This window comes from Eleutherodactylus coqui, chromosome 1 (genome assembly GCF_035609145.1).
Source record: "Eleutherodactylus coqui strain aEleCoq1 chromosome 1, aEleCoq1.hap1, whole genome shotgun sequence".
In the NCBI taxonomy this organism is placed as follows: Eukaryota; Metazoa; Chordata; class Amphibia; order Anura; family Eleutherodactylidae; genus Eleutherodactylus; species Eleutherodactylus coqui.
Genome location: NC_089837.1, coordinates 246769221 through 246830168, shown reverse-complemented (window position 1 = coordinate 246830168; position 60948 = coordinate 246769221). Strand labels below are relative to the sequence as shown.

The 60948-nt window shown below is 41.4% G+C and overlaps 1 protein-coding gene across 1 annotated transcript; it reads right to left on the bottom strand.

The window, feature by feature from the left end:
• Positions 1-734: 734 nt before the first annotated feature.
• LOC136632694 (amine sulfotransferase-like) lies at positions 735-40102 on the bottom strand. The gene is made up of 7 exons (XM_066607749.1): positions 40021-40102; positions 18157-18332; positions 10653-10861; positions 8112-8238; positions 5925-6019; positions 5007-5187; positions 735-1231 (listed from the first exon to the last, which is right to left on the bottom strand). The coding sequence occupies exons 2-7, from the start codon at positions 18314-18316 to the stop codon at positions 1101-1103; spliced, it is 903 nt and encodes a 300-aa protein (XP_066463846.1). The 5' UTR covers positions 18317-18332; positions 40021-40102; the 3' UTR covers positions 735-1100.
• Between the last annotated feature and the right edge of the window lie 20846 nt (positions 40103-60948).

The following is a 60948-nucleotide window of genomic DNA, read 5'->3' as shown; positions in this document are numbered from 1 at the left end:
ATCTTCGCAAGGTAAGTAAGAAGTCACCGGAGCGCGGGGATTCGGGTAAGTACTACCCGCTTTTTTTTTTTCTATCCCTGCATCGGGTTTGTCTCGCGCCGAACAGGGGGGGCTATTTAAAAAAAAAAAAAGCCGTTTCGGCGCGGGACAACCCCTTTAAGAAGTATAGATATAATTGCAATTCAAGATGATTTATAAATGTACTTATAAACAGTAAAAACATACAGTTATAAGTATGCCATAAGATCACCAGGTGGTTGATATATAATAACAGCTTCCATAAGTGGCATTAAAATATGCAAAGTTTGCATGAGTCACTTGTCTCTGTTACGTCCGCCATTGCTCTCCCTTGGAATATTTCAGCAGTAATCAACCAGCATTGCAGGCATCCACTTTCCTTCATACCATTTTTCAATTACACATATTTCACCATGCTCATCTGATAAGTCACTGCATCTCTCTGGGAAGTACTGGTAGACTGTTCTGATAAATGAGGCACATGGCTTTAATGGGGAATATACTGCAACTAAATTGTACAATATTGAATATCCTACTTTCTTTTGAGGTCTTTAACTTCATTATATTGCCTGACAGACAATTTTGGTTGCTGTATTTGTATTCAGCACTCTGAATATAGATAACACCACTGATTTTTACACAGGAAAACATACTCTTACTGGTAGTAATAGTAAACTATTAATTGAAGAAACTATATTAAAATGAGCACAGGAAAATTAAGTACAATTTTTTTTTATTTCTGACCATTGCTACCTAAAAAAGACCCACAAAACTAATCAACAGTCCAAATTTAAATAATGAGAAATACCAGAAAAAGGGAAAAAAAACATTTCTGAGTAGAATACAAAAAATAAAATTTAAAATAAAAATCACTTTTAGAATGCGGCTTTCCAAAGAGGTGAAATTTTGCTTTGGATACAAAGACGCAAAACAGCCCCGGTCATGAAGCGATTAAAGAACTATTGAGAAATTGAACAATGCAGAATTAAAACCTATTTTGATAAAAAATTAAAAAAAACACATACAACATGAGGTCGAAGGATGACCATCCACTTTAGGATTATCATAAAGATAACAGAACTCTAGGATGCATCTTCTTCTTTGAGGTCCCACAAAAAGTTGATTGGCAGATCTCCCATCTTCTCTTTGTAGACTTTATCAAACCTCTCGCTTTGTGCCACCGTCATGATATTTTTCCAATCACCAACAATCCCTGGTAAAGAGTATAAAGAAAAGCTGAGCCAGTGGATTTCTGTACAATGAACAGTATAATTAAAAAGTAACTGCAAGTTTAAAAAAAAAAAAACATTTCAGACCAACATGTCTAAAGTTTTGAGCAGATAGGTCCAAGTACTGAGAACCCCGCTGATCGCTGAAATCCATAGGCTACAGTGCTCATCTGTCCACTATGTCCCTTCAGCTGTCATCATTGCTTGTCAGCTTCTCTAAGCTTCTGAAGACAGATGCATACAGGTCTATAACAATCTATGCATCCGCCTTCAGCTGACAAGGGGAATAGGCAGGCAACAATGACAGCCGAAGGGGCACAGACTCGGAAAAGCACTGCAACCCCTTGATTTCAGCAGCGGTTGCAGCTCCCACACTCACCGATCAAAATTTTTGACATGTCGCTTTAACTGAGGGGGGTGGGGGGTTGAAAGGTCTGCTCAGATGAAGAAAATGCAAGAGAGTGAATCATGGAGAGCAACAGAAGCCTAGGATGCATTCATGCAATACAGAGAGAGCCAAGCGAACTCTTGTGATTTAAGTTGGTGAATACCTCGGAATAAGAGGAAGAGTCATGACAGCTAGTGGTTGGGGTGTAACAGCCTGAGGAAGGGAATATCCCGAAAACTTGCTGCAACATCATGTATTTTTGTCATTCACAGGCCATCATTTCCTGGCCTGCCCTTTGGTCCACACTGGTCATCAGGGCCCTTTTATCAGACATTGATCCACAGGTCATCAGGGCCCTTGTGTTAGACACCTGCACTGCTTTCAGTCCATGGCAGTGTTCTGCTTCCCACATCCTGGCCATTCCCCTGCCGAGAGGAATATGGCCAATGCCACTACCCTAATCAATGGCTTTCCTTACTTTACGAGTTGGCTGTGCTGCTTGTTCCTCTCACACACAGGAACTGCAACTGTGTCTAGCTGCATGTACTGCTCTCACTACACAAGGAAGCTGCACACCCCCAGTTCTCTGCAGCTCTGTCATTTTATATCTGGCACCTCCCTCTACCCAGAACTTTCCTAAGCCTTCTGGCTCACTCTAGAGGGGAATACACAGACTGCTATTAAGCCTGGCTGAATAGAGGCATATTTGAATTGCGGATTCAGCAGCAAATACTGCCCATAACATACTATGGAAAAACACTTTTGTTCTGCACATGAGTGGAAACCAATTGCAATTTTCTGCTTGCAGAGGGAAAAAAAATCACAGCATGTTCTACTTTTGTGTGGGCTCCGCACAGACGGCTTCTATTGAAGTCAATGGAAGTGGTCAGATCTGTGGCCCTTCCGCAATAGACAATGGGGAAAGGTAGCGGATTCCGTGTCATTGGTAGGCGATAACGCGGGAAAAGCAGGGGTTTAAAAAAAATTCAGTATTGTGCATGTCCGACGGCTCACGATGCAGACCATCCGCAGTACAGAACAGAAGAAGATAACAGAGGTATGTGCGGAGGCCGGCTGCACACAGGGTCAGATTCCGCTGTGGGCTTCCGCATGCAGAATCCGACCCGGTCGTGCGCAGCTGCCCTAAGACACAATATTTTAAATTAAATAATAAAGGTAGTTAGGTTGTGTGCAATATAAAAAATATTAAAAACAAAGTTAGACTGTCCCTACTCTGACCGTATCAAACGAGCCCTTTCTAGCAATTTGGGGAAGCCCACCCTGATAAAAGTGATCCCAACAAGAACATTATAATCAGTCTGGTATCTGAGGGATGTCTAACAGTAAACAATGTCTCATATGCTTCCATATGCTATAGATTCTCAAAGATATTGAGCCTACAATAATATCTGTACAAAATACCTAAGAAACAAAGCCATCAAAATGTTCTCCTATCAGATAAAGAATTGTATGCAGTTTTAATAGTATCCAGGTATAGACCATCACAATATATCAAACAGAAACCAAAATCTGCCTGTTGAATGTAATCAATGCATTAAATACCAATCTCCATCTGTTCCCATACAGTTTACAGAGGATATATACTGTATATATGTAGTGTACAGGAGTGTACACTCCATAATTTAACTGTGGACTCTAATGTGAATTGGTGTATAACTTTCACTTTAAGTTATTGTTAGTCAACCACACTTTGTCTGGGAAAGCTCAGCCTAGGTCATAGGCATGAGTCAGGTAGTCAAGAGATAGACAGCCTGGGATTGGCAGAGGGGTCCTACGCACGGCTTGGTTAGTAGTAGAGCTTGGTATAAAATAGAGGGGAGGAGCTAGAAGTAGTAGTCTGAGTGACCTGAGTAATCCGAGAGATCACAAAGTAGTCCGTTAGAGAGGAGTTCAAGGAGAGAAGTCTAGAGGAGAGTTTGCTAGACAGAGTTCAAGAGGGGGAAGAAAGCTACTGACCAGTGCGGTGGGAAGGAGGACAGGAAATGTGAGTACCCAAAGTTGTATAGTATCTACTAGAAAAATAAAAAAGACAGGAAAGAAATAGTTAAACTTCAGCAAGATAGAGGAAGAAACAAACTGACATCTGGAGAAACAGAAAGGAAATAAGGAAACTGTAATGCACTTGAAATGAGGCTTGATACTAAAGGAAACGTCATATAAACTTCAAAATAGTAGAATTGAGAAATAGAGAGAAGCAGGAGGGCAAAGCATAGAGGACAGAAAGGAATCCAGTGCTTAATTACTGTTAAGAGAGCCTGTTTGTGTCCAGATGGAAAGTCTGCACTTCATGCCTGCATGTGTTCTAATGGTATTAGAAATTGTCTAAAAAAAATATACCTCGAAGTAAAGAAAGTCTGAATAGCACTAAGAAAGCTAAGTCTGTTGTTGTAAAGAAATAAAAACTGTTCCATGTTTTCACTGTTGGTTCTGCCTTCTGGAGTCCCTTCCCACCATTTAACATCCTCACTGCGATACTGCACTACACTTCAGGGGAAAGAAATGTTTTATTTTATTTTTCCCATTTTTATATTATTATTTTGTTCCGCACAGTCCTTGGCCTGTATACAAACTGGCATCACGAACTTGAGAATTGCCATTTATCACTGTGAAGAATCACATCAGAAGTTCATTTTTCCATCAGAGTGGAGCAGCAGCCCCACTGTGACAACCAGATTCTTCTCTGCTGCTCCCCTCCTAGGTCTGGTCTGGTTCGCCACATGTATATCTTGCATACAACAAGTATGGTAGTCAATTTTTCAACTATTTATTTCTTTATTTCAAATTTTCCATCCTGTGATTTTGGCACTGCAGGAAGGAAGGCCGAACCTCGTCTCCAGCAACTGTACACTGGGCTTTACAAACATGGCACCCACAGTGCATCTGTTAATCCCGTCCTTGCCATGCTATTTGGCTAGTAGAGGGAACTAACCCAGGCAATCAGCCGGTCTTTCTCAGAATTTGCTCGTGCAGCCTGTTAATACAGTCAGATAAATTGTTAACTTGCAAAATCATTCAGTCATCCACATTCACTTTATAAGTGAATGAGAATGATCAAATGTTCAGTATTTAAACCGAATGATTAGCAAACGAGCCAATGATGATTTTCATGCTTGCATGAAATGAACGATAAGCGAAAGAAGCACTGTTCATCGTTTGATCGTTGGCTATGTTTACACAGTACAATCATCGTTCATTTTCGCTTGTGTAAAATATTTTTTGAATGATAATCGTTCCGTGTAAAAGGGCCTGAAGTCCTAGATTGGCTGGAACTTAAGTGCTGTTTTTTTTTTAATTACATTTTATCGTTCTCTTTTTTTAATTCTCAAACAATCCCTTTAATTTTACTTTACCTTTACGGAGAAATTCTCCTTTACTTTTGTCCAAAATGTCATTTGGAATAAAAGTATAATTGGAAAGAGGATCGTGTTTCATGTTCTTAAAAGTTGCTTTTTCCACCACAATGTCTATGGCTTTCTCATCGAGGTTTATACCCACAAATTTGCATATTTTCAGTACAGCAGATCGAAGGTCCTGAAACCGACATGAAAACAATCACAGTAAGGAAATGGAGAATTGACTTTTAAAATTGCCAGCATTATTAGCTATTGAGCCATCTAGAAAACAGGTCCTGTAATTACCCATTTGATGGGCAGTGCTGCAGCTCTGAGAACAAACATCATGGTCTTCCCTTCCTACCCGACTACCTGCTGGGATTTAAATTAATAACTTTCATGTTTGTCACAGGAGGGAAAGGGTTCCCACAAAATGTATTTACGGTGTATGGATGATGTAGACTCAGTAACTGAACCCGGGTCATCCATAGTGGAAGCTGCCTATGACTGCAATAGCAAGAATCTGAAAGAACATAGATTCCCACCACTAACCCCTTACATGTCAGGATCAGTGTTGATCACAGCATGTACTGAGTTAACAGAGGGAGAGAGCTAACTCTGTGGAGTCGTCGTTCTTCAGCCTTGAATGGCATTAGGATTGTGTATGCCACACGATGATTGGCAGTAAAACCCAAATAACTGTGAATGCAGTTCTGTGATGTAACACCGGGTCACTAGAAAAATGTATTGTGTTATGAAAGAAATTTGTTAGTAGATGTGTTTATTTTAGTTGCAAAAGTTGGTTCAGGCTGTGACATATTTTGTGTGTCTGGTCATAAAATCCCTGTATAGATGTAAATTCAACTGGATGCCCTAGTTGTTAAATTCACTTTATATACTGCACAGCTTGTTATCATCAAATAAACCAATAATTACCTTTTTCATTTCCTCATATGTCATAAAAAGTATGTTGAAATCCTCTTTATGTGTGTACCAGCCCCTAACATGATCAAACCACGAGCCACCAAAAACTGTAAGATAAGATTTAATGTAATGATTTAGAATGTAGAAATGCATACATTTCTGAACTTTTTGAATCACTCTTGCTTTAGAGCACTGTATGGTTTTAGGGCCTAATGTGTTTTAGTTTCAAAGTGTAAGTTCACTGTCATGGTGAGGCTGGAGGCTGGACATGAGTCCAGGGTGCTGTCACGTCATCAGCCGCAGCCCATGTGATTTATCAAGCTAGCACATCCTCATTGTTATTTGGTGCTGGATGCCAATGGAGCTAATGGCTTCTTACTCTTAACTGATTGATTGACTGGCAGTTATAATTGGCAGCCCAGCCAGCCAATCAGTAACTTTGGCTATTTAAACAGACTCCTCAGAGCAGAAGGCCAACGGTTATATTTCTTAGTATCTGGGTTTTGCAAGTTTGTGAAATAAGTACTGCAAGAAGTTCTGTCAGAGTTCATGTAGCTATCTGTTCAATGTCAATTTCAGTATCCTTGCCCATTTGCTCTGTTCAGCTCCTTCTGTGTGTGTTCTGTCTAGTATTGTTCTCCTGGATTTCTCCTACTTGACCTATTCCTGAGGCTTTTCTACCTCAGTTATTCCATCTAGAGGCATTTCAACAAAGCTCTAGGCTCCTGTTGTGGGGTCGCCGCCCCTTTTGAGGATGGTACTCTGCTTCTTGGGCAGATTCAATCACTTTTAGATCAGCGATAGATCCTTTCCACTTTATTTGCACTGGTGTATTTCCCATCTCCTTGTACCCCCTTTGCCCTGGTGGTTTATGTAACATCCTTGTCAGATGTGATATTCACTTTTGCCATTTCTGACATTTAAGTGATAAGAAAAAAAAACTACCACTTTGTCAGCATGTACAATTACTGATAAAGTAACACTTTGGGCCAGTAAGTAGTGAGTGATCATGGGGAAGCTGATAAAAAGATTTAATTTATATAGAGAATTTTTACTTTGTACTACAAGCTCTCAATAGTAGTCAGATTTTTCATACTGAAATCCCCTTTAAATCGCATTTTGCTGCCCATAGTTTTGCTTCTGATGGCATCAGAGACTCCATGCGGGTCCTGTTGGCATCCATCATATGACGAATCCATCAGAACATCGTTCGATTTACGAACTTCGCAAGTTACGAACAATCTGTCCTGCACAGTATGATGTAATGCTATGGCATTACATCATACTGTGCAGGCACCGGACAGGTTCTATCAAGCCTGATAGAAGCCTTTCCGGTCAGATCGTGGGACACTGTGCGGTTGCTAGGTAGCCTGGGGCCTTCTGAAAGGACCTAGGGCTGCCCATGCAGAGCGCCTATCAAGCCTATCATCGCGGGACACTGTACGGGCCCCCTGAATGTTGGGTGCTGGCTGTTTCTTACAGCTGGCACCCCACGGCAGCAGTTCCGACGAGCCACGCCGCTCGTCGGTACTGTTAACACTTCAAATACCGCTCTGACAGCGGTATTGAAAGTGTTAACAGTTCAGACGAGCGGCACGGCTGGTCGCAACTGCTGCCGCCGGGTGTCCGCTGTAAGAACAGCCTGCACTCGACATTGTATGGAGCGGGATCCACCCGCAATCCCGCTCCATACAAACATTTGTTCGGACTTGCGAACAAATGGACTTGCGAACAGGTTCCTGGAACAGAACCTGTTCGCAAGTAGGGGACCATCTGTATAAACCAAGCCTCGATAGTTCTTCTAGGAAGCTTTGATATGCTTGTTCCTTTTGTATTTAACCCTTTCCAATCCACTGTCTGACGTCTGAAGACATTCTGATTGAAGGCTGTATAGCTCTGATGTCAGAGGACATTCGGCAGAGCATTCTTACTGTAGATTACTAGCCATTCTGTTGTCGGGGGCCTCTCTAGCATGTCACATACTGCAGTACTGGCTCAAGCCAGCAGATGGTGCCATTATATAATGGCAGAAAAAAAAAAAAACACATAGGAAACCCTGAATCCAAAATTGGATTGCAAAGGGTTAATATAGCCAATTATTTGTGGGACCTAGAACTACTTTAAAAACGGAAATTGACTACAATGAAAATGGCTTACAATCAGATAAAAAAAACTAATAGTAAGCTTGCTATATTTCACCTCTCCCTGATGTGAAGAGCTCCATGAATGTTTCCAAGCTTATTTCATATTTTAAGGCTGGCATCATTTTGTAGAAGTGGTAATAGGACACCATGGCATCTTTTGGGTTTCGATACACATATATAATCTGAAAAATATAGGAAAAGTAAGCATTTATTAAAATTTTGATTCTAAGAGGTTGTCTCACCACATTCTATTACATTTATAAATCACTAATAAGATAAATAAACACAACCAATATTAGTGAATTGGCTAATAAACCTTAAATACTTAATTAAATCATTTCTTAATCAATACCAACTGCAAATCTAAAAGGGATCGCTAATAATAATGCAAAACAACATGCTCCATATACTCCTTTTATTCTCTTCTTCTTGGGTTGCAATGGCAGAGTCAACTGACATATTAAATGCAGGGACTGGACATGTGATCTCTACTTATAAGAATAAATTCGTAAGACTCATTTCAATTCATCTGATGAAGAATCCGTTTTTATACTTAGATTTATTATATCAACAGAGGAAGAGAAAAGTAAAACTGGGTGTATACAAAGAATAATGGGCTGTGTAACAGCCGGGCACTCTGAGTAAAAAACAGCTGGATGCAGAGAACAAGCGGGGCCACCCCGCTTGTCTTCTGCATCCTCCACTCGGAGCACTTGGCTGTATATTAGCTGGGTGCTCTATGCAGAAAACTGTTGGATGTAGAAGACAAGCGGGGCCACCCCGCTTGTCTTCTGCATCCTCCGCTCGGAACACTCAGCTGTGTAACAGCAGGGCGCTCCGTGCAGAAAACAGCTGGATGCAGAGAATAAGCGGGGACACCCTGCTTATCTTCTGCATCCTCCGCTCTGAGTGCTCAGCTGTATAACAGCCAGGCACTTCGTGCTGGAAATTGAATACATCCGGTACTGATTAGGCTGCACATCATTTTATATCACGGCGCGGGTGTGTCCCATGCTGATGTGAATGGTCCTCAACAGCGCAAAAAATACATTAGAATACACTAAAACACATGGGAAAAAAAAACTCATTCATAGCGCAGTCATGCTGCAGTGTGAGTTTTTGTGCATTTATGTTTTTAATTTATTGAGCTATGTTTTTAAAGTACCAAAACCTATTGCCATAAAACAAGCTGCAAGGATACACAGAGCGGGTATCCTTGACATAGGACGTGCTGCTCCAGAGACAGGATTGCTTTTAAACTCGCACCTGCCAGTATTTATTGCACACAGCAAAGTAAATGCAGTCCATCATCTGCAGCATATTACACAATGCTCATTATTCAGGGTTTACAATCCATAGGGTCGTTGTCAGCAACCCTGCCCGAGGTGTCTAGAGGGTGTCCTCCTATGTCAGACTCGGTGTGATAGTCCCAGACTGCTCCACAATGGACCTCAGGCTCTAAGTTCCTGTTGCTGCATCTCCACACTGCCTCTCTGGCTACCAGCAAGCTTTTTCCCCCTGAGTGTGGCAGGAACTGATCTTTTTATCTTAGTTCCTGCCACACCCATAGGTGTTTCCTTGCTCTGCAGGTAGCACAATGGCTCTGTCTAACACCCAGGCATCCTGTACACTGCACTCCTACATTGTACACACAAATACACATACATACTTGCATGACACAGTCAGTGTCCACATATAAAAGCACATATAATAACACCATGTATTATGCTTAGACTATACACTATACAATACACCTAAAGAGTCACCCTACTGTACAGCTAAAGAAAGCTGCCATACTATACACACAAAAAATGGTGACATATACATTAAATAGTTCCAACATAATAACTAGTACTGCCAATTATTGCCAAAATAAATAATACTTCCATACAGATTCCAAGTCAAATTATCATACAATGCCCAAAGAATATAGGCATACAGCAGCCAAAAAACACTCGTATGCAGGCACACACATTTAGTTAATATATGTAGGCAGACATGCCACCACAATCACTACATATACAGTAATTATGCATACATGCGCATAATCAAGACATATACATCCATACTCCACACATGGGTGCACATGTGCACAGATACATGCACATCAGCATACACACTAGCTATGTACATAAATGCATACATACAGAGCCTTGTGTGGTGCAGAGTATTACGCAAGCAGAAATACAGCCCTAAGCTCTCGCTCATGACCAGAAGGTTGGGGGTTCAATCCTGTGTTGTTCAGGTAGCCAATTGAAGGTTGACTTAGCCTTCCATTCTTCCAAGGTCAGTAAAATGAGTACCCAGATTGCTGGGGGGTAAATGAGTACCCAGATGACTGGGAAAGGTAATGACAAACCACCCCCCATACATACTGGGGTGGACTATGGGGAGAGTAGCTGGGGGGGGGGGGGGGAGTGGGGGGCCTAGCTGAACTTTTGCATCTAGGCCCAAGAGACTTTAGCTACACCCCTGAATGGATGCATAAGGGGGTGGGGCTGAGGCCTGCTAACTCTACATTGTGCGGACCCATTTTCTATAAAGAATAGTTACCCTTTTGAAAAAACTGTTGTAAAATAATACTTATGTGATTTACCTTTCCCATCCTAAACCTCACATCACTTGGCATTAGATAATAAGGCAGGTGAGATGTGAAGAGACGAGGAGATGGACGACTTTTAAAGTCAAATTTGTGAATGCCATATTCTATCCATGGCATTCTTAGCCTAGTGTCAACATGTTCTGTTTCGTTTCGATGTCCTTCATTAAATATTAGGCTTAGAATTTGTTGTGTCCAAGCTGTGCCTGAAAAATAGGTTATAGGTCTTATTACACTGTGCAACAAATTTAAAAAAAATGTTCAGAACATAAAGTAATTGATATGTTTCTGTAAAATTAAAACCTGCTGATTCCACTGGTAACATTGAATAATAGCAGCATGTCTCACTTTCAAGTTACAAACCATTTCCTTTATTTAAGATGATAACAGTTTGGATTTTGACTTCCTCCTGTAAGAAACATTACTTTCCCTCTGTAAGAACCAGCACAAGGAGCCCATGATATTCAGATTGCACTTCCCTTTGTAACGGTCTACAATGACTGAGATGTCTTGTGTTCGTACTACGCAGTGAATAGACTTCAATGGGTTCATTCACATGAGCGTATTTTTTGCACTATGTACGGGAATGGGTGGATAGAGATACGCAGGAAACCTGCTTATTTGCACACCATTTCAATGGTCTACGTTCTTTTTTGCATGCGCAAATACGCGGTGTAATAGTGCACTTAAAAGCATAACAGAGTAGGTGAAAAACTCGGGCATAAGCGATTTTTGGTCATGTAAATACATTTCACATTTGCATGACTGAAATGTACTTACATTAGAGATGAGCGAGCATACTCGCTAAGGCACATTACTCAAGCAAGTAGTGCCTTAGCCGAATATCTCCCCGCTTATCTCTATGGTTTCGGGGGCCGGCGGGGGGGGGGGGGGGGGGGGGGGAGGCGGGGAGGAATGGAGGGGAGATCTCTTCCCCCCCCCCTGCTCCCCGCCGCAACTCACCTGTCACCGGCGCTGGCCCCCGAATCTTTAGAGACGAGCGGGGAGATACTCGGCTAAGGCACTACTCGCTCGAGTAATGTGCCTTAGCGGGTATACTCGCTCATCTCTTGCTTACATCCATGGGACTGAGCCCCAATAGTGACCCCCACAGTAGCCCCGAAGAAATAGTGACTCCCACAGTGGGCCTAGTAGTAAGTGACCCCCATAGTGGCCCCAGTAGTAACAGTGGCCTCTATAGTGACAGAATTTTATCTTTCTGTTTACTGGAGAAATCTTTGGTATGTGTCCTGCAGAAACCACAGTCAGTATGGTGGTCTCTGTATTCTTGCCATACCATCAGAATGGCGAATGGCATCCTACTCTTGCCTTTCGGCCACTGTGTGAGATGAGCGTTACATGACGCACAGATGTTGTGCGGTCCCACTTCTTATCTTATCTTGGTCACCAAGCTTTATTCCCAAATACTTATGATAGGCCCACTTTACCAAGGATGTTATTTTCCTCCGCTGTATCTTTGTTGTGAACTGTTCGCAGACATGGCGACATGTCATCGCGAGAGCCCGGCCTGTCGCCATGGCAACAGGACGCCAGACACTGGCGTCCTGTATTGCCTGTGCCTATAATCGCTGTATAAGCGATAAGGCGTGGCAGAGCAGTAGCTCTGCCATGCCTTATGACAGCGATCATAGGCACAGTGTTGTAAGTCCCTCAGAGGGACTCAAATAGTATAAAAAAAAAGAAAAGAAAAGTGTAAAAAAAGAAAAATGTTTAAAAAAATGTAAAAAAAAAAACCCTTTTTTATGCTTTTTCTAATATTAGCATAAAAAAGGGGGAAAACAATTAAAACCCCACATATTTGGTATTGACGCGTCCGTAACGACGTGTACAAAAAGTTGAACACACATTTTATTTTGTACGATAAAAAGCGTAAAAAACAACGCTAAAAAAAAGAGGCAAAATGCTAATTTTTAGCATTTTGCCTCCCAAAAAATGCAATAAAAGTAATCAAAAAAGCCGTACATTCCCCAAAATGGTACCAATAAAAACTACAGCTCGTCTCGCAAAAAATAAGCCCTCATAGAGCTCCGTACATAGAAAAATAAAAAAGTTACAGGACTTTGAATGCAGCTATAGAGGAAAAAAAATTTATTGCAAAAAAGTGTAAAAACCTAAAAAAAATATAACTATTTTGGTATCGTTGTTACCGTACCGACCCGCAGAAAAAATTTAGTGTGTCATTTATGCTGCATGATTAACGCTATAAAAAAAAGAAAAAGAAATCTATGGCAGAATTGATGCGTTTTCTCTCCCTATCATAAAAAAAAAAAAAAAAAATTTTACGATATTGTCTATATACCCAAAAGTGGCACCGATTAAAAACTACAGCACGCCACGCAAAAAACAAGCCCTTATACGGCCGCGTCCACGGAAAAATAAAAAAGTTATGGCTTTTGAAAAATGGAGATGGAGAAATACCAAAAAAATTGCTTGGTCCTCAACGCCAAAATAGGCCATGTCATTAAGGGGTTAAAAAAACGCAGTGATATCGCAGCATTAAAAAAAAACGCAAGTGGGTGTGAGCCCTAATACAGAGGGAGAGAGGATTCCAACACAAGGGCTTTCTCTGAAAAATACTTTTATTGTGCAAAAGTAGAAAACTATATACATTTGGTATTGCAGCAATCATACAGATCCACAGAAGAGAGGTGAGATGTTACTTATGCCATACGGTGATCAGTGCAAAATTTAATATGTTAAAAAAAATTTAAAAAGGCAAAATTACTGTTTTTCAGTTCCCCACAATAAAGAGTTATTAAAATTTAGGAAATAGGTTATATGGTCCACAGAATGGTGCCATTGAAGAATGCATTTCATTGTGCAAAAAATGTCAGTTTAATAGGACTCAGCCTGCAGTACCAACCCAGGCCACTCTGCAATATACAGAGCTGTCTGCTTGCTGCAGCAAAACAGACAGAAGTGGGACAAACCTATTAAAGCAACCATCCAGTTCTGCACAAGCAAAGATGGCCACACCGCTTCTCTGACTACCTGATCAACACTGTGCATCAGTATGCATCAGTAGTTTAGGACAGTCTTTCTTAACTCCAGTCCTCAGTGCCCCCCGACAGGTCATGTTTTCGGGACATCCTATAGTAAGAACACCTGTGGCAATGTCTGAGGCACCGACGATAATTACATCACCTGTGCAATACTGACAGAATCCTGAAAACATGACCTGTTGGAGGATGAGAGAACTGGAGTTGGGAAACACTGGTTTAGGACACTACATGCTGCTCTGACTGCCAGCGCTGCTCACATGTCAGAAAAGCAATGCGGCCATTTTTATTTGTCCAGGACCAAAAGTCATTTTAGGGGCTTAATACCTGAGGATTTAACATGTGGTTTTGAATTCCATTTCCAAATCTGATAGGAAAACTTAAACATTTGCTCAAGTTTTTAAAAATGAATAAACATTGAAATGTAAAATTTTAAATAATAGAAATGTCTTCTAAGGGCGCCCACCCACTGGCGTTTTTTTTCCCTGCGAAATTCGCAGCATTTTTTTCTCTGCAGGGGTCTATGGGACCTGTAATGTTAAAATCGCGATCGCGCAAAATCGCGATTTCGCGGTAAATTGCGATTTTGCGCGATCGCGATTTTAACATTACAAGTCCCATAGACCCCTGCAGAGAAAAAAATAAATAATAGAAATTTCTTCTAAGGGCGCCCCCACCCACTGGCGTTTTTTTTCACTGCGAAATTCGCAGGTTTTTTTTTTCTGCAGGGGGTCTATGGGACTTGTAATGTAAAAATCGCGATCGCACAAAATCGCGATTTACCGCGATATCGCGATTTTGTGCGATCGCGATTTTAGCTTTGCATGTCCCATAGCCCAAAGACCCCTGCAGAAAAAAAAAACGCTACGAATTTCGCAGTAAAAAAACGCTAGTGGGTGGGCACCCTAAGGGCGTGTTCACAAGTTGCAGATTTTGGGGCATATCCACAGTAAAATCCACAACATTTTGTGCAGATCTGAAGTCGATTTCATTGTTTCAGCTGAAGGAGTCAAGTCTGCAGAGGAGCTGCAGACTCTCCACTGGAGAAGATCCACACCAAATGTGCTAATATTATTTTCTACTATATCCATCGACGAAAGCCCTCGCTAACTGACTGACTCACCCCTAATTCTCTAACTGCCCGGTGTCGTACTAACATGAAATTTTGGATGATCATTCTTTAGGTCCTAAAAAGTAAAAGTAAAGGGGTCACAACTCGAAAAATTTAATGCTAAGTGCAAAAGTATTAGCACCCCTGTGTAATGTACCAAATCTAATTCTCTAACTTCCCGATGTTGTACAAGCAAAATTTGAGATGATACTTCTTTAGGTCCTAAATAGGAAAAGCAATGGGGTCACAACTCGATTATTCAATGCTAATTGCAATTGTACCCCTATGTAATGTAAATTCTCGGTGCCGTACAAGTGTGAAAATTGGCATGATCATTCTTTAGGTCCAAAATGAGGAGAGTGGGGAGGCGGAGGGGGGAGTGGCACTTTCTGCAGAGGGACATCAGTACATGCAGCCTGAGGAGAATCTTACACTCCTCTATCTGTATTTTTTATTCCTCGGTTACTCTAAAGTAACCTTGACTTCATAAAATTTTCCGTGCAAACAACACATAAACACACCTTTATCAAATTAACTTGGGCGAGGCCAGGTATATCAGCTAGTATATATGATTTATATATAAAGGTGAAAGCCCTCACTGACTGATTCACTGACTCAGATTTTAGTGCATATCCACATTGAAATCCACACCATTTGATGCACATATGAAGTAGATTTCATTGTTTTAGCTGAAGGAGTCAAGTCTGCATAGGAGCTGTGAAAGTTTCTGCACTAGTGGTGTGGATTTTGGTACAGATTCTCCACTGCAGAAGATCCACAACAAATGTGCTAATACTATTTTCGACTATGAATATCTATCTATATAGCTACATATATAAAGACAAAAGCTACTAATTCTCTAACTTCTTGGTATTGTACAAGCTTGAAATTTGGTAGGAGCATTCTTAAGGTCCTAAATAGGAAAAGTAAAGGGGTCCCAACTCAGAAACTCTATGCTAAGTGCAAATGTATTGGCACCCGTATGTAATTTACCTAATCTAATTCTCTAACTTCCCGATGTCTTACAAACATGAAATTTGGCAGGAGCATTCTTTAGGTCCTAAATAGGAAAAGTAAACTGGCCACAGCTTGATTATTCAATGCTAAGTGCAAAAGTATTGCCCCCCTTATGTAGTGTAACTTCTCGATGTCGTAGAAACATGAAATTTGGCACAATCAATCTTTAGGGTCTAAATAGGAAAAGTAAAGGGGTCCCAACTTGATTATTCATTGCCAAGTGCAAAAGTGTTGGCACCCTTATGTAATGTAGCTCAGCGAATTAGAGTATTAGCCAACACAAGTATAAGCCGAGTCAATAAGTTTTACCACAAAAAACTGGTAAAACTTATTCACTTGAGTTTAAGCCTAGCTATACTCGAGTATATACTAGTCTTAAAAAAACCTGCAATACTCACCTCTCAGCCGGCGTCTGTGTCCATGGAGTGATGGTCTCCCCAGCGGTGCGGCAATCTGCTTGAGAATTCTCCACGCTCGGCTTTAAATTCCCCCGTTGTCAGCGCTTTGCAAGTAAGCGCTTTGATTGGATCGAGCGCCAGCCAATTACAGCCGGCGCTCAATAAACTAATCACAGCCAGTTAGTGATGTCATTTACTGAATGGCTGTGAATGATCGAGCGCTGGCTGTGATTGGCTGGTGCCGGATCCAATTGCAGCATTTACTTACACAGCGCTAACAGCGGTGGAATTCAAAGCCGAGCAGGGAGATGACAGCAGGGATAATTCTCAAGCAGCTTGCCGCACCGCTGGGGAGACCATCGCACCGGGGACACTGACGTCGGCTGGGAGGTGAGTAATGCGGGTTTGTTTTTTACCTCACTCGAGTATAAGCCAAGGGGGTCTTTTTCAGCAAGAAAAGTGCTGAAAGACTCGGCTCATACTCGAGTATATACAGTATATAAAGGCAAAAGCCCTCACTGACTGACTGACTGGCCACTAATTCTCTAACTTCCCGGTGTCGTACAAGCATGAGATTTGGCACAACCATTGTTTAGGCCCTAAATAGAAAAAGTAAAGGGGTCACAACTTGATTATTTAATGCTAAGTGCAAAAGTAAGTGCACCCTATGTAATGTACCTAATCTAATTCTATAAATTCCCGGTGTCATACAAACATAAAATTTGGCATGACGATTCTTTAGGTCCTAAATAGGAAGAGTCAAGGGGTCATAACTCAATTATTCAATGCTAAGTGCAAAAGTAAGTGCCCCCTATGTTTTGTAATTTCACGGTGTCGTACAAACTTGAAATTTGACACAACCAGTTTAGATCCTAAATAGAAAAAGTAAAGGAAGTTCAACTTGATTATTCAATATGAAGTGCAAAAGTAAGTGACCCCTTATGTAATGTAAATAATAACACATCTGTACCGCACAAATCTGAAATTTGCCACAAGCATTCGTTTTGTCGTAAATAGGAAAAGTTAAGGGGTCACAACTTGGTTATTCAATTCTAAGTGCAATAGTAAACAACCCCTCTATGTTATTTAACTTCCTGGTGTTTTTACAAATGTGAAATTTGTCACGACCATTATATTTCCTACTTAGGATTTAAAGAAAGGGGTCGCAACTTGAATATTCAATTCTAGGAGCAAAAGTAAGTGACCCTTCATCTTACTAATTCTCTAACTTCCTCGTGTCGTACAAACTTGAAAGTTGGTGTGACCATTCTTTAGGAATAGGAAGCATAAAGGGATCACAACTTGATTATTCAATTCTAAGCGTGAAAAACTGAAAATCTGTGATACATGAGAGAGTTCTTTTGTCAGAAACCATAAAGCCTAATGAAATGATTTGTATACTAAGTAGGAGACAGAGGAGAATATAACTGATCTCTGTGTGTATATACTAAAGGGATTCTAACCGACCTCGGTGTGTGTATATACTGAGGGGAATATAACTGATCCCTGTGTGTATATACTGAGGGGAATCTAATTGACCTTTGTGTGCATATACTGAAAGGCTGTAAAGTACATAAGGAAGTGGCCATTAACTGCAGGGATGGAGCATGCCTTTAAGGCTAACAAGGGGCTGCAACCTCCGGTCTGGGGTTAATTTGGGTAAAGAGAGGCGTTACTTTTAAAAGTAAAAAAGTGAGGAGAATAGGAGGGGTGGCACATTCTGCAGAGGAACATTGGTACATGCAATGTTTCTGAGGAGAAATTAACACTGCTCTATGTATATACATATTTTATTCCTCGGTTCCTCTTATGTAACCACGACATCATAAAATTTTCCATCCAAACAACAGGTAAACACCTGTACCAAATTAACTCGGGCGAAGCCGGATATATCATCTAGTAATATTATATGTGAGCTTCTACCATTTGATACAACTTTATACCTATGATCTTACCTGATTTTCGATAAGTAACAAGAAACACATCGCTGTCCCTAATTTTCATATCTTCAACAGCTTCTACCTCTTCAGGAGATGTATGACGGGTCTCAAAGTATATGCCTTTATGTTTAAAGGACAAAGCATTGAAGGCTTCTTCAAGTGCATCACGGTCCATTGTTACTTTCTCAAAACTAAAAATGTATAATTTATATACATATTTTAGTAAATCTCATAACAACAAAAAGTAATAAATATTTGAATTACCTTTAAGAATTATCTGGTTTCTCCTTTCAGAAGAAGCAGTGATAGTTTATTGAGTACAGAAGGTTAGATAATGCCTATTTGTGACGGCTTTAACCTTTAAACTGACAACATTTGGAACAGTTTGATGGTATGTTGTCCCTTACCATCTGAATTTGCAGATGAATTAAAGGCAGATCTGTCAATTATTAATAAAAACTCTAGAACAGAAATGAACTTTGAAACAAACAGAGGTAAACGCAAACAAACAAACTTGAAGCCACTGGGTCCCAATGCAAAATCTGTAATAGGGCCTTTCATCTGTTATGATGGATAGCAACACCAACCTATAACACCATTTGTAATGCTATAGACTTAGGATCCATGGCTTGGTGTACTGTCCTGTAGAGTTTGTGGATCCACTGTGTCATCCCGCCAAGTGGAACCACCTGGCAGAATAGACAGCTGTCACCGAGGTGAAGACTGGGCAAATATGGATACTCAGTACACGGAACGCGAATGGGCCTGAGGCCTCGGTCAGACAAGCGTTTTTTTGCGCGATTAGCGCATGCGATCTGCGCATATATAGAACCATTGCTTCGCAATGGGATCGGTCACATGTCCGCTTTTTATGCGGATATGCGATAAATTATAGGACACGACGAATCGCAGATCGCGCCTATCTGCGTTCTGCGATTCCTTGTGTTCTATATAGGCACTCAAAGGGGCCGGCGGCAGCAGCGCCGACCCCATTGAGAACATATACTATAAAGACCGTTCTCCTCTGCCACAGCTGTAACAGCCGGCTCCATTGAAAGCAATGGGCTGCCAGCGAGCGCAGGATGAATTTTCGGGAAGGGCTTAAACATATAAGCCCTTCCCTGAAAACCATCCAAAAATGTGATCAGCATATTAGTGTAGTGTAAGTATAGTGTGATCAGTGTATTAGTGTAGTGTAGGTACAGTGTGATCAGTATATTAGTGTAGTGTAGGTATAGTGTGCACAGTCTATTAGTGTAGTGTGGGTATAGGGTGATCAGCCTATTAGTGTAGTATAGGTATAGTGTGATCAGTATATTAGTGTAGGTACAGTGTGATCAGTATATTAGTGTAGCGTAGGTACAGCGTGATCAGTCTATTAGTGTAGTGTAGGTATAGTGTGATCAGTATATTAGTGTAGTGTAGGTATAGTGTGATCAGTATATTAGTGTAGGTATAGTGTGATCAGTATATTAGTGTAGGTATAGTGTCATCAGTATATTAGTGTAGGTACAGTGTGATCAGTATATTAGTGTAGGTACAGTGTGATCAGTATATTAGTGTAGTGTAGGTACAGCGTGATCAGGCTATTAGTGTAGTGTAGGTATAGTGTGATCAGTATATTAGTGTAGGTATAGTGTGATCAGTATATTAGTGTAGTGTAGGTACAGCGTGATCAGTCTATTAGTGTAGTGTAGGTATAGTGTGATCAGTATATTAGTGTAGGTACAGTGTGATCAGTATATTAGTGTAGCGTAGGTACAGCGTGATCAGTCTATTAGTGTAGTGTAGGTATAGTGTGATCAGTCTATTAGTGTAGTGTAGGTATAGTGTGATCAGTATATTAGTGTAGGTACAGTGTGATCAGTATATTAGTGTAGCGTAGGTACAGCGTGATCAGTCTATTAGTGTAGTGTAGGTATAGTGTGATCAGTCTATTAGTGTAGTGTAGGTATAGTGTGATCAGTCTATTAGTGTAGTGTAGGTATAGTGTGATCAGTCTATTAGTGTAGTGTAGGTATAGTGTGATCAGTCTATTAGTGTAGTGTAGGTATAGTGTGATCAGTATATTAGTGTAGGTATAGTGTCATCAGTATATTAGTGTAGGTATAGTGTCATCAGTATATTAGTGTAGGTATAGTGTCATCAGTATATTAGTGTAGGTACAGTGTGATCAGTATATTAGTGTAGGTACAGTGTGATCAGTATATTAGTGTAGTGTAGGTACAGCGTGATCAGTATATTAGTGTAGTGTAGGTATAGTGTGATCAGTCTATTAGTGTAGTGTAGGTATAGTGTGATCAGTATATTAGTGTAGGTATAGTGTGATCAGTATATTAGTGTAGTGTAGGTACAGCGTGATCAGGCTATTAGTGTAGTGTAGGTATTGTGTGAACAGTCTATTAGTGTAGTGTAGGTATAGTGTGACCAGTCTATAAGTGTAGTGTATGTATAGTGTGATCAGTATATTAGTGTAGTGTAGGTACAGTTTGATGAGTCTATTAGTGTAGTGTAGGCATAGTGTGATCAGTCTATTAGTGTAGTGTAGGTATAGTGTGATCAGTATATTAGTGTAGGTATAGTGTCATCAGTATATTAGTGTAGGTACAGTGTGATCAGTCTATTAGTGTAGTTTAGGCATAGTGTGGTCAGTCTATTAGTATAGTGTAGGCATAGTGTGATCAGTCTATTAGTGTAGTGTAGATATAGGGTGCTCAGTCTATTACTGTAGTGTAGGTATACTGTGACCAGTCTATTAGTGTAGTGTAAGTATAGTGTGATCAGTCTATTAGTGTAGTGTAGGTACAGTGTGATCAGTCTATTAGTGTAGGTATAGTGCGATCAGTCTATTAGTGTAGGTATAGTGCGATCAGTCTATTAATGTAGGTATAGTGCGATCAGTATATTAGTGTAGGTATGGTGTGGTCAGTATATTAGTGGAGTGTAGATAAAGTGTGATCAGTGTATTAGTGTAGGTATAGTGTGATCAGTATATTAGTGTAGGTATAGTGTGATCAGTATATTAGTGTAGTGTAGGTGTAGTGCGATCAGTATATTAGTGTAGGTACAGTGCGATCAGTATATTAGTGTAGGTATAGTGTGATCAGTCTATTAGTGTAGTGTAGGTATAGTGTGATTAGTGTATTAGTGTAGGTATAGGGTGATCAGTATATTAATGTAGGTATAGTGTGATCAGTCTATTAGTGTAGTGTAGGTATAGTGTGATTAATGTAGGTATAGTGTGATCAGTATATTAATGTAGGTATAGTGTGATCAGTATATAAGTGGAGTGTACGTACAGTGTGATCAGTATATTAGTGTAGTGTAGGTGTAGTGTGATCAGTATATTGGTGTAGTGTAGTTATAGTGTGATCAGTATATTGGTGTAGTGTAGGTACAGTGTGATCAGTCTATTAGTGTAGTGTAGGTACAGCTTGATCAGTCTATTAGTGTAGGGTAGGTATAGTGTTAGCAGTCTATTAGTGTAATGTGGGTATAAGGTGATCAGTTTATTAGTGTAGTGTGGGTATAGGGTGATCAGTCTATTAGTGTAGCGTAGGTATAGTGTGATCAGTATATGTGTGTAGGTATAGTGTGATCAGTATATTAGTGTAGGTATAGTGTGATCAGTATATCAGTGTAGTGTAGGTATAGTGTGATCAGTATATTAGTGTAGTGTAGGTATATTGTGATCAGTATATTGGTGTAGTGTAGGTATAGTTCGATCACTGATCAGTCTATTAGTGTAGTGTAAGTACAGCTTGATCAGTATTTTAGTGTAGTGTAGGTATAGTGTGATCAGTCTATTAGTGTAGTGTGGGTATAGGGTGATCAGTCTATTAGTGTAGTGTAGGTATAGTGTGATCAGTATATTAGTGTAGGTACAGTGTGATCAGTATATTAGTGTAGTGTAGGTACAGCGTGATCAGTCTATTACTGTAGTGCAGGTACACTGTGACCATTCTATTAGTGTAGTGTAAGTATAGTGTGATCAGTCTATTAGTGTAGTGTAGGTACAGTGTGATCAGTCTATTAGTGTAGGTATAGTGCGATCAGTCTATTAGTGTAGGTATAGTGCGATCAGTCTATTAGTGTAGGTATAGTGCGATCAGTCTATTAGTGTAGGTATAGTGCGATCAGTATATTAGTGTAGGTATAGTGCGATCAGTATATTAGTGTAGGTATAGTGTGATCAGCTTGTTAGTGTAGGTATAGTGTGATCAGTATATTAGTGGAGTGTAGGTATAGTGTGATCAGTGTATTAGTGTAGGTATAGTGCGATCAGTATATTAGTGTAGGTATAGTGTGATCAGTATATTAGTGTAGGTATAGTGTGATCAGTATATTAGTGGAGTGTAGGTATAGTGTGATCAGTGTATTAGTGTAGGTATAGTGTGATCAGTATATTGGTGTAGGTATAGTGTGATCAGTATATTAGTGGAGTGTAGGTACAGTGTGATCAGTATATTAGTGTAGTGTAGGTGTAGTGTGATCAGTATAATAGTGTAGGTACAGTGCGATCAGTATATTAGTGTTGGTATAGTGCGATCAGTATATTAGGGTAGGTATAGTGCGATCAGTCTATTAGTGTAGTGTAGGTATAGTGTGATCAGTGTATTAGTGTAGGTATAGTGTGATCAGTATATTAGTGTAGGTATAGTGTGATCAGTATATTAGTGTAGGTATAGTGTGATCAGTATATTAGTGTAGGTATAGTGTGATCAGTATATTAGTGTAGGTATAGTGTGATCAGTATATTAGTGTAGGTATAGTGTGATCAGTATATTAGTGGAGTGTAGGTACAGTGTGATCAGTATATTAGTGGAGTGTAGGTACAGTGTGATCAGTATATTAGTGTAGTGTAGGTACAGTGTGATCAGTTTATTAGTGTAGTGTAGGTACAGCTTGATCAGTCTATTAGTGTAGGGTAGGTATAGTTTGATCAGGCTATTAGTGTAGTGTAGGTATTGTGTGAACAGTCTATTAGTGTAGTGTAGGTATAGTGTGACCAGTCTATAAGTGTAGTGTATGTATAGTGTGATCAGTATATTAGTGTAGTGTAGGTACAGTTTGATGAGTCTATTAGTGTAGTGTAGGCATAGTGTGATCAGTCTATTAGTGTAGTGTAGGTATAGTGTGATCAGTATATTAGTGTAGGTATAGTGTCATCAGTATATTAGTGTAGGTACAGTGTGATCAGTCTATTAGTGTAGTTTAGGCATAGTGTGGTCAGTCTATTAGTATAGTGTAGGCATAGTGTGATCAGTCTATTAGTGTAGTGTAGATATAGGGTGCTCAGTCTATTACTGTAGTGTAGGTATACTGTGACCAGTCTATTAGTGTAGTGTAAGTATAGTGTGATCAGTCTATTAGTGTAGTGTAGGTACAGTGTGATCAGTCTATTAGTGTAGGTATAGTGCGATCAGTCTATTAGTGTAGGTATAGTGCGATCAGTCTATTAATGTAGGTATAGTGCGATCAGTATATTAGTGTAGGTATGGTGTGGTCAGTACATTAGTGGAGTGTAGATAAAGTGTGATCAGTGTATTAGTGTAGGTATAGTGTGATCAGTATATTAGTGTAGGTATAGTGTGATCAGTATATTAGTGTAGTGTAGGTGTAGTGCGATCAGTATATTAGTGTAGGTACAGTGCGATCAGTATATTAGTGTAGGTATAGTGTGATCAGTCTATTAGTGTAGTGTAGGTATAGTGTGATTAGTGTATTAGTGTAGGTATAGGGTGATCAGTATATTAATGTAGGTATAGTGTGATCAGTCTATTAGTGTAGTGTAGGTATAGTGTGATTAATGTAGGTATAGTGTGATCAGTATATTAATGTAGGTATAGTGTGATCAGTATATAAGTGGAGTGTAGGTACAGTGTGATCAGTATATTAGTGTAGTGTAGGTGTAGTGTGATCAGTATATTGGTGTAGTGTAGTTATAGTGTGATCAGTATATTGGTGTAGTGTAGGTACAGTGTGATCAGTCTATTAGTGTAGTGTAGGTACAGCTTGATCAGTCTATTAGTGTAGGGTAGGTATAGTGTTAGCAGTCTATTAGTGTAATGTGGGTATAAGGTGATCAGTTTATTAGTGTAGTGTGGGTATAGGGTGATCAGTCTATTAGTGTAGCGTAGGTATAGTGTGATCAGTATATGTGTGTAGGTATAGTGTGATCAGTATATTAGTGTAGGTATAGTGTGATCAGTATATCAGTGTAGTGTAGGTATAGTGTGATCAGTATATTAGTGTAGTGTAGGTATATTGTGATCAGTATATTGGTGTAGTGTAGGTATAGTTCGATCACTGATCAGTCTATTAGTGTAGTGTAAGTACAGCTTGATCAGTATTTTAGTGTAGTGTAGGTATAGTGTGATCAGTCTATTAGTGTAGTGTGGGTATAGGGTGATCAGTCTATTAGTGTAGTGTAGGTATAGTGTGATCAGTATATTAGTGTAGGTACAGTGTGATCAGTATATTAGTGTCGTGTAGGTACAGTGTGATCAGTATATTAGTGTAGTGTAGGTACAGCGTGATCAGTCTATTACTGTAGTGCAGGTACACTGTGACCATTCTATTAGTGTAGTGTAAGTATAGTGTGATCAGTCTATTAGTGTAGTGTAGGTACAGTGTGATCAGTCTATTAGTGTAGGTATAGTGCGATCAGTCTATTAGTGTAGGTATAGTGCGATCAGTCTATTAGTGTAGGTATAGTGCGATCAGTCTATTAGTGTAGGTATAGTGCGATCAGTATATTAGTGTAGGTATAGTGCGATCAGTATATTAGTGTAGGTATAGTGTGATCAGCTTGTTAGTGTAGGTATAGTGTGATCAGTATATTAGTGGAGTGTAGGTATAGTGTGATCAGTGTATTAGTGTAGGTATAGTGCGATCAGTATATTAGTGTAGGTATAGTGTGATCAGTCTATTAGTGTAGTGTAGGTATAGTGTGATTAGTGTATTAGTGTAGGTATAGGGTGATCAGTATATTAATGTAGGTATAGTGTGATCAGTCTATTAGTGTAGTGTAGGTATAGTGTGATTAATGTAGGTATAGTGTGATCAGTATATTAATGTAGGTATAGTGTGATCAGTATATAAGTGGAGTGTAGGTACAGTGTGATCAGTATATTAGTGTAGTGTAGGTGTAGTGTGATCAGTATATTGGTGTAGTGTAGTTATAGTGTGATCAGTATATTGGTGTAGTGTAGGTACAGTGTGATCAGTCTATTAGTGTAGTGTAGGTACAGCTTGATCAGTCTATTAGTGTAGGGTAGGTATAGTGTTAGCAGTCTATTAGTGTAATGTGGGTATAAGGTGATCAGTTTATTAGTGTAGTGTGGGTATAGGGTGATCAGTCTATTAGTGTAGCGTAGGTATAGTGTGATCAGTATATGTGTGTAGGTATAGTGTGATCAGTATATTAGTGTAGGTATAGTGTGATCAGTATATCAGTGTAGTGTAGGTATAGTGTGATCAGTATATTAGTGTAGTGTAGGTATATTGTGATCAGTATATTGGTGTAGTGTAGGTATAGTTCGATCACTGATCAGTCTATTAGTGTAGTGTAAGTACAGCTTGATCAGTATTTTAGTGTAGTGTAGGTATAGTGTGATCAGTCTATTAGTGTAGTGTGGGTATAGGGTGATCAGTCTATTAGTGTAGTGTAGGTATAGTGTGATCAGTATATTAGTGTAGGTACAGTGTGATCAGTATATTAGTGTCGTGTAGGTACAGTGTGATCAGTATATTAGTGTAGTGTAGGTACAGCGTGATCAGTCTATTACTGTAGTGCAGGTACACTGTGACCATTCTATTAGTGTAGTGTAAGTATAGTGTGATCAGTCTATTAGTGTAGTGTAGGTACAGTGTGATCAGTCTATTAGTGTAGGTATAGTGCGATCAGTCTATTAGTGTAGGTATAGTGCGATCAGTCTATTAGTGTAGGTATAGTGCGATCAGTCTATTAGTGTAGGTATAGTGCGATCAGTATATTAGTGTAGGTATAGTGCGATCAGTATATTAGTGTAGGTATAGTGTGATCAGCTTGTTAGTGTAGGTATAGTGTGATCAGTATATTAGTGGAGTGTAGGTATAGTGTGATCAGTGTATTAGTGTAGGTATAGTGCGATCAGTATATTAGTGTAGGTATAGTGTGATCAGTATATTAGTGGAGTGTAGGTATAGTGTGATCAGTGTATTAGTGTAGGTATAGTGTGATCAGTATATTGGTGTAGGTATAGTGTGATCAGTATATTAGTGGAGTGTAGGTACAGTGTGATCAGTATATTAGTGTAGTGTAGGTGTAGTGTGATCAGTATAATAGTGTAGGTACAGTGCGATCAGTATATTAGTGTTGGTATAGTGCGATCAGTATATTAGGGTAGGTATAGTGCGATCAGTCTATTAGTGTAGTGTAGGTATAGTGTGATCAGTGTATTAGTGTAGGTATAGTGTGATCAGTATATTAGTGTAGGTATAGTGTGATCAGTATATTAGTGTAGGTATAGTGTGATCAGTATATTAGTGTAGGTATAGTGTGATCAGTATATTAGTGTAGGTATAGTGTGATCAGTATATTAGTGTAGGTATAGTGTGATCAGTATATTAGTGGAGTGTAGGTACAGTGTGATCAGTATATTAGTGGAGTGTAGGTACAGTGTGATCAGTATATTGGTGTAGTGTAGGTATAGTGTGATCAGTATATTAGTGTAGTGTAGGTACAGTGTGATCAGTTTATTAGTGTAGTGTAGGTACAGCTTGATCAGTCTATTAGTGTAGGGTAGGTATAGTTTGATCAGTGTATTAGTGTAGGTATAGTGTGATCAGTATATTAGTGTAGGTATAGTGTGATCAGTATATTAGTGGAGTGTAGGTATACTGTGATCAGTATATTAGTGTAGGTATAGTGTGATCAGTATATTATGGTAGGTATAGTGTGATCAGTATATCAGTGAAGTGTAGGTACAGTGTGATCAGTATATTAGTGTAGGTGTAGTGTGATCAGTATATTGGTGTAGTGTAGGTATAGTGTTATCAGTATATTAGTGTAGTGTAGGTACAGTGTGATCAGTCTATTAGTGTAGGTACAGCTTGATCAGTCTATTAGTGTAGGGTAGGTTTAGTGTGATCAGTCTATTAGTGTTGTGTGGGTATAGGGTGATCAGTCTACTAGTGTAGTGTAGGTATAGGGTGATCAGTCTATTAGTGTAGTGTGGGTATAGGGTGATCAGTCTATTAGTGTAGTGTAGGTATAGTGTGATCTGTATATTAGTGTAGGTACAGTGTGATCAGTATATTAGTGTAGTGTAGGTACAGTGTGATCAGTATATTAGTGTAGTGTAGGTACAGCATGATCAGTCCATTAGTGTAGTGTAGGTATAGGGTGCTCAGTCTATTAGTGTAGTGTAGGTATACTGTGACCAGTCTATTAGTGTAGTGTAAGTGTAGTGTGATCAGTCTATTAGTGTACTGTAGGCATAGTGTGCTCAGTCTATTATTGTAGTGTAAGCTTAGTGTGATTAGTTTATTAGTGTAGTGTAGGTACAGTGTGATCAGTCTATTAGTGTAGGTATAGTGTGATCAGTCTATTAGTGTAGGTATAGTGTGATCAGTCTATTAGTGTAGGTATAGTGCGATCAGTCTATTAGTGTAGGTATAGTGCGATCAGTCTATTAGTGTAGGTATAGTGCGATCAGTCTATTAGTGTAGGTATAGTGAGATCAGTCTATTAGTGTAGGTATAGTGCGATCAGTATATTAGTGTAGGTATAGTGCGATCAGTATATTAGTGTAGGTATAGTGTGATCAGCCTATTAGTGTAGTGTAGGTATAGCGTGATCAGTCTATTAGTGTAGTGTAGGTATAGCGTGATCAGTCTATTAGTGTAGTGTAGCTACAGTGTGATCAGTATATTAGTGTAGTGCATGTACAGTGTGATCAGTATATTAGTGTAGTGTAGGCATAGTGTGATCAGTCTATTAGTGTAGTGTAGGTATAGCCTGATCAGTCTCTTAGTGTGTGCAGGCTTAGGGTGCCGGCAGACGAGCGTAGGCGTATTTACGTTCGCACGAGCGCAACGTATAATCGCCCGAGCGTTCGTTTTTCACCGATCACGACGAGAGCTAGAAAGCGTATTTTCGTTTGTTCCTACTTTGCAAACGGTCTTTTCGGCGATCGAATATGCGTTGGCGCGTATTTCGGTCGCATATGTTCCGGTTTTTTTTCGAATTGCCGTTTTTACGCGCTGTAAAATCGCCCATGTGAACGAATACATTCGAAACCATTGCCTCAGATGGTCACGTATATACGTTTGGTCGCAAAAACGCGCCGTTTATGCGCTCGTCTGCCCGCACCCTTAGTGTGATCAGTCTATTAGTGTAGTGTAGGCATAGTGTGATTAATATATTAGTGTAGGGTAGGTATAGTGTGACCAGTGTATTAGTGTAGTGTAGGTATAGTGTGATCAGTCTATTAGTGTAGTGTAAGTATAGTGTGATCAGTATATTAGTGTAGTGTAGGTACAGTGTGGTCAGTATATTAGTGTAGTGTAGGCATAGTGTGATCAGTCTATTAGTGTAGTGTAGGCATAGTGTGATTAATATATTAGTGTAGGGTAGGTATGGTGTGACCAGTGTATTAGTGTAGTGTAGGTACAGTGTGATCAGTATATTAGTGTAGTGTAGGTATAGTGTGATCAGTCTATTAGTGTAGTGTAGGTATAGGGTCATCAGTCTATTAGTGTAGTGTAGGTATAGGGTGATCAGTCTATTAGTGTAGTGTAGGTATAGTGTGACCAATCTATTAGTGTAGTGTAGGCATAGTGTGGTCAGTCTATTAGTGTATTGTAGGCATAGTGTGGTCAGCAAATTAGTGTAGTGTAAGTATAGTTTGATCAGTATATTAGTGTAGGTACAGTGTGATCAGTATATTAGTGTAGTGTAGGTACAGTGTGATCAGTATATTAGTGTAGTGTAGGTATAGTGTGATCAGTATATGTGTGTAGTGTAGGTATAGTGTGATCAGTCTATTAGTGTAGTGTAGGTATAGTGTGATCAGTATATTGGTGTAGTGTAGGTATAGTGTGATCAGCATATTAGTGTAGTGTAAGTATAGTGTCATCAGTCTATTAGTTTAGTGTGGGTACAGTGTGATCAGTATATTAGTGTAGTGTAAGGCTAGTGTGATCAGTGTATTAGTGTAGGTATAGTGTGATGAGTATATTAGTGTAGTGTAGGTACAGTGTGATCAGTATATTAGTTTAGTGTAGGCATAGTGTGATCAGTATATTAGTGTAGTGTAGGCATAGTGTGCTCAGTATATTAGTGTAGTGTAAGTATAGCGTGATCAGTATATTAGTGTATTGTAGGCATAGTGTGATCAGTCTATTAGTGTAGTGTGGGTATAGTGTGATCAGTCTATTAGTGTAGTGTAGGTATAGTGTGATCAGTCTATTAGTGTAGTGTAGGTATAGTGTGATCATTATATTAGTGTATTGTAGGTATAGTGTGATCAGTATATTAGTGTAGTGTAGGCATAGTGTGATCAGTATATTAGTGTAGTGTAGGCATAGTGTGATCAGTATATTAGTGTAGTGTAAGTATAGCGTGATCAGTATATTAGTGTAGGGTAGGCATAGTGTGATCAGTCTATTAGTGTAGTGTAGGTATAGTGTGATCAGTCTATTAGTGTAGTGTAGGTATAGTGTGATCAGTATATTAGTGTAGTGTAGGCATAGTGTGATCAGTATATTAGTGTAGTGTAAGTATAGCGTGATCAGTATATTAGTGTAGGGTAGGCATAGTGTGATCAGTCTATTAGTGTAGTGTAGGTATAGTGTGATCAGTCTATTAGTGTAGTGTAGGTATAGTGTGATCAGTCTATTAGTGTAGTGTAGGTATAGTGTGATCAGTATATTAGTGTAGGTATAGTGTGATCAGTATATTAGTGTAGTGTAGGTACAGCGTGATCAGGCTATTAGTGTAGTGTAGGTATTGTGTGAACAGTCTATTAGTGTAGTGTAGGTATAGTGTGACCAGTCTATAAGTGTAGTGTATGTATAGTGTGATCAGTATATTAGTGTAGTGTAGGTACAGTTTGATGAGTCTATTAGTGTAGTGTAGGCATAGTGTGATCAGTCTATTAGTGTAGTGTAGGTATAGTGTGATCAGTATATTAGTGTAGGTATAGTGTCATCAGTATATTAGTGTAGGTACAGTGTGATCAGTCTATTAGTGTAGTTTAGGCATAGTGTGGTCAGTCTATTAGTATAGTGTAGGCATAGTGTGATCAGTCTATTAGTGTAGTGTAGATATAGGGTGCTCAGTCTATTACTGTAGTGTAGGTATACTGTGACCAGTCTATTAGTGTAGTGTAAGTATAGTGTGATCAGTCTATTAGTGTAGTGTAGGTACAGTGTGATCAGTCTATTAGTGTAGGTATAGTGCGATCAGTCTATTAGTGTAGGTATAGTGCGATCAGTCTATTAATGTAGGTATAGTGCGATCAGTATATTAGTGTAGGTATGGTGTGGTCAGTATATTAGTGGAGTGTAGATAAAGTGTGATCAGTGTATTAGTGTAGGTATAGTGTGATCAGTATATTAGTGTAGGTATAGTGTGATCAGTATATTAGTGTAGTGTAGGTGTAGTGCGATCAGTATATTAGTGTAGGTACAGTGCGATCAGTATATTAGTGTAGGTATAGTGTGATCAGTCTATTAGTGTAGTGTAGGTATAGTGTGATTAGTGTATTAGTGTAGGTATAGGGTGATCAGTATATTAATGTAGGTATAGTGTGATCAGTCTATTAGTGTAGTGTAGGTATAGTGTGATTAATGTAGGTATAGTGTGATCAGTATATTAATGTAGGTATAGTGTGATCAGTATATAAGTGGAGTGTACGTACAGTGTGATCAGTATATTAGTGTAGTGTAGGTGTAGTGTGATCAGTATATTGGTGTAGTGTAGTTATAGTGTGATCAGTATATTGGTGTAGTGTAGGTACAGTGTGATCAGTCTATTAGTGTAGTGTAGGTACAGCTTGATCAGTCTATTAGTGTAGGGTAGGTATAGTGTTAGCAGTCTATTAGTGTAATGTGGGTATAAGGTGATCAGTTTATTAGTGTAGTGTGGGTATAGGGTGATCAGTCTATTAGTGTAGCGTAGGTATAGTGTGATCAGTATATGTGTGTAGGTATAGTGTGATCAGTATATTAGTGTAGGTATAGTGTGATCAGTATATCAGTGTAGTGTAGGTATAGTGTGATCAGTATATTAGTGTAGTGTAGGTATATTGTGATCAGTATATTGGTGTAGTGTAGGTATAGTTCGATCACTGATCAGTCTATTAGTGTAGTGTAAGTACAGCTTGATCAGTATTTTAGTGTAGTGTAGGTATAGTGTGATCAGTCTATTAGTGTAGTGTGGGTATAGGGTGATCAGTCTATTAGTGTAGTGTAGGTATAGTGTGATCAGTATATTAGTGTAGGTACAGTGTGATCAGTATATTAGTGTAGTGTAGGTACAGCGTGATCAGTCTATTACTGTAGTGCAGGTACACTGTGACCATTCTATTAGTGTAGTGTAAGTATAGTGTGATCAGTCTATTAGTGTAGTGTAGGTACAGTGTGATCAGTCTATTAGTGTAGGTATAGTGCGATCAGTCTATTAGTGTAGGTATAGTGCGATCAGTCTATTAGTGTAGGTATAGTGCGATCAGTCTATTAGTGTAGGTATAGTGCGATCAGTATATTAGTGTAGGTATAGTGCGATCAGTATATTAGTGTAGGTATAGTGTGATCAGCTTGTTAGTGTAGGTATAGTGTGATCAGTATATTAGTGGAGTGTAGGTATAGTGTGATCAGTGTATTAGTGTAGGTATAGTGCGATCAGTATATTAGTGTAGGTATAGTGTGATCAGTATATTAGTGTAGGTATAGTGTGATCAGTATATTAGTGGAGTGTAGGTATAGTGTGATCAGTGTATTAGTGTAGGTATAGTGTGATCAGTATATTGGTGTAGGTATAGTGTGATCAGTATATTAGTGGAGTGTAGGTACAGTGTGATCAGTATATTAGTGTAGTGTAGGTGTAGTGTGATCAGTATAATAGTGTAGGTACAGTGCGATCAGTATATTAGTGTTGGTATAGTGCGATCAGTATATTAGGGTAGGTATAGTGCGATCAGTCTATTAGTGTAGTGTAGGTATAGTGTGATCAGTGTATTAGTGTAGGTATAGTGTGATCAGTATATTAGTGTAGGTATAGTGTGATCAGTATATTAGTGTAGGTATAGTGTGATCAGTATATTAGTGTAGGTATAGTGTGATCAGTATATTAGTGTAGGTATAGTGTGATCAGTATATTAGTGTAGGTATAGTGTGATCAGTATATTAGTGGAGTGTAGGTACAGTGTGATCAGTATATTAGTGGAGTGTAGGTACAGTGTGATCAGTATATTAGTGTAGTGTAGGTACAGTGTGATCAGTTTATTAGTGTAGTGTAGGTACAGCTTGATCAGTCTATTAGTGTAGGGTAGGTATAGTTTGATCAGGCTATTAGTGTAGTGTAGGTATTGTGTGAACAGTCTATTAGTGTAGTGTAGGTATAGTGTGACCAGTCTATAAGTGTAGTGTATGTATAGTGTGATCAGTATATTAGTGTAGTGTAGGTACAGTTTGATGAGTCTATTAGTGTAGTGTAGGCATAGTGTGATCAGTCTATTAGTGTAGTGTAGGTATAGTGTGATCAGTATATTAGTGTAGGTATAGTGTCATCAGTATATTAGTGTAGGTACAGTGTGATCAGTCTATTAGTGTAGTTTAGGCATAGTGTGGTCAGTCTATTAGTATAGTGTAGGCATAGTGTGATCAGTCTATTAGTGTAGTGTAGATATAGGGTGCTCAGTCTATTACTGTAGTGTAGGTATACTGTGACCAGTCTATTAGTGTAGTGTAAGTATAGTGTGATCAGTCTATTAGTGTAGTGTAGGTACAGTGTGATCAGTCTATTAGTGTAGGTATAGTGCGATCAGTCTATTAGTGTAGGTATAGTGCGATCAGTCTATTAATGTAGGTATAGTGCGATCAGTATATTAGTGTAGGTATGGTGTGGTCAGTACATTAGTGGAGTGTAGATAAAGTGTGATCAGTGTATTAGTGTAGGTATAGTGTGATCAGTATATTAGTGTAGGTATAGTGTGATCAGTATATTAGTGTAGTGTAGGTGTAGTGCGATCAGTATATTAGTGTAGGTACAGTGCGATCAGTATATTAGTGTAGGTATAGTGTGATCAGTCTATTAGTGTAGTGTAGGTATAGTGTGATTAGTGTATTAGTGTAGGTATAGGGTGATCAGTATATTAATGTAGGTATAGTGTGATCAGTCTATTAGTGTAGTGTAGGTATAGTGTGATTAATGTAGGTATAGTGTGATCAGTATATTAATGTAGGTATAGTGTGATCAGTATATAAGTGGAGTGTAGGTACAGTGTGATCAGTATATTAGTGTAGTGTAGGTGTAGTGTGATCAGTATATTGGTGTAGTGTAGTTATAGTGTGATCAGTATATTGGTGTAGTGTAGGTACAGTGTGATCAGTCTATTAGTGTAGTGTAGGTACAGCTTGATCAGTCTATTAGTGTAGGGTAGGTATAGTGTTAGCAGTCTATTAGTGTAATGTGGGTATAAGGTGATCAGTTTATTAGTGTAGTGTGGGTATAGGGTGATCAGTCTATTAGTGTAGCGTAGGTATAGTGTGATCAGTATATGTGTGTAGGTATAGTGTGATCAGTATATTAGTGTAGGTATAGTGTGATCAGTATATCAGTGTAGTGTAGGTATAGTGTGATCAGTATATTAGTGTAGTGTAGGTATATTGTGATCAGTATATTGGTGTAGTGTAGGTATAGTTCGATCACTGATCAGTCTATTAGTGTAGTGTAAGTACAGCTTGATCAGTATTTTAGTGTAGTGTAGGTATAGTGTGATCAGTCTATTAGTGTAGTGTGGGTATAGGGTGATCAGTCTATTAGTGTAGTGTAGGTATAGTGTGATCAGTATATTAGTGTAGGTACAGTGTGATCAGTATATTAGTGTCGTGTAGGTACAGTGTGATCAGTATATTAGTGTAGTGTAGGTACAGCGTGATCAGTCTATTACTGTAGTGCAGGTACACTGTGACCATTCTATTAGTGTAGTGTAAGTATAGTGTGATCAGTCTATTAGTGTAGTGTAGGTACAGTGTGATCAGTCTATTAGTGTAGGTATAGTGCGATCAGTCTATTAGTGTAGGTATAGTGCGATCAGTCTATTAGTGTAGGTATAGTGCGATCAGTCTATTAGTGTAGGTATAGTGCGATCAGTATATTAGTGTAGGTATAGTGCGATCAGTATATTAGTGTAGGTATAGTGTGATCAGCTTGTTAGTGTAGGTATAGTGTGATCAGTATATTAGTGGAGTGTAGGTATAGTGTGATCAGTGTATTAGTGTAGGTATAGTGCGATCAGTATATTAGTGTAGGTATAGTGTGATCAGTCTATTAGTGTAGTGTAGGTATAGTGTGATTAGTGTATTAGTGTAGGTATAGGGTGATCAGTATATTAATGTAGGTATAGTGTGATCAGTCTATTAGTGTAGTGTAGGTATAGTGTGATTAATGTAGGTATAGTGTGATCAGTATATTAATGTAGGTATAGTGTGATCAGTATATAAGTGGAGTGTAGGTACAGTGTGATCAGTATATTAGTGTAGTGTAGGTGTAGTGTGATCAGTATATTGGTGTAGTGTAGTTATAGTGTGATCAGTATATTGGTGTAGTGTAGGTACAGTGTGATCAGTCTATTAGTGTAGTGTAGGTACAGCTTGATCAGTCTATTAGTGTAGGGTAGGTATAGTGTTAGCAGTCTATTAGTGTAATGTGGGTATAAGGTGATCAGTTTATTAGTGTAGTGTGGGTATAGGGTGATCAGTCTATTAGTGTAGCGTAGGTATAGTGTGATCAGTATATGTGTGTAGGTATAGTGTGATCAGTATATTAGTGTAGGTATAGTGTGATCAGTATATCAGTGTAGTGTAGGTATAGTGTGATCAGTATATTAGTGTAGTGTAGGTATATTGTGATCAGTATATTGGTGTAGTGTAGGTATAGTTCGATCACTGATCAGTCTATTAGTGTAGTGTAAGTACAGCTTGATCAGTATTTTAGTGTAGTGTAGGTATAGTGTGATCAGTCTATTAGTGTAGTGTGGGTATAGGGTGATCAGTCTATTAGTGTAGTGTAGGTATAGTGTGATCAGTATATTAGTGTAGGTACAGTGTGATCAGTATATTAGTGTCGTGTAGGTACAGTGTGATCAGTATATTAGTGTAGTGTAGGTACAGCGTGATCAGTCTATTACTGTAGTGCAGGTACACTGTGACCATTCTATTAGTGTAGTGTAAGTATAGTGTGATCAGTCTATTAGTGTAGTGTAGGTACAGTGTGATCAGTCTATTAGTGTAGGTATAGTGCGATCAGTCTATTAGTGTAGGTATAGTGCGATCAGTCTATTAGTGTAGGTATAGTGCGATCAGTCTATTAGTGTAGGTATAGTGCGATCAGTATATTAGTGTAGGTATAGTGCGATCAGTATATTAGTGTAGGTATAGTGTGATCAGCTTGTTAGTGTAGGTATAGTGTGATCAGTATATTAGTGGAGTGTAGGTATAGTGTGATCAGTGTATTAGTGTAGGTATAGTGCGATCAGTATATTAGTGTAGGTATAGTGTGATCAGTATATTAGTGGAGTGTAGGTATAGTGTGATCAGTGTATTAGTGTAGGTATAGTGTGATCAGTATATTGGTGTAGGTATAGTGTGATCAGTATATTAGTGGAGTGTAGGTACAGTGTGATCAGTATATTAGTGTAGTGTAGGTGTAGTGTGATCAGTATAATAGTGTAGGTACAGTGCGATCAGTATATTAGTGTTGGTATAGTGCGATCAGTATATTAGGGTAGGTATAGTGCGATCAGTCTATTAGTGTAGTGTAGGTATAGTGTGATCAGTGTATTAGTGTAGGTATAGTGTGATCAGTATATTAGTGTAGGTATAGTGTGATCAGTATATTAGTGTAGGTATAGTGTGATCAGTATATTAGTGTAGGTATAGTGTGATCAGTATATTAGTGTAGGTATAGTGTGATCAGTATATTAGTGTAGGTATAGTGTGATCAGTATATTAGTGGAGTGTAGGTACAGTGTGATCAGTATATTAGTGGAGTGTAGGTACAGTGTGATCAGTATATTGGTGTAGTGTAGGTATAGTGTGATCAGTATATTAGTGTAGTGTAGGTACAGTGTGATCAGTTTATTAGTGTAGTGTAGGTACAGCTTGATCAGTCTATTAGTGTAGGGTAGGTATAGTTTGATCAGTGTATTAGTGTAGGTATAGTGTGATCAGTATATTAGTGTAGGTATAGTGTGATCAGTATATTAGTGGAGTGTAGGTATACTGTGATCAGTATATTAGTGTAGGTATAGTGTGATCAGTATATTATGGTAGGTATAGTGTGATCAGTATATCAGTGAAGTGTAGGTACAGTGTGATCAGTATATTAGTGTAGGTGTAGTGTGATCAGTATATTGGTGTAGTGTAGGTATAGTGTTATCAGTATATTAGTGTAGTGTAGGTACAGTGTGATCAGTCTATTAGTGTAGGTACAGCTTGATCAGTCTATTAGTGTAGGGTAGGTTTAGTGTGATCAGTCTATTAGTGTTGTGTGGGTATAGGGTGATCAGTCTACTAGTGTAGTGTAGGTATAGGGTGATCAGTCTATTAGTGTAGTGTGGGTATAGGGTGATCAGTCTATTAGTGTAGTGTAGGTATAGTGTGATCTGTATATTAGTGTAGGTACAGTGTGATCAGTATATTAGTGTAGTGTAGGTACAGTGTGATCAGTATATTAGTGTAGTGTAGGTACAGCATGATCAGTCCATTAGTGTAGTGTAGGTATAGGGTGCTCAGTCTATTAGTGTAGTGTAGGTATACTGTGACCAGTCTATTAGTGTAGTGTAAGTGTAGTGTGATCAGTCTATTAGTGTACTGTAGGCATAGTGTGCTCAGTCTATTATTGTAGTGTAAGCTTAGTGTGATTAGTTTATTAGTGTAGTGTAGGTACAGTGTGATCAGTCTATTAGTGTAGGTATAGTGTGATCAGTCTATTAGTGTAGGTATAGTGTGATCAGTCTATTAGTGTAGGTATAGTGCGATCAGTCTATTAGTGTAGGTATAGTGCGATCAGTCTATTAGTGTAGGTATAGTGCGATCAGTCTATTAGTGTAGGTATAGTGAGATCAGTCTATTAGTGTAGGTATAGTGCGATCAGTATATTAGTGTAGGTATAGTGCGATCAGTATATTAGTGTAGGTATAGTGTGATCAGCCTATTAGTGTAGTGTAGGTATAGCGTGATCAGTCTATTAGTGTAGTGTAGGTATAGCGTGATCAGTCTATTAGTGTAGTGTAGCTACAGTGTGATCAGTATATTAGTGTAGTGCATGTACAGTGTGATCAGTATATTAGTGTAGTGTAGGCATAGTGTGATCAGTCTATTAGTGTAGTGTAGGTATAGCCTGATCAGTCTCTTAGTGTGTGCAGGCTTAGGGTGCCGGCAGACGAGCGTAGGCGTATTTACGTTCGCACGAGCGCAACGTATAATCGCCCGAGCGTTCGTTTTTCACCGATCACGACGAGAGCTAGAAAGCGTATTTTCGTTTGTTCCTACTTTGCAAACGGTCTTTTCGGCGATCGAATATGCGTTGGCGCGTATTTCGGTCGCATATGTTCCGGTTTTTTTTCGAATTGCCGTTTTTACGCGCTGTAAAATCGCCCATGTGAACGAATACATTCGAAACCATTGCCTCAGATGGTCACGTATATACGTTTGGTCGCAAAAACGCGCCGTTTATGCGCTCGTCTGCCCGCACCCTTAGTGTGATCAGTCTATTAGTGTAGTGTAGGCATAGTGTGATTAATATATTAGTGTAGGGTAGGTATAGTGTGACCAGTGTATTAGTGTAGTGTAGGTATAGTGTGATCAGTCTATTAGTGTAGTGTAAGTATAGTGTGATCAGTATATTAGTGTAGTGTAGGTACAGTGTGGTCAGTATATTAGTGTAGTGTAGGCATAGTGTGATCAGTCTATTAGTGTAGTGTAGGCATAGTGTGATTAATATATTAGTGTAGGGTAGGTATGGTGTGACCAGTGTATTAGTGTAGTGTAGGTACAGTGTGATCAGTATATTAGTGTAGTGTAGGTATAGTGTGATCAGTCTATTAGTGTAGTGTAGGTATAGGGTCATCAGTCTATTAGTGTAGTGTAGGTATAGGGTGATCAGTCTATTAGTGTAGTGTAGGTATAGTGTGACCAATCTATTAGTGTAGTGTAGGCATAGTGTGGTCAGTCTATTAGTGTATTGTAGGCATAGTGTGGTCAGCAAATTAGTGTAGTGTAAGTATAGTTTGATCAGTATATTAGTGTAGGTACAGTGTGATCAGTATATTAGTGTAGTGTAGGTACAGTGTGATCAGTATATTAGTGTAGTGTAGGTATAGTGTGATCAGTATATGTGTGTAGTGTAGGTATAGTGTGATCAGTCTATTAGTGTAGTGTAGGTATAGTGTGATCAGTATATTGGTGTAGTGTAGGTATAGTGTGATCAGCATATTAGTGTAGTGTAAGTATAGTGTCATCAGTCTATTAGTTTAGTGTGGGTACAGTGTGATCAGTATATTAGTGTAGTGTAAGGCTAGTGTGATCAGTGTATTAGTGTAGGTATAGTGTGATGAGTATATTAGTGTAGTGTAGGTACAGTGTGATCAGTATATTAGTTTAGTGTAGGCATAGTGTGATCAGTATATTAGTGTAGTGTAGGCATAGTGTGCTCAGTATATTAGTGTAGTGTAAGTATAGCGTGATCAGTATATTAGTGTATTGTAGGCATAGTGTGATCAGTCTATTAGTGTAGTGTGGGTATAGTGTGATCAGTCTATTAGTGTAGTGTAGGTATAGTGTGATCAGTCTATTAGTGTAGTGTAGGTATAGTGTGATCATTATATTAGTGTATTGTAGGTATAGTGTGATCAGTATATTAGTGTAGTGTAGGCATAGTGTGATCAGTATATTAGTGTAGTGTAGGCATAGTGTGATCAGTATATTAGTGTAGTGTAAGTATAGCGTGATCAGTATATTAGTGTAGGGTAGGCATAGTGTGATCAGTCTATTAGTGTAGTGTAGGTATAGTGTGATCAGTCTATTAGTGTAGTGTAGGTATAGTGTGATCAGTATATTAGTGTAGTGTAGGCATAGTGTGATCAGTATATTAGTGTAGTGTAAGTATAGCGTGATCAGTATATTAGTGTAGGGTAGGCATAGTGTGATCAGTCTATTAGTGTAGTGTAGGTATAGTGTGATCAGTCTATTAGTGTAGTGTAGGTATAGACGTAAGTTAAACTGAGGCTTTCAGAGTGTTCTGTCCTTCCTATGAGTGAAGCATAAGTAGACAGGCAGATAACCTTCCCTGCAACACAATGACGATAGAGCAATGTCCGCTTTCAACTTTATTGCAAGGTTGAGGTAAAACTGGGAAACAAAGAAATAATGCACTTAGCAATGTACACTAACATAGCAGGACATAGAATACATTACATATGTGAGAAGACAGGCAGCATGTAATACAGCCATGAGAGATGATAGGTGCGCACGTGGATACACTAGAACGCATGCTATTTAAATAACACAGATAAGATTAGAAACTATAAAACTGGTATAATCATGGAATGGGAAACATAATATACACAGGATGTAAAAGTATGACTTCAGGTAGAAGTTCTGACATACCAACAATGCCACTGTGAGCCTGGATAACGAAGATTCCAGAGGGTATCTAGAGCAGTCCAGACATGAAGGGAATGTACCAGGAAATGGTTACTGTGGGCTGAGCTGATGATGTCACTGAGGTCATAGTTAAAAGATTTAGCATCCCACAGAGGACAAAATAGACTGAGGCTTAGTATAGAAATGCCCACTAGGTGGAGCCATAACAGAAAGTCCAACTAGTAATTAAATAAAGTAACCAGAAATAAACCAATACCATAATACATTACACAGCACAGACAATCTTACTTACCAAAGACTGCCAAAGGCACGACACAGAGGTTCACTCCGTTATTGAGGTTACAAGAATTAATATTAGCCATTGCCTAACCCTCTTGACCCAATCTCGGTGTTTGGTGTTTTTATGGTTTAAAGGGGTTGTCCCACCACCCAAACTGAATTTTTTTCCCCCCATTAATGCCCTGTAGAGTAAAAGCATCACACACTACAGCATTACACATAAAAAACGATGTTCTGCTAACCTTTTTATTCCTTTTCTTCTCCTTATAAAGGTAGCCTGAAGACTTTTTCAAAGGTGGCGCCACTGGGTAGTTCCCATGATGCACTTCTGTCTCTCTCTCTGGTCAGCGTGCGTGCTCCCGATGACGCCGGTCACATGACTGGAAGACTGGCGTCATTATAGAGACGCAGGCTGTCATGGGGAGAGCGATATTGGGCTATGAGTGACAGCCCGATATAGCTCTCCCCCTCCGGTAGTCCCTTCACTGCTTTGAATGGAGATGGCAGCCGCCCGGCCCCATTCAAAGCAAAGGGAGAGCAGGGAGAGCAGTGCGATCTCCTGCTACTGCTCTGACAACTGTAGCAGGAGATTCCTTCATCTCCCCAGAATGTCCCCTCATCACTGTACACTGGGATACTGCTGTCACAGCCTCCAGTGATGAGGGGGCATGCTGGGGAGATATCAGCGCAGTTGCAGGCGATTGTGATCCTGCACCATTGAAAGTAATTGAAAGTGAAAGTGGCACCAAACATGCCCTCACGGACACATGCCCCCATGCCCCCTCCACAATGGCCCCCCCACAGTGCCCTCCACAGTACTTAACTCAGTGTCCCCCCACAGTGCACCCCCCTACAATGACCCCCTCACAGTGCCCTCCACAGTACCCCCCCACAGTGCCTCCCTACACATGCCCCCCCACAGTGCCCCAATCCCACAATGCCCCCCCACAGTGCCCCCCCCCACAGTACCGCCCACAGTGCCCCATCCACAATTCCCTCCACAGTGCCCCACTCCACAGTGCCCTAACCACAGTGTCCCCCTCCAAAGTATCTCCTTCCACAGTGCCCCACACACAGTGCTCCCACCCCCCACTTCCCCTCCACAGTGCCCACACCAGTGTCACCCTCACAGAACCCCGCCCGCCCACTCCCAGCGTGACAAATTACTGTCACAGCCCCTCTCTCACCCCACACGACAAATTACTGTGAACCCCCCCCCCCTCTTTCCCCGGTGACAAGTCTATGTGACAGACCCCCCCAGCTACAAATCTATGTCACAGCACCGCACAGTGACAAGTCAATGTGACAGCACACCCACAAGTCTATGTGACACCATCCCATGGTGACAAGTATATTTGACAGCACACCCCACAGTGACAAGTCTACGTGACAGCACCCAACATTGACAAGTCTATATGACAGCACCCCCACACCAGGCAACAAGTCTATGTGACAGCACACCCACGGTGACCAGTCAATGTGACAGCACACCCACGGTGACCAGTCAATGTGACAGCACACCCACGGTGACCAGTCAATGTGACAGCACACCCATGGTGACAAGTCAATGTGACAGCACTTAACAGCAAGAAGTCTATGTGACAGCACCCTTCAGCGACAACTCTATGTGACAGCACACCCACAGTGACAAGTCTATGTAACAGCACTCCACGGTGACAAGTCTATGTGACAGCACCCCCACCCCAGGCAACAAGTCTATGTGACAGCACACCCATGGTGACAAGTCTATGAGGCAGCCCACCCACCATGACAAGTCTATGGGGCAGCAATCAACAGTGACAAGTCTATGTGACAGCACCCTACAGCGACAAGTCTATGTGACAGCACCCTACAGCGACAAGTCTATGTGACAGCACCCTACGGCTACAAGTCCATATGACTGCACACTCCACAGTGACAAGCCTACATGACAGCACCCCAACCCCAGCAAAAGGTCTATGTGACAGCACTCAACAGTGACATGTCTATGTGACAGCACCCTACAGTGACAAGTCTACGTGACAGCACCCTACAGTGACAAGTCTACGTGACAGCACCCTACAGCGACAAGTCTATGTGACAGCACCCCACGGCGACAAGTCTATGTGACAGCACACTCCACAGTGACAAGTCTGTATGACAGCACCCCAACCCCCATCAAAAAGTCTATGTGACAGCCCTCAACAGTGACAAGTCTATGTGACAGCACCCTACAGCGACAAGTCTGTGTGACAGCACCCTACAGCGACAAGTCTGTGACAGCACCCAACAGTGACAAGTCTGTGTGACAGCACTCAACAGCAACAAGTCTATATGACAGCACCCCACGGCGACAACTCTATGTGACAGCACACCCACAATGACAAGTCTATGTAACAGCATTCAATGATGACAAGTCTATGTGACAGCACCCCCACCCCAGGCAACAAGTCTACGTGACAGCACTCCACAGTGACAAGTCTATGTGAGAGCACCCTACAGCGACAAGTCTATGTGACAGCACCCCACAGTGACATGTCTGTGTGACAGCACTCAACAGCAACAAGTCTATGTGACAGCACTCAACAGCAACAAGTCTATATGACAGCACCCCACGGCGACAACTCTATGTGACAGCACACCCACAATGACAAGTCTATGTAACAGCATTCCATGATGACAAGTCTATGTGACAGCACCCCCACCCCAGGCAACAGGTCTACGTGACAGCACTCCACAGTGACAAGTCTATGTGAGAGCACCCTACAGCGACAAGTCTATGTGACAGCACCCCCACACCAGGCAACAAGTCTATGTGACAACACTCCACAGTGGCAAGTCAATGTGACAGCACACCCACCGTCACAAGTCAATCTGACAGCACTCAACAGCAACAAGTCTATGTGACAGCACCCCACAGCGACAACTCTATGTGACAGCACACCCACAGTGACAAGTCTATGCAACAGAACTCCACGGTGACAAGTCTATGTGACAGCACCCCCCCCCCCTTCCCCAGGCAACATGTCTGTGTGACAGCACACCCATGGTGATAAGTCTATGGGGCAGCACACCCACGGTGACAAGTCTATGGGGCAGCACCCTTCAGTGACAAGTATATGTGACAGCACCCCACAGTGCCAAGTCTCTGTGACAGCACACCCCACAGCGACAATTCTGTGTGACAGCACCCAACAGCAACAAGTCTATGTGACAACACCCCATGGCGACAAGTCTATGTGACAGCACCCCATGGCGACAAGTCTATGTGACAGCACACCCCACAGTGACAAGTCTATGTGATAGAACAGCCCACAGCGACAGGTCTATGTGATAACACACCCCACAGTGACAAGTCTATGTGATAGCACACCCACAGCGACAAGTCCATGTGACAGCACTCCAACCCCGGCAAGAAGTCTATGTGACAGCACTCAACAGTGACAAGTCTTTGTGACAGCCCCCCAGCCAATACATTGACATCAACACACCCTCCCTGACCTCCACATTGACACCCCCCCTTTCCCGCTGGCACCCTGACAACACCCAAAACCCCAGGTACTTCGACCAGCACACTGGCAGCCCCCCTGCAGGCACCCCGACAGCACACTGAGAGCTCCTCTACCAGGAACCCCGACCAGCACACTGAGAGCTCCCGCTTCCCCCACAGGCACCCCGACCAGCAAACTGACAGCTCCCGCATCCCCCACAGGCACCCCGACCAGCACACTGACAGCTCCTCATGCCCCACAGGCACCCTGACCAGCACAATGACAGCCCTCTGTTCCCCCCTGTTGGCACCCCAACCAGCACACTGACTTCCCCCCCTGCTGGCACCCCGACCAGCACACTGACAGCCCCCCGCCCCCCGACAGCCACCCCCATAGGCACTCTGACCAGCACACCGATAGCCCCCCTCTCCCCCCACCGCAGGCACCCCAACCAGTGCACTGACAGTGTGTACCAAAATAAGCCATTTGACCAGTACCCAGTTGATCACTGGAGAGTATAGACAAGGCCCCCAACATTACATTTACTGCACAGGATCAGGTACACAATATTGGACGTGGAACATGTAAATGTCCCTGGGATCTTATAGTCCTGCTGTGTGTTGGGGATTTGTATCCTGTCTGCGGTTAGAACATGTGAGCAGGTCTTGCAGCTCCATATATTACAGGGATAAGTTCCTTTTTGTGTATCAGAGGGTAATGCACTCCTGATTATAATGTTCCTCAAATTTGGAGGTTGCCTGTAACAGGAATATGGTTTTCAGACTGTCATCTTTGTGTAGGGTATGGTCGAGTTTCTCTGCGGTTTTCCTTAGTACCTCTAGCTGCTGAGTGTAGGTCACTACTAGAGGTACGCAACCATTTTCTTCCTTCTCAGTATATTGGAGTAGTAGATTTCTGGGTATCCTGTTGGCTCTGGTGATTTAGTCATCAATTGAGGTGGGATGGTAGCCCTGATAAAATGTCTTTAAGATGTCTCTCTCTCTCTCTGTTGGGTTGGAGCATATTCGGTTGTATCTGATACCCTGGCTGTAAACTATGTACTTTTTTTTTTTTAATTCAATAATTTTTTATTGACTTTATAAAGAAGGTTACAGAATAGAAATTCACGCTGTACTTTTTGATGTCTTAATGTGGAAACTTTCCCATTTGAAGTATGTGGGCCAATCAATTGGTTTTCAATATAGGGATGTCTGTATTGAGTAGTTTACAATTCTTATGGTGTGTCCAAAAAGTTGATTTCTGTATACAGGTAGTTTAATGTCTAGTTTATGGTGGGGTGGAGTGCATTGAATCCCTCATGCAATTTTATTTTATTAGTTCTTGTTCAGTGTTAGTCCAGATGATTATGATGTCATCAATGTAGCTGAAGTAGGCCATTGCTTTGCTGCAGCAGGAGGCCAGAAAGACACCCTCCAGTTTAACCATGAATTGGTTGGCATATTATAGTGCCATTTTGCTGCCTTAGGGTGCCCACCCACTAGCGTTTTTTTACTGCGAAATTCGCAGCGTTTTTTTTTTTTTCTGCAGGGGTCTTTGGGCTATGGCACATGCAAAGCTAAAATCGCGATCGCGCAAAATCGCGATATCGCGGTAAATCGTGATCGCGATTTTTACATTACAAGTCCCATAGACCCCCTGCAGAAAAAAAACCCCTGCGAATTTCGCAGTGAAAAAAAACGCCAGTGGGTGGGCGCCCTAAGGCAGTTCCAGTGAGTAGCAGGAATATCTCTTTGCCAAAGGAGAAACAATTGTGAGTCTTGTGAGTTGTAACACTGATTCAGAGGCAACCCTATTGGGGGTGTAACAATGTCAATAAATGTAAAAAAAATATCATAGAATCATAGAATGGTAGAGTTGGAAGGGACCTCCAGGTTCATCGGGTCCAACCTACTGATCAGTGTGGGATTCACTAAATTATCCCAGACAGATATTTGTCCAGCCTTTGTTTGAAGGAGAACTCACCACCTCCCATGGTAGCCTGTTCCACTCATTGATCACCCTCACTGTCAGAAAGATTTTTATAATGTCTAATTTGTATCTCCTTACTTTCATCCCATTGCTTGTAGTCTTTCCTTGTAAAAATGAGAATAGGGCTGATCCCTCTACACTGTGACAGCCCTTCAGATATTTGTAGACAGCTATTAAGTCTCTTCTCAGCCTTCTTTTTTGCAAGCTAAACATTCCCAGATGCTTTAACCATTCCTGATAGGACATGAACAGCCTGCTCTACTCTGCACATACCTGTAAATCTTGCACACAGCATAGGCACTGCTCTGCCTACTAATGATTAAAGCTACCATGAACTCTGTATGAAAATCATGAGCCTCACAACAATCTACAGTTTCAACAATGATCTGAAACTTACTGCATAGATACAATAACAGAGCCGAGATTACTACATAGATATGATACCAGAACTAAGCTTACTGTACAGATAAAGTACTACAACCAAGCTTACTACATGGATACAATAGTAGAACTAAGTGCATTACAAAGATACAATAACGGAAGCTTACTACATAGACACCATGCAAAAAAATAAGCAACATAGATACAGTAACAAAACCACTATTGTATAGATACGATACTAAATATAAGCCTATGTTTCCCCCTGTCAGAAAAAGAAACATGCACTAAGGGCCACACAACCATATTTGCACATGCAAAATCTGCGCACACTAAGCACAGAGAATAAAACCTATTGATGTCAATAGGTTTGTTCTCATAAGCATGTTTTGTGCTTGCATTTTGCATACAAGTAAAGAAGTAGGACCTGCTCTATTTTCCTGCATTTTGTGCAGCAAAAGTCCCATAGAAGTCTAAGGGAGGTGCGAAAATACTCAAGAGGAAGGGTATTGCACGCAGGAAAAAGAACACAACTAAGGCTCATTAGGCTTTAAAAAGCCTTTAATTCCACAGAAAGGGTCTGTCTAGCCATTAAATCCACGGAATGGGTGTGTCATGCACATGTGTGAACCGGCTTTGCATGTGCAAAAGGTAAAATACTATTCACAGGCATGCATGCAGTACACAGATTATGTAACTCTTCAAACATTGTTCATGTGCAAATAGGTTGTGGCAAGTATATTTGTGCATACAGTCGTGTGAAGCCGCCCTAACTGTAAAAAACAATTGAGTCCATCAAAAACAGTATATGGGCGGCTTCAGACGACCATATATCCCCGGGTTTTCACGCCCCGCCAATATACGGTGTCCCTCTCTGCAGGGGGAGGAGACTGGAAGAGCCGGGAGCTGTGCACTAAGCTCCTGCCCCCTCTCCGCTCTTCACCTCTATTTGCAATAGGATGGGGCGGAGTTAAGTCCCAAAACTTAGCTCCACTCTTCCCATTACAAATAGTGCCGAGGGGCGGAGAGGGGGCAGGAGCTTAGTGCACTGCTCCCGACTCTTCAGCCTCCTCCTCCTGCAGAGACGGACACCGAATATTGGCCCGGTTATTCTCTTGTTTCTTGAGAGAAACCAAGTAATATTCTAGATATGATAGTACCTCTAGCTGCTGAGTGTAGGTCACTACTAGAGGTACACAACCATTTTCTTCCTTCTCAGTATATTGGAGTAGTAGATTTCTGGGTATCCTGTTGGCTCTGGTGATTTAGTCATCAATTGAGGTGGGATGGTAGCACTGATTTAAAAATGTCTTTAAGATGGTATAAATGTTGCTCTCTCTTTGTTGGGTTGGAGCAGATCCGGTTGTATCTGATACCCTGGCTATAAACTATGTACTTTTTGATGTCTTAATGTGGAAACTGTCCCATCTGAGGTATGTGGGCCAATCAATTGGTTTTCAATATAGGGAGCCTAGTACAATGAACAAAGCATTCTGGTAGAGCAAAGTGTGATTGTTCTCTTGTTTCTTGAGAGGAACCGAGTAATATTCTAGATATGATACCTTTTAATGGCTCACAAAAATACATGATATTACAGCAAGCTTTTGGGTCTTCTATAAATCCTTCATCAGGCTAAATGAAGCTGGTTTGGAAGGGGCATATATATATAATATACAAATACAGAGAGGACGCTCCTCTTGATCTAAATACAAATCTTCACAGACAGAAATTTGAGACTGTTTTGCACTCAAAATGTAAAACACCTTACAAACCAATTTCTGAATTTTTAGGAAGTTTAAAAAAACAACAAAAAACAAAATGATTAGGAAGAGGACATCCCTCTTGACTTCCTAAAGACTGTTCATTTTTTCCACTTCCAATCCCGGCCGAGGTTCATTCTGTTCTTGAAGGTATTAAACATGGCCATAAATTTATACTCCCATTGGGCGATTCAAACATCCATTTTTTTCATGCAACACAGCATGTCATATTTTGGTAATGCCCCTTATAGGATATGGGCGTTAAAAATAAGCAATAAATATGCATGCTACATAAGTATTTAACTGTGTACTGTATATTACGAGTGCATAATAAGCACCCCCCATATGCCTGTGTGAGCTATCCCTAAAACACTGCAAGTTTTCCACAGCAAATTAGGGTATGTCCACATGCAGAGTATACACTTGGTATTTTCCAACATAGATTTGTATGCGGAATTCCGCAGTGTATTATAGTTCAAGCAATGTGAATGAGATTTTAATAAATCTTATCTACATGTAGTGGAAACAATCCGCAGCAAAAACTAACCTTTAGTGAGATTTTTAAATCCAAAGCAAGTCAATTTATGTTGTGAATTTTCACTGCAGCTTTCACTCATTCAAATGAGGGGATGAAATTTGCAGAGAAAGTACACTGAAATCTGCAGCACGTGCACATGTAAGGTGGATTTTGAGCAGAATTGTGGAAAACTCTACAATCGACAGTCTTCTGGAAATGGTATGCCCTGTGTGAAGTTAGCCTTTGGCTTGGTTCACATAGGGCTGATTTGCAGCGGAAATTCTGTCTAGAATTTTAACGTGACAAATCCGCTTGCGGCCGCTAATCCCGGCAAATCGGTCGCAGCAAAGCTGGCAGAAGCCAGCGCTGCGGTGCGAATTCGCAGGCGGCAGCATGTCCATTCTTTTTTTTCCCCATTGCAGCCACACTCTCCTCTATGGGATTGTGAAACAGCGCTTTCCTGGCGGAAATCTTGCGTTTTTTCGCTGCAGCCAAACTGCAAGATTTCCACCAACAATATGCTGTGTGGGAACCCAGCCTTAGGGCGCCCACCCACTGGCGATTTTTTTCCCTGCGAAATTCGCAGCATTTTTTTCTCTGCAGGGGTCTATGGGACTTGTAATGTTAAAATCGCGATCGCGCAAAATCGCGATTTCGCGGTAAATCGCGATTTTGCACGATCGCGATTTTAACATTACAAGTCCCATAGACCACTGCAGAGAAAAAAATGCTGCGAATTTCGCAGGGAAAAAAAATCGCCAGTGGGTGGGCGCCCTTAAGTTACCTTTCCACATGCTGAATTTGCTGCGGGCTTTCAGCAGTGGAGAAACTGTAGTAAATACACAGGATTTGGTCGCAGTTTTATTACAGATCTGCTGTGGATTTTAACCTTTGAATTTAAAAGTCAAAAATCCACATACTGCAAAATCAGAATCCGCAGTGGTTTCCAAAAAACGCTGCAGGTCTGTTTTCTGCTCCATGCGTAGATTTTAGAAATTTCCCCTTCACGGCTTACATTGTAAATGCTGGGGAATTTTTTTAGTAAAATCTGCTGCTGAAATTCCATAGTGTTTTTGCTGTGTGTGAAGGTACCCTTACATACATATAATATATATGCTTCATATATAATATACACAGTATATAAACACACGCACATATAGGCACAGTTTTACATGAACATACATAGACACACACAATATACATATATGCTTACACCACTGTTGGAAAACCATGCGATGGCAAGTAACTAGGTATTTCTGTACTGGAGAGGAGCAAGGGCTGTCAGGAACTCTCGTCCTTTTTACCTACATCAGCTCTGGCAGCTGTAGTCTCTGTCTGTGTGCGCAGTTTGGGTGGACACTCAATTTGCTCTTGGCAGTCCTGACATTAGCTTGCCCAGATGGAGAGGAGGCGGAGAAATGTAAAGAACAATCAGACACATGCAGCACCTTAGTCTCCAGGTGGGACTCACTCTCTTTTTCGGGTCTCTCACTCTGTTTTACAGCTGCAGCACTGCCTTCCAAAGCTGAGCTGCGCCTGAGCTGAACATGGTGGCAGCATTGAAAGTAATGTTAATTGCATATGGGCTGCAAATAGGACAGCCTCCATTGACTTCAATGCAGGCTGTCCATGCGGTAGCCACTGAAAAGTAGAGCACGAATGTGAAGGAAAAAGCAAAGTTCATGCTTCTCAATGCCTGCATTTTGCCACGGATCCTCTGTGCGTATGCCGATCGCAGTTTCAGACTGAGTTAGGATCCTGGAGGGCAAGCCTTCATAATACAGACACTTTTGTTCAAACACTGATTATAATAGACCACCTGAATAATAGTAAAGTGTTAACACTAGAGATGAGCGAGCATACTCGTCCAAGCTTGATGCTCGTTCGAGTATTAGGCCTCATGTCCACGGGGAAAATCAGATCCGCTGCAGATTCTCCATGGAGAATCTGCAGCGGGTCCCTCCTGCCCCGCGGACATGAGCGCCGAAAATAAGAATTTAAAAGTATTTACCATCCGGCGCGGGCGGAGAACATCAGCTGTTCCTCACGGCCGGATCTTCATTTTCGGCCGGCGGATGAATTCCTGACGCCGGCGGCACGTCGCCGGCACGTCGCCGACGTGCCGCGCGCATGCGCCGGGCACATCCGCCGAGCCGAAGCAAGGAAGATGCGGCCGTGAGGAACAGCTGACCTTCCCCGCCCGCGCCGGATGGTAAATACTTTAAATTCCTATTTTAGGTCTCCCGCGGATCCGGACGGCTTCCATAGGCTTCAATAGAAGCCCGCGGGAGCCGTCCCCGCGGGAGACCCGCACGAAAATGGAGCATGGTCCGGATTTTTCCATGCTCCATTTTTTTTAAAATCCCTTTTATTGACGATCCGCGGGTATTTATCTACCCGCGGGTGGTCAATGCATCCCTATGGGATGCGGATCCGCACGCGGGAGATCCGCTGCGGATCCTAAATCATATTTTGCCCGTGGACATGAGCCCTTAGGGTGCTCGAGATGCTCGTTACTTGAGACGAGCACCACGCGGTACTCGTCTCGATTAAACGAGCACTGACCATTGAATTCAATGCAGCCGGCAATACAGCCGGCTCCATTGAAAGCAATGGGCTGCCGGCGATCTCAGGATGAATTTTCAGGAATGGCTTAAAAATATAAGCCCTTACCTGAAAATAATCCTAAAATGTGTAAAAATAAAAAAATAAAAATATGTCAGCATAAAGATCGTTCTCCTCTTCCATAGCTGTAACAGCTGGGCAGAGAAGAACGATGTTAGCCCATTGAATTCAATGGAGCCGGCAATACAGCCGGCTCCATTGAAAGCAATGGGCTGCCGGCAAGCGCGGGATGAATTTTCGAGAAGGGCTTAAAAATATAAGCCCTTACCTGAAAATCATCCTAAAATGTTTAAAAAAAAGAAAATAAAAATGTATACTCACCTTTCCGCTGAAGCCGGAGTTCAGCCGCATCTGGCCGGCAGTTCTCCTGAACTGCTCTCTGTAGTATTCAGCAGCCGGGGATTTAAAATCCCCGCCTGCTGAATGAGCTGCCTCTGATTGGTCACAGGCTCACCAATCAGAGGCAGCTCTCACTCACACCCATTCTGTGGCAGAGAAGAATGATCTTTATGGTGACAGTGCGGGGGGGGGGGGGGTCTCACTCCGGTGCTCGCCGGCAGCCCATTGCTTTCAATGGAGCCGGCTGTATTGCCGGCTCCATTGAATTCAATGAGCTAACATCGTTCTTCTCTGCCACAGCTGTTACAGCTATGGCAGAGGAGAACGATCTTTATGCTGACATAAATTTTTATTTTTTATTTTTACACATTTTAGGATGATTTTCAGGTAAGGGCTTATATTTTTAATCCCTTCCCGAAAATTCATCCCACGCTCGCCAGCAGCCCATTGCTTTCAATGGAGCTGGCTGTATTGCCGGCTCCATTGAATTCAATGGGCTAACATCGTTCTTCTCTGCAGAGGAGAACGATCTTTATGCTGACAGTGCGGGGGGGGGGGGCACTCTTGCCGTTATTGTGGCTTAATAGTGGGACCTGGGAACTTGAGATGCAGCCCAACATGTAGCCCCTCGCCTGCCCTATCCGTTGCTGTGTCGTTCCCATCACTTTCGTGAATTTCCCAGATTTTCACAAATGAAAACCTTAGCGAGCATCGGCGATATACAAAAATGCTCGAGTCGCCCATTGACTTTAATGGGGTTCATTACTCGAAACGAACCCTCGAGCATCGCGGGAAGTTCGACTCGAGTAATGAGCACTCGAGCATTTTGGTGCTCGCTCATCTCTAGTTAACACCTTTTCAAGATGAACTATGTATTATGTTGTGTTATTTATATTTCTGTTCAATAGGACTAATCTTCATACATTATTTATAACGTCCTTACGGTATTATTGCCTTATGTAGAATGTATTATCATATCCTGAATCTGCATCTCAATTTCACCACCTCCAGCACAACTCACAGTATTTTACTGAACTACAGCTGTAGCTTGATAGTTAGTCATCAAGTTGCACTACAAAAAAAAGTCTCAATGTAGCCACAGCCTAACTCTCAGCTTTCTCTAAGCTGGTGAGAGTAGCCTGGCTGCTATCTTCATTTCTAAACATTGTACACAGAGAACACTGCAGAATCTGCTTACTCTCTGTAAGATGCACACATAAGTCATTTTGGCACGTAGGACACTGGATCAAATCAGTCACATTAGGTTCTGCAGTGCCTGAATGTAGCTGTGTTTCTGTCCCCCTCTATATAGACTTCTATGGACAGCATCTAGTTATCTGTGTTACTGGAAACTGGCATCATATGACAAGAGGCAGTGGACAGCATTTTAAGAGGAAATGAATCCTGAAAAGGACAGTACTTTAGAGGGATTTTTCAGCACAGAAACATCAAATCCAATAAAATTCTAGAGATTTAAAAGAAAAAAAAACATCACTTTAGATAAATAAACTGATTTGCACTTTTGCTTGCTGTAACATTGGCTATCATAATAACACAGGTTGTTTGAAGAATCTGTAGTGGACCAGTAGAACAGGGCCCCTCCATAACTGTATGCATACAATTCTATTGTCAGTGTCTTCTGTGTTACAAGCATGTGTATTGTATAGGAGCACCTCTGAAAGGGTTAAGTGTCTGGTATGTGAGATGACTGTCTGGGTTATGTATCTTTTTGTCTGTCATGTGATTGTACGTTATATATAGGAGAGTTCCGAGGCAGTTCCAAGAGAGTTCTGTACTGGTCCTGTCAGAGAGAGGAACATTGGGAGTTCCGCAGGACGCCCACACAGGTACCTTCAACCTGCGTGGTACAGAATGGAGGAAGCCGAGAGAATGGACTAGTGATTTTGGGGACTGCCAACCCCAGAAGTTCTTCGGCGTGCGTGTGTGCTGGTAGAGATTGAGAGAGAAAAGCAAGCATGGTGCCAGGCCAGGACCTACAGTTAACCTTGGCTGTGGTTTCTCCTGTGATCCCGTGAGATCTCCCTGTCACACCATTTATCAAGAAACTGCTGAACTGTTTAGCTATTGGAAATTGACGTAAAACGACCAGTTGCCCATCCGTTTCCAGAAGCTGTGTCTTGAAAAGTACCCATGTGTGTGAATATACTCCGCCAACTTGGAATTCCACAGAAGCTGCATGAGAGAGGATTTGCTTTGACAGCTAGGAATTCCCCGCTGCAGAAGAAGCGGTGGTGTCACCCATGACAAAAGAGACTAAGGTATTCCAATATTGGGTTTGCCCTTCTATTAACCTGCCCTCAGCCCTTGTACATGTCACTGGTTACCCTCCGGCTGGGAGACGGTGGAGCCATCGGGGCAATGCCCAAACTTTACCCCACTGTCTCCTAGGCAATGGCCCGCTCCTCGGACGCTGCAAGTCAGTAACCATTTAAAAGGAATGCAATATCTATATTTGTTACTACTTAAAACGAGATAGTGAAACATTTTCCATTTTTCTAATCTGTTTATATTTTCTGTGCATAGCTATGGGGCTGCCATCTTGCCTGAGTTGCCGTTAACAGCTTTTAGAGATATGCTTAATGGGACTATATAAGTTATTATTAATTAAAATGAAATAAAGAAACATTCCATTTTTCTATTCTGTTTTTATTTTCTGATTGTAGTTTTTTTATTCTGTTGTCAATGCATGACTATGGAAACTGCCTTCTTGCCTAAGCTGCATTTAAGTGCATTTAGAGCAGAGGTTCCAAAATTGGTGTATATGAACCCCTAGAGCTCGAGTTTGACTTGCTGGGGTCAATGTCAGCGAGAAACAAACTTGGGGGTGCAGAAGATGTAAATGGGGGTCCACGTGAGCAGACCCCATTTAGGCAGGTCATCATCAACATTTAGGCATTCTGTAAATGACATAGTAAATGAAAGCAACCATGTTGTTGGCAACAGCTGCACACCGATCCCAAAGCCAGATAAATGGGGAGGGGTGGGGAAAAGCAATGGCAAACTACTCCCCTACAACTGCCAAAATGCTTTATGGATCAAAACCAAATGCGTCCAAATATGGGGCTTGAAGGCAGGCCCCCTGGGCTGAAATGCATCGATCAAGCCACCAGGGAAGAACAAGGACGAAACTCAAATAACTTGAGCTTTAATGATATGGGTCATTCCATGCCAAGTGGACCAGTGGTCCCCACTCGGCCATCTCCGATTTTGCTGAAAATTTATAAGGATGTACATGTATGTTTGAAACGAGGTTCTGTAAAGTTCTAGGGCCAGATATCAAATACCTGGGACACTGTTGCCCTTTCACTGGAGGTCCCAATGAGCGCGCGGCTTCAGCTACGAGGATTTTGCAAACTTAAGCCATACTTTGGTTAAATATATCTCAAAACCAAAAACCATTGGTAATTTGTGCTTTGACCAGTACACCAAACAGCTATATGGCTTTGCACTGCTGCAATATCACGGTCAAAGCATATGTATTTGTGAAGATATTCACACCCACATATGATGAAAAATGTTAAATGATCAAATCTGACCTATTTTTAAGGTCAAATATCTAAAAAAGGGTACCCCTCAAATCTATTTATTTTGATATCAGTCGAAAGAGCAAATTTTTCTCTACAAGGATCATCATTTTATTTTTTGGAGTCTTTCAGTTTAAGAAAAGAAAAATGCCACTGAACATGGCGTTTTTAAACATACGCAATGAATGATAAATGCACTATTCAAACCCTTGCGTTGGTCCATGGTGGTTATACCACTACCAATTCCCTAAGAATTGGTATTATAATCCTATTAAGAATTGTAATAATGCCAAATCTTTTGAGAATTGGCAGCCCCATCGCCTAGGGGCCACGCCCGATAGCCGTGCAAGGCCAGCCACGGGCGGTCTCTTTATCACAGGTTCCGAAGCCTGAGGGTGGGTGTCTTAGCCTAGGATCCCAAGCCTAATATTGGGTCTCTTTTGTTGGTTCCCAAGCCATAATGTTCAGTCTAAGTGGTCTGGAACTGTTGCTGAATTTGCAACATAATTGGCTCCAAGAAGCTGTATTGTCGTATTAGCAACAATATGACTCTGTAATCAAGCTAAGAATGTGATAAGAATCTGAAAATCAAATGCAAAAACAATGCATTACGCGCGTAAATAGCACCATGTTTAAAGTCATTTTTCTTACCTTAGCCTAAAAGACTCCAAAAAGAAAAGAAATGATTCCAGTAGAAAAAAATTTGCTCTTTCGACTGATATCAAAATAAATAGATTTCAGGGGTACCCTTTTTTAGATATTTGACCTTAAAAATAGGTCAGATTTGATCATTTAACATTTTTCATCATATGTGGGTGTGAATATCTTCACAAATACATATGCTTTGACCGTGATATTGCAGCAGTGCAAAGCCATATAGCTGTTTGGTGTACAGAGCAAAGCACCGGTTACAAGTGGTTTTTGGTCTTGAGCTATACTTGGCCAAAGTTTGGTGTAAATGTCATGCGGCGTGATTTTCAAGCTACTTTGACACAAAATTGTGGCCGATATATTCTTTTGTGATAGCCGGTACTAATTTTTTTGTGTTCACCAGCAAAAGTTGAGCTAGTATGTCCAATTTCAGCATCATAGCCAGTATATTTCTATAATGCCTATGTGCCAAAGTTTGCAAAATCCTTGTAGCTGAAGCCGCGAGCTCAGTGGGACCTCCAGTGTAAAGGCGACAGTGCCACAGGTATTTAAGATCTGGAGCTAAAACTTCACAGAACCTCGTTTCAAACATATACATATATCTGAGTAAATTTTCAGCAAAATCGGAGACGGTCGAGTGGGGACGATTTTGAAAATTGGTCCAATTGATGTGGAATGACCCATATGGGCAGGACAAAGCCATTTGGATGCTGGTCTGCTGATGCAGCTCCAAGTGAAAGGTTTAGTTTGCGCTTCTGAAAGGTTCACAACATTGGCACTTGAAACTTTTGTGTCATGAACACAGACAAATAGGAAATCCTAAAAAAGGAAATTGAATGGCTCAACAGTGACCTGCTGGGTATCAACGAGCTTCACTTGCCAGGCAATGTTTTTTTCCCATATAGATGATTACACCATTTTCTACTCAAGCAATTGCACCATCAGACACAATTGAGTGGCATTCATCACAAACAAGGCATTTGCCAAAACTGTCCATTGCTTCGATCCCATAAACGATAGAATCATATCTATACGCATCAATGGGAATCCTTGCTCAATCACAATTCTGCAAGTTTATGCGCACACAACCGATGCAACAGATCAGGACATTAAAGAATTCTTTGTCAATCTCCAGCAAGCAATAAATCAGACCCCTGCCAAGGATATCACTTTTATAACAGGAGATTTGAATGCAAAAAATCGGCTCTGGAGAAGACCTACCAGTAGTTGGCAAATTTGGATTGGGTGAGCGGAATAATACAGGAGACTGTGTGGTACAATGTTGCACGGAAAACTGCCTATCGATCATGAACACATGGTTTGAGCAGCCGAAATGACATTTGTACACATGGATGGCCCCAAATGGCGTGCACTGTAACCAAATTGACTACTTCCTATGTCAACTGCGTTGGAAAAGCTCAATTCTGGCCATGAAAACACTTCAGGATGCAGACTGCACCTCGATCATCAGATACTAGTCGCAAAAATAAAGCTCACATTCAGCAATATCAAAAGGTCACCAGCAATATGCTGTTTCGATGTGGACAGCATTCCTTCACGATACTCCATTGAAGTGAATAGGAGTTTTAAAGCACATAGCACCATTGGAAAAGACCCTGACAAATTATGGGAGGAAATCAAATCCATCACACAGAATATAGCTAAACAAGTAAATGCTTTCAAAAAATCTGCAAAACAACCACAATGGCTATCAGATGAATCCATCAGAATCACCAACAAGCGCTGAGAAGCTAAAGCTGTGGGCACCATTGTTGATTTCAGGCAGCTAAATGCGGAATTTCAAAGAACATGACAAGCTTTGGAAGTTTCTGAAGCAAATGGGCTTCCCAGAACATATTGAACAGCTTATAAGGTCGCTTTACAACAACCAAGAAGTAACAGTCAAGACAGCTTAAGAAAACACGGATTGGTTCGGAATCGAGAAAGGTGTACAACAAGGCTGCATTCTATCACCAGTCCTTCTCAATCTCTACGCAGAAATGATCATGAGAAGTTGCAATTTGGACAAAATCAGAAATTGGAGTCAAAATCTGTGGAAGAAATGTCAACAACCTTCGATATGCAGATGACACCCCCCTACTTGTAGAAAGTGAAAGGGACCTGGAATACCTTATCTGATGAGTGCAAAAAGAAAGTGAACGCATGGGACTATACCTCAACAGCAAGAAAACGAAAGTCATGACTACAGTAGGCAACAGTACAGGGAGCATAAAAATTAACAACGAAGAAGTCGAGTCGTCCAAGATTTCCTCTTCCTTGGATCCAAAAATCGATTGCAATGGGCAATCTGGACTTGAGATGGATTACACTTGGTAGAAATGCAATGCAAGGCATGGAAAAGATCTAGAAAAGCAAGGACATTAGCATTGCAACAAAAACCAGATTGGTCAATGCAATTGTCTTTCCCATAATGACGTATGGTTGTGAAAGTTGAACGCTCAAGAAAACAGAAGAAACATTAATGCATTTGAGCTATTGTGCTGGAGAAGAATGCTATGCATACCTTGGACTGCATTGACAATGAACAAGGTAGTGTTAGATCGTGTCAAACTGAAAATATCAGTAGAGGGCAAAATCATCATACAGCGACTCTTTTTTTTTTTGGACACATGATGAATACTAACTCAGTGGAAACAATATTGATTCTTGGCAAAGTCAGTTGAAAGAGAAGATCAGGATGGCAAAGAACAAGATGGCTAGATACATTCAAGGCCACCACGAACATGTCAATCACGGAGCATGAGGAAGGCCACACAGGCCGAAACGTCGCCATCTATGTGATGGGGTAATAAAGAAGCCTTTTTTCACCTTTGCAATCCTGCCTATGCTGCCAGTCATTCTTTATTGTGGACTTTAACGTGGACCTTTGGTTCTTTTGTGGTCCGGACTTGGCTTATGCATTACTGACCTGACCCCTGAAAGGGTTGAAGTGTGCTGCTGGTGTACTCTACTTTATAGGAACTGAGAGAAGTGATGAAAGACAGGAATGCGTGGAGAACATTGATCCATAAAGTAACCAAAGGTCGGATGTGAATGAATGGATAATCATTAGAGATGAGCGAACGTACTCGTCCGAGCTTGATACTCGTTCGAGTATTAGCGTGTTCGAGATGCTCGTTACTCGAGACGAGTACCACGTGATGTTCGAGTTACTTTCACTTTCATCTCTGAGACGTTAGCGTGCTTTTTTGGCCAATAGAAAGACAGGGAAGTCATTACAACTTCCCACTGCGACGTTCAAGCCCTATACCACCCCCCTGCAGTGAGTGGCTGGCGAGATCAGGTGTCACCCGAGTATATAAATCGGCCCCTCCCGCGGCTCGCCACAGATGCATTCTGACATAGTTCAGGGACAGTGCTGCTGGTGCCGGAGCTGCTATAGGGAGAGCGTTAGGAGTTATTTAAGGCTTCAAGAACCCCAACGGTCCTTCTTAGGGCCACATCTAACCGTGTGCAGTAGTGTGGAGGCTGCTTTTTGCAGTGTTGCACTTTTTTTTTTTTTTTGTATATCGGCCGTGCAGAGCATTGCGCCCTGCAGTAATTTTACATTGTCCAGGGCCAGTAGTGGTGAGGCAGGGACAGAAGACATATTTAGTGTATATAGGCAGTGGGCCTTTCCAAAAATCTATTTGGACTGCCTGTGACCGTCCTCAGTGTACTGGGTCTCTGCTGGGGGTAGTTGTCCTAATTCATACGCAGCCAGCTAAGTGTTACAGCAGGCTTGCGCAAAATTCTTTCCTGCCTCTGTGTTGCCTCTTACATCACCGCTGTATTCCTGTCCACAAGTGTACTGGGTCTCTGCTGGGGGTAGTTGTCCTAATTCATATGCAGCCAGCTAAGTGTTACAGCAGGCTTGCGCAAAATTCTTTCCTGCCTCTGCTGTGCGTTCCGTAAGCGAAGTCAGCCTCCAACCACAGGCCAATAAGCGGCACATTTAATTACAGCGTTCTGTTTCTGCACTACTGGTAATACACTATGCTGAGTAGTAGGGGTAGGCCTAGAGGACGTGGACGCGGCCGAGGACACGGAGGCCCAAGTCAGGGTGTGGGCACAGGCCGAGCTCCTGATCCAGGTGTATCGCAGCCGACTGCTGCGGGATTAGGAGAGAGGCACGTTTCTGGCGTCCCCACATTCATCTCACAATTAATGGGTCCACGCGGTAGACCTTTATTAGAAAATGAGCAGTGTGAGCACGTCCTGTCGTGGATGGCAGAAAGTGCATCCAGCAATCTATTGACCACCCAGAGTTCTGCGCCGTCCACTGCTGCAACTCTGTATCCTCTGGCTGCTGCTCCTCCTTCCTCCCAGCCTCCTCAATCCATTACAATGACACATTCTGAGGAGCAGGCAGACTCCCAGGAACTGTTCCCGGGCCCCTGCCCAGAATGGCCAGCAATGGTTCCTCTCCCACCGGAGGAGTTTGTCGTGACTGATGCCCAACCTTTGGAAAGTTCCCGGGGTCCGGGGGATGAGGCTGGGGACTTCCGGCAACTGTCTCAAGAGCTTTCAGTGGGTGAGGAGGACGATGACGGTGAGACACAGTTGTCTATCAGTGAGGTAGTAGTAAGGGCAGTAAGTCCAAGAGGGGAGCGCACAGAGGATTTGGAGGAAGAGCAGCAGGACGATGAGGTGACTGACCCCACCTGGTTTGCTACGCCTACTGAGGACAGGTCTTCAGAGGGGGAGGCAAGGGCAGTAGCAGGGCAGGTTGGAAGAGGCAGTGCGGTGGCCAGGGGTAGAGGCAGGGCCAGACCGAATAATCCACCAACTGTTTCCCAAAGCGCCCCCTCGCGCCATGACACCCTGCAGAGGCCGAGGTGCTCAAAGGTCTGGCAGTTTTTCACTGAGAGTGCAGACGACCGACGAACAGTGGTGTGCAACCTTTGTCGCGCCAAGATCAGCCGGGGAGCCACCACCACCAGCCTCACCACCACCAGCATGCGCAGACATATGATGGCCAAGCACCCCACAAGGTGGGACGAAGGCCGTTCACCGCCTCCGGTTTGCACCGCTGCCTCTCCCCCTGTGCCCCAACCTGCCACTGAGATCCAACTCCCCTCTCAGGACACAGGCACTACCATCTCCTGGCCTGAACCCACACCCTCACCTCCGCTGTCCTCGGCCCCATCCACCAATGTCTGTCAGCGCACCGTCCAGTCGTCGCTAGCGCAAGTGTTGGAGCGCAAGCGCAAGTACGCCGCCACGCACCCGCACGCTCAAGCGTTAAACGTGCACATAGCCAAATTTATCAGCCTGGAGATGCTGCCGTATAGGGTTGTGGAAACGGAGGCTTTCAAAGGTATGATGGCGGCGGCGGCCCCGTGCTACTCAGTTCCCAGTCGCCACTACTTTTCCCG

Bases quoted from the DNA above. Each gene is read 5' to 3' on its own strand.
- LOC136632694 (XM_066607749.1), bottom strand. From the start codon at position 18,316: ATGGACCGTGATGCACTTGAAGAAGCCTTCAATGCTTTGTCCTTTAAA. The intron at 10,862-18,156 runs GTAAGATCATAG...CCTATTTTTCAG, and splicing joins TGTTACTTATCGAAAATCAG to GCACAGCTTGGACACAACAA. The intron at 1,232-5,006 runs GTAAAGTAAAAT...ACTCTTTACCAG, and splicing joins AGGAGAATTTCTCCGTAAAG to GGATTGTTGGTGATTGGAAA.